We start from the raw sequence: 72089 nt of genomic DNA on the forward strand, positions 1-72089 counted from the left end.
CATGCATGCAAACAAGGTAACATTTATCCGGGATGATATAAAATTAAAATCAGTTCAATTCAGTCAAACATTAAAATACGTACAAAGCATTTCAAAGGTAGCATACAACGCGAATAAAATGTATTCATATAAAATAAGACAAATAAAGGGACCCTCATTAAAAGCCTATTGGGGCTTGACGGATTGATCGTTCCAATAAATGTCAAGTTCTAACATTAATATTTCGGCGGAGAAAGACAAAGTAAGGTAAAACATAGGTGTTGGGATATCAAATCAATCAAATGTATGTTTCAATCCAGTTATCGGTAAAGATTTTCCGATTGTGTTATTCAAAATTCATTAACACTTTTTTAATCCTACCACTGAGAACCCTGCCAGGCATAAGGGAAAAAATAGAATAAATAAAGCAAGAATGCATGTTGTATATTCAAGATTCAAGTAGGCTAAAACGATTTTTAAAAAAATCACTTTGAATATTGTTCATAACATAATCAAATAGAAAACGTCTTTAAGATATTTCATTACTGTTTAGAAGGAAATAAAGCAAGTGCAATTTATTGCTCTTAAGCAATTTGCATATTGCTGGAAACAAAAATCCATTGGATATCATCCAATGGAATTTTCCTTTCGTAAAATATAAAAATCTGTTTGAGAAAAATACCTTAAATAATGTTATAAACATTATTTTTTTCAATATTTCAACCAAGGTAACATCTAACTTGAATCAAAATACTTCTGAAATAAAACAAAGTGCTACACATTGCTCTCAAAGAACGGTTCTTAAACAATGTACTCTTTACTGGAAAGATATTACAGGTCAATTCCTACAATCAAATTCTTCTTTCGTTTAATCAAGAACTCGTTTATTGACCTGGGCGTATATAGAGGCACTTATCTCCGATCGGTGCAATTGATATGTTAACTTAAATGTGGTAATAGTTTTTATCCGATTTGGTAAAGGATTAGGGGACAAAAACCAAGGAGACAAGAGGGTGAAAAAGATTGTTTTAGGCGTTGGTGGTTGTCCCGTGCTGCGATTATACAAGGGCGAAGTGCGGGATATACAACGCTTTTCATCCAATTGTTGGCGGGTATTTATCTTTCCCTTTAAGCCCGGATAATCGAATTAACGTACTTCAGATCGTCTGCCCGGCGCCTGCCAGCGATCAGTCAGGGTAAATTTGGGTTAAAAGAAGTCCTTTTTGTATAAATGCTATCAAAAGATAGCACAATAGCTCTAAAGTAGGACGATTTAAAGTAAAGAGGAACGTTTATCCATGTCTAAAGAAGACATTCGAAACGATGGAATGTATAACATTTTTAGTATTAATATGTAAAAAAGGAGCTTTTCCAAGTTCATGTAGCATTTAAAAGCAACGTTCGAAATGAAGATTCCTCTGTTTTGGGGGGGATATTGGACATACAAGTTTACATAGGCCTAATTTCAATCAATAGATATATATTATATTCTGAAATGTAAATACTTCGTCTCTAAAATATATTTCATTTGCGTTTAATAAGGAATCCCCCATATGCTAGTAATCGTCCCCAAAACATAATAATGACCAGGAGGTATTTTAGTGGTTTTACCGATCATACTTATAGGATATCATTTTTAAGCGCCTTTTACTTTGTGTGCCATGACATTACATTTTTTAACGCAATGTTTAAACGTTTTAATAATATTGTCTGATGTTTTTTTATCTAGCTAATGTGTGTGGAATATACAGGTCTGCAACCCATATTTTCTTACTTCAGCGGGTTCATTTCTTTTGCAATAAAAGCTCGGCTAATGGAATAGAAATACTTCAGAATAAAAGGTCTGCTAGGCGCCTGTTTTAATTGTGTCAACTACTGGCATTGAGATATCTGGTAAAATAATCCACCGTTTTGTAAAAATCAAGAGCGCAACGTGACCTCGATTGGTCAAAAATTACTTACCCAGATATAAAAAGGATGATACAAAAATCTACTTAAGTTTTTGATTTCAGTGGTTAATCATGAGAAACGAAAATAATGCTGAAATTAAAAGACACTACGTCAACTTTACTATTGCCTTCTTTAAATCATTATATGGATTAAGTCATGAAATACAAGGGAGACGAGTGTTCTTCTCATATTTGATTGAACTTTCTTGCCATGATTCAAATCTATAAAAATAATTTGCTCCATTTACATTAAATAGTGGTAAAACAAAATAGGGAAGAGAGAGAATGAGAGAGGGAGAGAGAGAGAAAGGGAAAGAGAGGGACAGAAAAGGGGATGTGATAATGGCGACCCAACTGTAAATTAATTCAGAACACCTTTACAAAATTATTATAACGATTCGAACGATGTTCATCATTTTTAAGTCGATCGGCATAGTCGTCACGAAGTCTCGCCTGTGCCTCAACTAACTTTTTAACCATATAAATATTTCTCAATAGCAGTTTTAATCATGGAACTGTATAAAACTCAGTATTCTTACTATTCGTTTGACCCCTGGCTCGTACTATATATCTTTGTCTTGAAATAGTTCCCTTTGCCTAATATTTGGTTCAGTCGTTAGGGGATTTAACGGGAACTGCACCTTATGAATAAAGGGGAAATCTGTGATTTGATTCGAATGGCTGGCGAATTTAAAGGATTAATCTCGATAATCTGATTTGAACAAAAAGGGATAGAGTTTTGATGGGAGTAGTACGACAGCCCTTTTAAAACAATTTAACCCTTTTCTTGTGTTGACCTGTTTCACTGTACTTTCTGTCTCTGTTACCTCGGTACACCGAAAGTACATGCAAATCACATCCAATAGGCCAACTAGTAATGGTGGTAATGATGATGTTGATGACGATGATGATGATAACAAAAATATTATTATTATAAAAAAACATGTGAAAAACACAATATTAACAATGAGGATGATGATAATATCAACAATGTTTTATACAACATTTACATTAGAAATACTTTAATTGATATTGATAATGATAATTATTATTTGTTCATCAATTTTTTAAAACAATTTCCTTTGAAAATCACATTTACAAGTCGTCAACGCATTAAGTTCGTCAGAGAGTTAAGGATCCACTTGATAAAACATAAATTGCAAAGGTATTGATGTCACCGTACTTAACACATGCTATTGGTTGATGGAATAATAATTATGGCCGTTACTTCTTTGGAATTTATTATAATCCGTGGGAACAATGGAGACACATAATCATATCAAAAACAATCCGTCATTTTGACCGGGGCAGGTGGAGGAAAAAAAAGTACTAAATGAGGCAAACATCCTGACTTACTTAGAATACAGAGAGAAAGAGAGAGAGAAAGAGAGAGAGAGAGAGAGAGAGGGGGGGGGGTGAAAGAATTAGATTATCAGATGCCGAGTTATTGATAATGAAACTTATTGTAAAAAAAAAGTCGTCAAGGAAGAGAAGAAAACAAAAACGATTGGTATAAAGAAAGAGAAACACAAATATGATAGGAAAGATAGAGGACAAAAAGAAAGAGAAACTGAAAACTTGAAACGTACGAGGCAAGAAAATTCCATATGCAGATGGTTTTAAGAATGCTTTAGCTGATATAGTTTCGTTTTTAAATCGTTTCGTAAACGAATTAAGCCATTAATAAAAGATCAAATTCGATATAAGTGGGGTTTTTTTAAACGGTAAAAATATTACTACAATTTACATCTAATAGGGTAATCAAATGCATTTCCTTTTCTTGGATACATGGCTTACGCATATGAAATCATGTTTTAAATTCATTTCATCAAGCCAGTTTATATGTCAAATGCTGAAAGTAAAACAATATTCGATCCCTTTTTCTAACTGAATGTTACGCTTATTCTTTGCAAACTTTGCCATACTACCCATGCAATAAAAGAAATATTTTTGTTCTTATAGATTTGACGCGCATAGGAGATTTTTTTTAAATTTTATCTAAGTTATATTCCTAAAAGTAAATATTAGGTGTGTGTGTGTGTGTGTGTGTGTGTGTGTGCGTGTGTGTGTGTGCGTATGCGTGTGTATTTGTCTGTCTGTTTGTCTCTATGTCTGTATGTGACAGTGTGCGAGTGTGTGCGTGTGCACGCGTGTGTGAGTGCAATGCGCCTCTCTGTTCTCCGCTCTCTCTCTCTCTCTCTCCGCTTCTCTCTCTCTCTCTCTCTTTCTTCTTCTTCCTCTGCTTTCTTCTCACTCTTTATCTTTCTCTCTTTCTTTCGTTATCTCTCTCTTTCTTTCTCTCTCTCTTTCTCCCCTCTCTCTCTCTCTCTCTCCCTCTCTCTCTCTTTCTCTCTCTCTCTCTCTCTCCGTGCTATTATTCTTTTTTTTCTTCTATACACTGAATATCCCCATAAGACTTGGATGATGCCAGGGTATAATATATGCCCTGTCACGTCCCATACGAACCCTCCCTCTCCCAAAGTTGTTGACTCGAGTTGGTGTTTGCCAAAGACTAGCTAGACTAATAACATCGCATTGCAAAGGTAGCCCTTATTGCAACGTTTGTTTTCCCACGCTCACACACGCAGCCAGTCCAAACACAATCCCAAGCAAAGTCAGGAAAAAAACAAGAAAGAAAAAAGATACTCTTGGAGTTTGTCGAAGAGATTATCTTGAACAAGTTTATACTTGACTAATACACATATTTTATCGTGTTTTGTAGAGATAAGGCTTTCAATGGAATATTTTTTTCTTATTTGGTGTCGGCAAGCAGAGTGGGGGGGGGGGGGGGGGGGTTGAAGTTGAGTTGAATGACAGAGGTGTTTTATGTTTTGAAGTAGCAGGTGTTTTGAGAAGAAGAAAAAATAAAGTCAAAGTTTTAAATAACGATACTGACATTTCTATGCAAGCGAAAGGTAATTTGATAGTCGCTTTTTCAAAATCAAAAACTTGTTAATCATAAGCAATCTTATTATTTGCTAGCATAATCGTTATAATGGAGATAGCGGATCACAGAGGAGGAAGAAAATGAATGCAAAGGCTTCATGAGCAATTGATATCTTTACCAAAAAAAGACTAAAAGGCTATTACGGTCGTTCTGAAGATAGAGTATTTCTGTCTCATATACTTTTCAGATGCTACTCGTAATATTCACCTTCTTTTTTTCAAATAAGAATAAAAACAGTTGATCAAATGGAGCAGCATTCAATAAGAAAAGCAAGCAATAGTTCATCAAAAACAATAAGTCTAATTTGGGAATCTCTTAAAATTTTACCCTAGCTAATCTGTATAATTCATTAGTTCATGCCTACTACTTATTTATTATGTATACATGCATATTTTATGATATATCTTTTGATGGTGCAAATAAATGAAAGTTATCTTGCTTGTTTCAACAGCGTTTTACATAGTTTAAGTTGATACGTATGGTTCGTACTAAAATTTGTCGTGTTGTTATGCGTAAGCAAGCCACAACTAAAATGAAACAGCTGGAATAAACACCATTCTGCATTTTATAGGTCAGCTCAAAGAAGAGTAATTTGTCAGTGAAACAAACGCCCAGCACGACGCCATTTTCAGATGAGAAATGGTGGAAAGAAATAGGTCATTGCCTAGCAGGCAACTGAACACACCCCTACGGAGAGACACGCCTTAACCTCTCAGCGCCCCATCAAAGCTTTACAGGGGTGACTTTTTGTCCCCTATACACCTTGCTCGCCGACGCGGACATAAAACCCGTGGATAATCCCTCCTACCGTAAACACACCAGAGAATCAACTTGATGGTTTTGAAAGAGCAAATCGAGTCAAGTTCACAGAGCTGGACATTTTTGCACACCCCATGGGGGCAAGGGGGTACCAACACCATTAGTTCGGGTCAGCAAAGTCTTTCTGTTTGCCATTTCAGGACAAAAACGCGCCTTTTTGTACTCCTTTTGATGCTAAAAACTACACGAGGGGAGGTTGTTAAACGGAACGGTGTTTAAAGTTAGTTCTGAAAAATGACCCTATTGTTTACCTTTGTACCTATTATTGTGGATTTGGTATTTCTTTTTCTCTTTCCTGATAGCCTGTTTCATTTTCGCCCCTTTTGTTTGACCGAATATGATATTTGTTTGGGAGAGTAAAGCAAGTATTGGTATTTGTTATAGACATCAACTTTGCTTTTCCCACGAGCAACGGGAGGGCATGACAAGTGGACTGGTGGGTACCAGGTGTAGAGCTCACCTGAGCATCCATCGGGTGGGTTGGGCTGTTTACAAGGGTGAAGGAATCCAAAAACAAGGAGAGAGTGAGAGAGAGAGAGAGAGAGAGAGAGAGAGGAGAGTCAGGTAGAGAGGGAAAAGGGTAAAAGAAACATCTTGAAAGATGAAGAGAGACGAAAAGAAATCTGATAGAGAGAGAGAAAGAGAAAGAGAGATAGACTAAAAATTAAAGATAGGACTTCAGAGAAAGAGAAATTGCTTTTTTAAAAACGAGAGAAAGATGGAAGATATAGAGATAGGTTATTGCCAATAGGTAATCAAGCATGGGAGAAAGAGAAAAGGAAATAGAAAGAAAAAAAGGAGCCGGGAGGTGTAATATTAAATAGAATGTGTGCCCTTTTAACTCTAATCAGTGGTTAATAGCTGTTTTCTACATGTTCAATTGAATCGATTTGTGAGAGCAAATTAAAAATTTGACCGAGGTATTCCAGATCTCACTCGATTATTTATAGCCCTTTCTTCCAGCCCCCCCCCCCCCCTCCTCGCTCTCTCTCTCTCTCTCTTTTTCTCTGAATCATTCTATTTTAAAGGTAAAGACCAGTATTGGCAACGCCCCAATTTCAAAAAATGAAATGGAAGCTCTCATTACCAATCATGTGAAAGAATATGTTTTGACTAATACATGATGATAAAAAATTTGCCGGGAAACCGCCTACTAATTCATATATTTGGTAAATTTATTTCTCTCATGGTCTGGTGAGAGAGATAGGGTAGTCCCATATACATCTTTCTGTGTATAGTGCTTGTAACTTTACGAAGAATGGGCCAAATTTCTTATCATTTTGATGATTCCAGAACCTTGCAGATGCTAGATGCTAGATGATCAACCTTTTCTGATCGATTCCACAACGTTTCTTTCACAATGCAATCGCATGACCATTACTGGTCTTTACCTTTAAGTCGATTATAGAATCACATAGCACAAAAGATTAACATTAAACTGAGTCTCGTATTTTTAGAGCAAATTAACACCAAGCAGCAGCTCAGATGATTTATTCGAGTCCATAAATATATAGAAGTAGTTCACAAAGTTATATAATATTTTTCTTTATGACATCCAAAATAGTACAGAAAAGCACTTCAAATGCGATAGTATATCATTCTTATCTTAGGAATGCTTTCATAAATATCAGTAATAAAATCTTTTCAAGAGAAACAGCTTTCGCTTTTCCAATAGCCTTATAGAAATAGAAATTCCATATATACAAATCACACGTTAAATAAAATTTTAATAAACTCTATGAGCATTTTTCACTTTTAGACACACTTATCTGTGTTATTTTTCACACAGCAAAGGGAAATAGAAATGCAATGGGAATATTTTGTAGTTTGCCACACAGAAATTATCATAATTATTTCATTGTCACTACCGATGTATACACTCATCATCTATATGAAGTGCAAATATGGAATAAAATAATACATTATACATACATAATTACCTTATTACATACTGTATGCAAAGAGATAATTATTATTATAATTTTTAATTATTTCGAATAGTACCCGCCAATATTATCTGTTAGTCCACTTTACGCCATGTGAGCTCCACACTTTGCATATTTAATTTGAATCTATCAAATGTGTCATCTTATATTACGTTTTATTTCATTCCATTTGAAGCAGAGCTAACTTGCTAAGTAGTACCATATTTTGGTCAAGTAGACATATATATTCACTCTTTATCGAAATTCAAATTTACCTTTATTACAACCGCATGAGTGACTATTTCGTCCCACATTTAAAATATACACCACACAAGCATTTTGTGATAATGGTGAGAATAGATTTTCTTTTTATTTGTTTACCAATGTCATGTATTACCTTAAAAGAGAAATACATATCATCCCAATTCATAGTCTGAATAATCAATAATTGATTTTGAATAAATATATAACTAAAATAAGATAATGAATGGAAGACATGATAATTTTAAAGCTTTGATGTATAAGTATGATCATTCATTTCCCGAAATTTGTAAGTGGAAGACACTATTTATAGCACTAAACAAAACAATACATTTTTCAAAATTTATTTTCCCGATGTTATGCATGACAATAAATTAATTTCATAATATATATATCTTCATCTGCTAAATCTTTTCAAAACGTAATTATTTGGAATAAAAAAAAATGGAAGACTTTAAATACCTGTGAAAGCTTCAAAAATGTAGAATACAATCTTTTCTTTTTGTAAACTGTTACGATTTTTTAATACATGAAATAAAAGCGAGTCAGTGAATAGAAAAAAGACACACAATATCACAGCACACACATTTTGATTTCGTATCACACTGTTTGATCAAAGGTGGTCACTGGTAATTGCTGAATACGTTGTGAATTATTGGCAGCACATTGTTTTAAGCCCATTGAAGATGAACTCTTTTGCTGTTTACCAATTTTGAATCAAATTTTCAAGCCGAATCGTCCACTCGCAGAATTTATAAACCTCTTGAATCTTTTAAACAAGAACCAAAACTGAGAGGAACTGTTCACTTAATCACCTTTTAAAGGCCCACTGCACTACTTGTAGCTACTTGCGCCCTCTATATAACAAACAATGCCTAATCGGTGACCATTGGTCCCCCATGATCCTCCTTTTTCTTATGTTAACTGAGAGCTGAGTTGAGGGGATAACCACCTGTCCAGTGACCTTGCAGGGCGGTCTAATCCCTCCTGTAAACTACGGCAGATAAGCTTTAGGTCTTGTTCATAACGGTAATGAAAGACTTGTAACTGCTCGGAGTAAAATGTGTATTTATCATCTTGTATCTCTCATCATTCCAATTCTCTTCATAATGTTAACTCATTAATGAAATAGTTTTGTCTAGTTGTTGGCATTTCGATAATTCTATATCCTAAATATCAAAGTTCGACAATGATTGATTGCACAATGAGCTTAAGCGTGTCCAATGTTATAACCTTTTTTCTTCTTTTCTAATTACTCATTATCATAACATGGTCGGAGATTACCACGGCCTCCAGACTGGGTCTGAGCCATTAGGTGGGTTTACCAAAAACCTTGGTAGATTCTGGTAGAACTGTTCATTTTGCATCTCGGAGGAGTCTCCCATGGCAACGAAAGCGATCGGATATGGCGCCGCCGCTTGGGGCATAAGGTTGGCGACTCGAGCAGCCGCGGCGGCACTGGGTGGTGCCGGTGCGGGGTAAGATGCGTACATGATCGTACCCGAGGTTGACGGGCCTCCAGTGTCTATTGGCTGGGGAGAGGGCTTTTGCGGAGATTGGAAGTGATGCGCTGGTGATATTGCGACAGAGCCCGAGCTCCCGGCAGACGATAGCGGACTGGAGGCCAGGGTGGCGGTGGGAGGACTCATAACGGGGATCATGGGCGTAGTTAGCTGGTTACCATTAATCATCTGCGACTGGCATGGGACTAGAATTATCTGTCCAGGCGATTGCACCTTGAATGGTATATGTATAGGCACGAGTCGAGTTGTATTTTGTACATTGCTCCCGTTTGAGGTGAACTCCAGCCTGGCTGTGAGACTAGGCAACGCGCCATTCATAGCGTTTGGTACACTCACTGCTGGCACCGATACTGTGGAATGTGGTGAAGATGACGTCACAGCCGCCTCAGGAGTGGCAGCTGGCATTGGATGAACAACGTTCATAGAGCTGACCTCGCTTGAATCGCCGGCATGTGATTGGGTAGAAGTTGGCGTTGGCTTTGCGGATGCGCTCATGCCATTGGTTGCCTCTTCGGGGCGTCGTCGCGGTGGGTGGGGCAAGCGTTCGGAGTACACTTTGTTGCACTGTAGGGAGTTTGCTAAGTGAGACATAAGTCCGGCCTTAGCTTCCCCATTCAGCGAGCCATTATTTGCCGAAAGAAACTGGGTGACGGTTGCCATGCACTCGTTGAACCCCGACCTAAATTGCACTTGAGTGTTTGGGTCTGGTGGGTGATTGCCTAGAAAGACAAAATATGAAGAAGAAGAAAATGTAAATGAAAATAATATTTTTGAATAAGTACGAGATTCAAATTATAATTTTGAGATGAATCTACATCGGGTGACTATTATGTAAATTAACTATTTAAGCTATAGGTTGGCCAATAAAAGTGCAGGCAAACGATTTATATGTTTCGTGTTTTTTTTGAGGGGGGAGGGAGATATTCTTTAATGCAATCCCGGCATTATTTCTAAGAATTATGATATTCATGTTTAATGTATGGTAACGGAAGAAACAATATTTGTCTGGGCAGTATTCTAAAAAACATACTAAAAAAGGAGACAACAAGACGAGAAAAAGGAGGAACATCTTTCCTAATATGATACAAAATGTTTAAATGGACAGGTTGCCCCATTGAATGATTTTGGAAGATAATATTGGCTCGCGAAAGAAATAGCAAGTGGAATTTACATAGAAGAATCCTTACATATCAAGGTTGAATTGATTTAAATATTAACCATTCTTCTTTTAAAAGAGGATTCACACAAATCAATGATAAGGCAATCTCTTCTAATGTAGGGTAGAGCTTCATTATAGGAGATTATTAAGATCAAAGTGTCCCTTTAGAGTGAATAGAATAGACTATGAAAAATGCACAATGATAAATTATGTGTTCCCTTGAGGCCCACGCTTTCGTTTTCTTCCACCTTTTCCATCTATATTCCTCAAAACGATATTGGTGTATGGGTATAGATTTTAAGAATGATAATCAGTATTTAAGAAGTCCCAAACAGTACATAGACGTAATCTATTTGGAAAACGATATAGAAGGTTATTCCCAAAGCTTAGCTAAACCATGTCAAAACAGAGACTTAGCTTTCAATCGCCAATTCCCCTTTTTCAGTCAAGACACTATTAACTTTAGATCATTTTGGGGGTTTCTTCCTATTGATTTCGATTTTTGAGCATTCTACTTCATGTCATGAAAACAAAATGGACGGCTTCGTGTACAGGCGATTTGTAGGGGATTTCCTTGAAAGGATTAAATACACACAGGGATCAGACTAAATATGTGTTACCTATCTTTGATTAAAGGAATGCAACATAAAGATGTCTTTTAGCATGCTTAGGAAAGAAAAATATTAAAGTAAGACGATCCGTTCGAAAGGGGAATTAGAATTTCTTTTCAAATGATATCAAATTTGGATATATCAAAATTCTATTTCAGAATATAATCTATAAAATCTACATTTTTCGGACAAACAGTTTGATTTTGTTCTTTGATGAAAGGTTTCTCGGCCCCACACTGAAAAAAATGGATTTGATCCTGTCAGTTTTACATTGGTTCTTATTTCTTTAAAGTACAATAATATTCTACATCTATTAAAGATAAACTTTAGTACTGGTAATGCAATTGCATTGTGAAAGAAAAGGTGTGGAAAGGATCAGAAACAGTTGATCATGTAGCATGTAAGTATTGGTGTGCACTGCAAGGTTCTGGAGTCATCAAAATCATAATAAATTTGACCGAGTCTTGGTAAAGTAACAAGCACTCACATAGAAAGCTATATATGGGACAACACACATGGTGTCGGGGCTAGTACTACCTTGATTTCCCTGTCTTTCTATGCTCATTACTCAGCCAGTATACATTTTCTTCCAAAATAGTTTGGCACATGTCATTTATTTGTAATCTTGAACATTCAGTGTAAGTTTCGTTTGATTCTGTGAGAATTTTTTTTTTTTTTCTTTACCAGTACTGGAGTTTATCTTTAATTGGGGGTAGCATGGGGTGCTAACAAATTTATGCCTCGGTCACACCAGCAAACTGAGTCCAAACCGACCGATTCTCGGCCTTTAGGGGTAATGTAATATTTCATTCGATCCATAGTCGGTCTTTTTTATTTAATCATTCATTTATTGCAACCATGAGTTGGATTTCATACAGTAAAAAAGGCAGGCATATAAATGGTTCACAATATGTATATATTCTTTGTACAATAAAACTGTATAAATTGACTCTTTAAATACATAGATATGAAAAGAAGGGAAAAAAACACTTAAGAGCAATCGCATTTAAACATAATTATAAGGTACATAGGACTTCACAGGACCAATAATCACATATCAACTGACATCAACGTATTGTTCAACAATTAACATTGAGAAAGATAATGAAAGAAAGAGAGAGAAGGTAAACCCAAATTGAGTGATGGTATAATGCATTATTCCTAAAAAATATATCCAGTCAAATTCAATTGGTATTAAATTTGTTACATTCTAAATTATTTTGAAATTCATATATTAAGCAAATGTGTAATTTAAGTAAAACGTTTACACGGCACTTTAATTCAATATAAAATTGGCAATAATTATTAATAATTAAATTTAATACCCTGTACAAATCTTGAATACAAGTACCTCCAAGTTTGATACTAATAAACCGGTGTCGTATAATAATGAAAAATATGTAAAATAAGATTTGGTTTGGTGTCGGTCTTGTCGGTGTGACTGGGGTAGTAATTCAGGGTACTATGACACTCTACTAATGTTATTTTGTTGACTAAACTTTGTTATAGAGTATTACACTTCAAATTGTGTAAGATTTTTAGCATTGTCAATTAAATGAAGAATTTATTTAATATATTGCTAAAAGTCGTCATATTTCATCTCTGACAATTTGAAGATATCGATTGCAGGTTTTTAAATGTTAATTGTATGGCTAGGGCAAAAAAGAAACTTTTTTAACATTAGGATAAAGACACGAATACGGGGCAGAAGTCTGAAAAACAAATGTGATGAAAAGAATATTTTAAAAGAAATGAAAACGGAGGGACATCGTTCAAATATTATCAAATATAAGCTCCGAAAGTCGTAATATTTTAGATGTCGACCAGCCTTTAAGGACGTGGGAACAGGTCTAGCTCTCATGTACATCGACTATGATGGGAAATACAAACAAAAAGACCCCAATCTGGGTATCATAAAGACTCCATTAGAGTGTTAGATACACAGAGCAAGTAATCAATTAAATTCGTCTCTCACAAATCCCGAAAAGGGGCTAACCCTTGGACTCTACACGCCGGACTAATTAACGGTGAGGTAAATTTGTTCAATAAATCTGTGCCCTCGAATCGTCGAAATCAATTCCAAATCTTTAAAACATGGCTTTTGTTTCCGAATAGGAATGCCGAGTATGTTTTGAATGGGTTATTAATTTCTTATTGCACATTTAGAGCACGTTTGACAAATCATAAAAATGAGATAGACAAGCTTTAAATAGATTCAATGTCTGGATCGAATTATCCCCTCCCCCCTTTTTAGTAAGACAGTTGGTTTATTTGGGGTAATAAAAAGAAAACGGTTTTTAAAAAACTTTACTAGGGGGGGGGGGAGATGAAAAGAGACTCCGTTACATTTTCGTAGCATATGTATTCAGATTTTAAACTTTGTTAGTGATATATATATATATATATATATATAAATAAGTACCATTATCATCAGGGGGTAATATGAATTTAAAAATGAACTAGAAGCAAAAGGGTTAAATAATTCACATACCTTTACACTTTAAAAGCATCTTTACATATTTCTTTTAAAATCAAAGTACTTTTAAAGATGAGCATTAACTAGATTTTAGACTACAATTTTAAGTGATACAACGTGTTGATGAAACAACTCTGGTACATGTGATCTGTATATTCAAGCATATCTAGTTTGACCTACATTTACTGAAACAGCTGCGATTTAAAACATAATCTACATTTTGAGTTCCAACTTTTTCATAATAATGATATTATTTGCTTCACCTTTGGAAGATTGTGACATCTTGTTCTCTTTTTCCCCTTGTTCTTTTTTTTTTAATATATAAATAGATTTTTGCAAAACGGCGACGGCTCTGGATCGCATAATGTTTATCTACTCCAGCCTTATTCTCTATGTCTAACCTTCGATGTCCTTTTGCGATGCAAGGAGATCAATAATGTGACCATGAGCAGGATTAAAAGGGGATTGTTGTTTGCGGCCTCTGTATACAGTATTCAGTTAATCACAGAGTTGGCCAGACGAATCGTGGCGGGACCGTGAAAAATTGACAAATTACGAGTCGCAAAAAAAATAATCAATCCCACCGTCTGACCCAGTAAATCATTTACAATCAAAGGAGTCGCGATATAGTTTTTAGAGGAAATGATGAGTCTTGGCCGCTTTCTGCTTTTTTAACATTATCAGCTCCGATGACGGACATACTCGATCGCAAAGACTTTCGAAAAGTCAACGCAAAGGCAAATGCGATTCCTCATTATATATCCAAAAGACTCCATCTGTGGATTACGAAAAATGTAAATGTTACATTCGCGCATTTCAATAGGTGATAAACAAGGCTTTTGAAATTGCCTCCGGTTGAGTTTTCGAAAGTTTTTTCCGATCGTATGCTTATCTGTTATCATGGTTAAATCGGGAACTAAATTAGGGGAGGGGTGACACATGCATCCCTACGGGACCCTAACTGGACCGTCATCTCGTCTCACGTCATTCAAAGCTACGACAAACAAACTGACCAATGAATACTGTCCCAAGGCTGAACGAATTCTACTATGTCTGATTACAGTAAAATGATGATGATACTCGCTGATCCAGTTACTTTTTAAAAGGGATAATGGATTCGATAAGCAATCCGGACTTATAGCTACTAAATCGGGCTCCGTGTCTAAATGTAGACTGAGCTTATGGAAGTGTTAAAAAAAGTATGTATCAATGTATGTATGACTAAACACAGGCTTCATTTCCATACACATAATACACATAAGACGTTTGAGGAGAGATTAAAAACGAATAAGTAATCATTTTAAAACTATGCCAGTTTTTTCATTCTCTCTATATAAACTTCTTATATTAATTCCTCAAAACCCTCTCTAAAACCGGTGTGAAAATGATAACATGAATATGAATATGAAAATGATTACACCAAAGTCATACGTGAAAATAGTATACCAATACTTTTCCTTTGGATATGTACATAGTTGATAAAATCAAAAGTTTGAATTCCACATTGGTGTATGTACGACCGTCAATAATTTCATAATCACAAACGCCGTTTACCCGCATTAGTAAAATACTGTCACGATTACAAAATGAACAAAGAGGAATAAATTGTAACGCTGTTTTTCTCGAAAATGTATTACAAAAGTGTACAAAAGTTTCACATCAGTTTTGAAACGTATGAGGGATGAGGAACGCGAGACAACTATCACGGATTTGCAAACTCTACAAATGTTATCTCGAAATAAATGTATCTGTAGCAGCAAGATGAGTTTATGAAAGTTGCGCAAAAGTTCAGATCAAAAGACTTTCTGGAAAAAATTTGGAACCCTCATTTTTTTACACAACAATTGGGGTGAATGAAACACTACCAGTTGCAAAATTCGAATTTGAAAAGAAAATGACTGTAAATATATGCTAATAATGAATATTTTGCCACCATAAGATTCCTTCAGCGCCCAACAATAGGCACAAACTTTGATTAAACAGGAATTCTTTCTAAAACTTGGATTTTAATCGAGTGGTGCATGACAACACTTGGGCCTACTTCTTTCCTTTTGATTGTCATGCTACTGGCAAATTATTTTTGTATAGGACATGCTTTCCTTCAAGTGCCCGTTTTATGTGATATGAAACACCGGATTGTCAACTGTTTCGTTTTATTATTTTGAAAAGACACTTGTGTTGGTATGGACCTTGTATACAGGAGCTTGTTTTGACGGAATTGTGACATTAATTTTGCGGTCTGAAGGTAAATGTTTGTCCGTCAATTCTCGCAAGGAATTTAGGGAATGTCTTTCGAATTTACCTTAGGTGTGATGCTATTAGGCACTTTAACACAAATTCAAGAACATTGGCACTGTTTTATTTGCCAGCATCGTGACTTTTGACAACCCAACCTAATGGAATTAAAGCTCGATTAAACCCCCATTGTATTTGTCGTTCGTTTCTGTTTGCTAAGTCATCACGTCTAAATCACGCTAATATACAATAACAATTTTTCCCCATTTGGCGCAAAACATCGAATTATTTCAGAAACAAAAATATGGAAAAATAATGTGAGTTATGTGGGCGTTTTATTTTTCCTCAATGAATGTTGATTTGTTAAAGGATAATATTGTATCGCCCACATTCGTCAGACAGACATACAATAACAAAACATATTAAAAGGACGATGACTTTTTAAAGTAAATGTTATTGAGTAAGAGTGTCTCCCTCATTTTCTCCAAAAACAGGTCAAAAGACTTTGTGATTTGTGTTATCTTTTCGATTCTTTGATTAAAAATCAGCAAAACTGTCATTTGGTTATACATTCTAAAGAATCGTTATAATTAAAATGACTGGGAAATACCCAGATATGATTTCAGAGGCCATAAAATCAATTTTTAAAAAGTGAATAATTTTTCATTTAAATTCTCTTTTTTTAATGTTCATCATGTTTGTTGCATGTAGTTTTTATGTCAGCTCTGTCTGATTGTCTTAAGAACATAAATGTCATGGATTTGTAAATATTTTGCATATGATTATTTTGTTAAATTTTATGTATGTGTTTCAACATTTGTACTTACGCAGAGTCTTAATAGCATATATTACTCCGAGACTAGAACTTGCCTCGTTTAGTAAAGTAATAAGATCTTTAATACTCTTTACCTCAAATGACTTCAAAACTGAATTTTTGGTTTTCTTCTTCAAGGATACCTTTATTATGAGGAACAAATGGGAGACAAATACAGAAAGGGGGCGTGAGAATAAAGCAAATAGGCAGAAGCAAGCAAAATACCTGACACCATAATTTTGTCATGAAAGAATCTCTAGTACTGGTATCAGACGTGACTTCAACGTGAAGCCGAGGATTATTGCAAGAGATGTCTAGATCTCAAATTGTCTCGAAAATTCCTTCTCACCTCGGATTCCATGTTGTCGAAGTTGCTTGACCAGTTTGACGGTTTGTTCCAAAATGTCGGCTTTCTCTCGCTTGTTTTGTCTTGTGCTGTTATTCTATTATAAGAAAGAGTTGAGAAAAAAAGACAAGACGTTATTCAGATGAACAAAAATGCAATAAAGAATTACTGCCTTTTAGGATATGCTATGAAGTTGTTTTTCATGTACCACAATTTTTTTTAATTTGACACCAACATATTCGTGATAGATTTTGAGATATTGAAACCAAAATTCTGATTTAAAATTCCTCCAAAACCTATTTTTCCTGTTCCTTTTGATGCTGCAGGCTTGGAAATTTTATTTCTGGGATGAATTTACCACAAAATACCTTAGACCAAATTTTATTACAAAAAAATCACACATCTAAGTTGAGTCCCCTCGTTATTTTTTTACAACATTATTCGCACTGTGTTTTATATGCATTTTACATGAGATACTATCAGTGATGTAATTTACTTCTAATAAATTCTGAGAACATTGCAATTTCCCCCGAAAATGAGACTACGTGATTTGACTTGGATTGCTCGCATAATCAGATTCGGGCGCTTGTTGAATCTTTCAGCTCAACGGCCTTGTCGATATTTGAATGATATTTGATTGACAAGATTGAGACGAGTGCACTTTTCAAAACATGTAAACTTGACATTTTCTCACCAGTTAATAAAAAAGTGGCTGATATACTTCCTCCTATATTGTTTCCTTGATATCCAATGGAGGATAAAATTGAAATTAAAATTGACTTGGCAAAACCACGAACAACTGCGAGGTCCCCGGGTTTTAAGTGTTCGGAGCTACACTTGCTATGGTCAAATCTAAATCAAACTGACTTATTTTAAACACAGGTGTTAAAAGGTCAGATTTTCTTTCCATCTTTTCTAAAGAATTGTTAAAAGATCTGTGAGAAAAGAAAAACTTGAGGGCAGGAACAAATATGCCATTGTCCTGTAAATCTTTGTTGTGATCAAGTGAGATGTTCAGAAATAACGCTGGATTTCTTCGTGTTATTATTTTGAATTCTAGCTAAATATTTTGTTTTGACAGGGTTAAATCAACAGGTGTCTGAACTATTTCTTTATAGTAAAAATCCTGAGAGATCTAAATTTATATGTATTTTTAAAAAGCAGGTTAGGGTCAGTTTCGTTTTTATAGATCAAGGTCGCAAAGAGAAAATCAATTATTAAGAAACCCTCAAAAACTTACCAAATATTGAAGAAAAAACAAACAAATCAGATTATTGCGATACATAAATCCAATACTTCAATATTACAAAACATTTCGAAAGGCAAAGTGCTTGTATATAGCAAGAAGTAAGTATTGTGGTATTGTATTCTTGTATTATTCCTGAGGAAATGAAGCAAATTAAGTTACTCTAAAAAACAGTCAATATCGAATTGCAATATCTCTATTTGATTGCCTTTGTGGCTCAAAGCATATTAGCATATTAGGATTGGAATCTAAGACAAAATTGTTTAATAACATCAAGTCAATTTTATTAATGTTATTGATCTCTGTAAATACACATTTCCACCATTTAAATTATATTAATACTTCAGTTCGAGAAAAAAAAAGGTGTGTAGTATACAACAACATAAACCATATTTTTGAACCATTTATATTGAGGTTTGTGGGGGTGTTTTTTGTTCATTATTTTTAAAAACGCATTTAATTTTAACAATAATAACTTGTTATCAATTTTCCTTCTTCTTCTTTTCGACGTATTGTTAATTAATTTCTTATGCTTCAAATCAAATTTTGTACTCGCCTATCAAAATTAAATTGTTTCTGTTGTGTTAGGTAAGTTTGGAATTCATATTGTCATATTTGTCTCCTAAAATGATAATAAAAAAGGGTACTATAAATAGTGTTTTGATGATCCTGATTAGGGCTGGAAAGATATTATTCGGTCATTAATTGACACGCATTTGGTTTTGGGGGAACAAAAGAAAATACCGGAGCTGTTGTACGGGTCATTTATCATTGACATGCCCATTCAAGAAATTAAACCAATTTTTTTTTTATTTATCAATTATTTCCGATTTTGCTCGTTAAAACTAATATTCTCACGGAAGTAGAAATTATAAAAATCAAGGTGACGGGATCCATTGGTATAATATTTCCAACAAATATTAAAAAGAACAAAGAACAGTGAATATTGTTTATCATATTACATTACACGAGATATGAAATATGAAAATTCGCCGTACATATGGGGGTTTTCTCGATATATCATCATTTAAAAATGTTTACTTAATTTTTGTAATATAGGCTATATATTTAAAAATGTCCACACCCAAAATGCATAAAATTGAGTTCACAAGGTATCATGTAGATACGCAGCTTATGTTATCGCATTGGACAGAGTAAATATCGTTTATCGCCTATCAAAATGATTACATTTTGGTTGATAAATCCAAACTGGCCACTTATAATAATAGTTACTGCTCTCTACAGCATCGATCTATCAACCGTCAGTGCATGATCACAAGTTGAAATGTAGAGATGTGGGTGGTGCAGTCGTGGGTGAGAGAGAGAGAGTGTGTGTGTGTGTGTGTGTGTGTGAGGATGATTGTCACTCGCCTTCGTTGTATATGCAAAGAGATATGCAGGTACTTTTGTTCTCCTTTCATCTCAGTGGCTACTTTAAATTAAAGATTGTCTCATTTATCAATTTTTTAATGACATCTTATCAGTCTTTATCCTCAAATCATCCCCAAACACAATTTTCCCATGACTTTTTGCGGCGCTCTAAGGACTCTTTGTTTTATTTGGTTTGTTATTAACGAGTAAAACAACCCACACACAATGCTATCTGATGTTTGTAATCAAACCCGACATGGTCAGGAGTCAGTGGGACCAACATGATTGTCCCTGACCAAACAAAATCTCATCTCCTCAAAGTCGCCAATACTGATATGAAGATTTCGCTGGCGTCAGTGTCTCCCATTTTCAGTCTAGTTTTAATTCTGATAACATTTTACTTGTTATTATTTGCACTGGCCATTAATCGTTGCAGCGATAATCATAGCCTTTGGAGAACCTTTGTAATTTCATGGAATTATACAAATCGTAGATCACAAGAGCTGTGGGTTAAACGGATACATTGGAAAAATGAATTTTTTCACCATTCTGTATTTGTAATACACAAATAAGCGGGAATTAAGTTCAGTCTAGAGTCAATTATCATGACGATGTAAATAGCGAATTCATTATTCCTCTCATTTTAACGAAAAAAATGGCAGTAGATTTGATTGAAACTCGTCTCAAACACCTCCTTAGTAAAACGATTCAAATAAAAAGGAAATGTTAAAATAAAAACAAGAAAGCCTCATCAAATTTTGTGAATTTAAAGTGAATTTAAAGAAAATATTCGTGAAGCATCCATCCCCCAGAAACAGTGACCCTTAAAATGATTTCAATTGTAATAATGTATTAGCTTACTACAAACTGTGGTTTTAGATATATTAGAGGTGGTCCTATACACACTATGAACACCACGGACAATGAAAGCGGACAAAATATACAGTTCCTCAGGTAGACAAAGGAACATCCCTTCACTGCAATTATGTACAATTGTGTAGAACAGGTGAATATGCATGTGACACCTGTTCTACACATGTTTACATAATAGCAGTGAAGGGATGTTCCTTTGTCTACCTGAGGTAATGTATATTTTGTCCGCTTTCATTGTCGTCATGTTCATAGTGACATGACATAACAGGATAACATGCTTGAGATCATTTCTAGGTGTACTGATAATCAAATGAAAAACAGGCCCTTCACATTCGTCTCGATATTCTGGGTATGAGCGCCAAAATCATCACTTGGGTCATCTGGCGGTGTTCTTTTCTCGAGTGTTTTGTTTGCGGGGCACTTATAAGTATGCACTTAAAAGCTACCGAGTCTATTCCTTACACCACAGACAATAGAAGTAATGAGATGTATTGGTAGCCCCTTCGAAGAAATTGACCAGATGATGCTCGTAAAACGAAATGGAATGCCAATATGAACAATATACTACAAATTGAATGAAATTTAGTGCCTTGTGGAACTGGGAAATATCGAGATTAACAAAAAGACATGTTAAAACTGTGTACGGATTAAATCGATATTGTAGGGTATGTGGCTTTAAAAAGCTCTAAAATGAATCATAACTAATTCATCACTTTTTGGGATATTATGACATATAATGTCCGCTCCTTATAAAACAAAAACAAATCATTAGATAAGTCCTATACCGCCAGCATAACAGGTAAATAAACACTTTAACTTAATCTAAGAAACCCATAGCATTTTATTTTCCCCTCTTTTTTTTGGTTGGGGGGGGGGGGGGGAAACTTTAACAAATCTAAGATAAGATACAAATAAAACATTTATGTATGAATAATGAGATAAACATTTTATAGAGGGGGTACGACGTAAGGAATATAATAATGGCCTTAATACTGGAGATCCATTGATGAGAAAAATTTGCCTTTCAGGACAAGAGGAAAAAAGTCGTACACCCCTTTAATATTTGAGGCCCTCGATCTCGGCTCTATTCTGGCCCTCCTCACCGTCTTTTCAATAATGGCGCCATTTTGAAAGTTGGAGGACACGTGGCTATTAAAGGTATGCTCTGATTTTCAGGGGGTTTGTTCGTTGTTCAAAAAAGAAAGTTGGATGTGTCAGAGAGTTTCGTTAAAAAAAAAGAGAAAGTGAAATGTGAGAGGTTGAATATTTTCTTAGGTATTGATTAATACTAATAAGAATGCCTTCTTTCTACTTTCTTTATGCCTCCGTCCAATCTTAAGTCATGATGGTTCCATCCTCTACCCTTTTCTCCCTTTTTAATTGGACGATAAGTGTAAGGAAACAATTATCCAATGAATACAACAAGGAAACGACTGACTTGGTGACATTGTCTTGGTATTTCTAAAGGGAAATAGAATTGTTGTTGAGACCATGAATTTGCCTGCTTTATTTTGTATAGTTTTCAGTATCCTCTGCTGTACAGATACTGTATATACTATTGACGGATAAAGACTTTTGGAGCCGCTGGCAAAATGTTTATGAAATATTTAGCCTAAATTGTACAATAATTAAAGTAATAATTTATCTTTTCCTTCAACATAGAGTCTTAGAAATCCTACTTTAGCCCCTCGTTTTTTTTGCTTCCCTTCACAATCATCAAAACACTTTAATTGCTATGGTTTATTTCCGTTTATTAGTTAACCACATGCCATAGGTAGCAAATCAATTCTATATATTTTAGCATTATCAAAATGAGCGGTACATTTCACGTATAATTATACATCATTTCATTTATAATGTTATGTAAACTTCCTTCATTTTATAACCATTTTTCAAATATAAAGCCTTTGTGAACACCACTTCAAAATAAATCACCACCACCATTACTATCGGACCCTTACGTAGGCCCTTAACTTCAAGCCGGGTTGGCCATGCATGAAATGGCCCTTAAAGGTTTTTTTTAGACAGGGTGGCGTCCACTATCTCATTCTTACGTCAGAGACCCCTTCATTCCATCTCAAAGGGTCGTTAAATGGTGCTTCGACCCCCAGCTAGAAAGAAAAAAACATAATTGTTTGGCGACCGTCTTTTCAGCTGACTGAAGGGCTCCATTTAGCAAATCTCCTCAATCGGAAAGTCTTGTTCTCCTGCCCTTTTTCACCCCCTTTCTTTAACTTTTACCCCTTAAATCTGGCCAATTTAGAAGCGAAAAGCGAGAGGGTAAACAATGCTAGACCAGTGGTATAACAAACACTTGAAATACTCGAAATACCATGAGAAAAAGACACATTTACGGTGCTGGATTTTCAATCTGAATTCTGAGTTTAATTTGACGATTATAACACCAACCCCCCCCCCCCCCTAACAAAAATAAAGAACGTGCATGAGGAATATTTGTGTATATTAAAAAAAGGACCAAATAAAGAGTTCGTGGTGCCTTTCCCAACCACCCCATTACTACCACGTCTTTACAATTGCCAGGTTGCCTTCCAGATTTATCTTTCCTTATTTAAAAGAATATTTTTGATATGTCTAATATAAACTGCCCTCTGTTGGACATGTTGGATAGGATCGTGAAATCACGTCGAAGTCAGTTTGCAAAACTATGCATTTGATTGATCAGTATAACTAATCGAATTTATACTGAATTACTCAATTTCATCCCCCATTGCAAGCTACCCAGTCAAAAAGGCCCTTAATAAACTCCCATTCACGAACGTCATTCAAATGTCATTCGATATAACTCGCCTGCCAAACCAGGGCAATTATGATCCCCATTATAGTTAATCTATTGGTTATTTTGGAAGCAAGGAATCTTCGAACCCTCTTGAATTTTCTCCAACAATTTAACATTCTAGTTGATTTGAAGCTCCTGGTATATGAATGGAACGAGGATTTATTGAGAAGTGCTATTTTTCAACCAATTTGGTGCATATTGAACGCATACCAAGGGAAATTCAAATTAAGGAGAAAGTTGATCCCTAAATTGAAGGAATTGCGCCTAATTATATGCAATTTCATGATCGCTGCATAGTAACTATCCGATTATTGGAAATAATTTGTGCAATTACCTATGAAAACCATAATAATTTAAATGAGCCCATTACCATCATCATGCTGAATTGAGTCACTCATGGAGATGCTTTTAACTCGGTCTTTGGTCCATAAATCCTGAAAATGTATTGTTTTCTCGCCACAACATGAAGTGGTTGAAAATCTTTGTTATAAAATGGATATCATCCCACTTTCTTTAGATGAATAAAATCGATACAAAGACCCGATCTTTTCTCAATCTTGAGGTCTGCTGAATTGTGTAAATTCCAAGATTGGTTGGTAATTCTTGAGATAGAGGAAATCATTATCAAATTAACTTTATAGCTTTCATTTTAGCATATAGAACTTTGTCAGTTAATGTATTTAAGAACCTCGTGAAGATAATGAATGGTTTGACCCCCCCCCCCCCCCTACGCATCCATTTCTTACTGCTGGTAATCGTAAACACTCATCAATGTATTTCGATAATCTTTCTTTAGAAAATACCCATCATATAGAATTATCACAAATACATCACATTCTTTATTTGACATCCAAAATATGTGTATTGGGTAATCTGCAATGCAGGGTATTGTATACACGTAGTCTTTACTTTAAAGTAATAGATATGTTCATAAACCATAAACTGACGTTCTATCTATTCGAGTTAACATTCATACAATGATTAATAATAAGTCAATGATATTGATAATTATGATCAGGTCTATGGTTCGAATAGCATAGCTACAGACGACTCTTCAGAACTCTTAACAGAACGGCCGCGGTATGCATAACAATTAAGAGGATTAATATACCCTGTAAATACCATATCGATAAGGCGTAAAATAGTATTTTTCATACATTTCAATCTTGGTAAGATTTTTGCAAAAAAAATGGGGAAAAAAGCAAGAAGTCTTATTTTTTTCTTACCTCTGGGTTAAGGGCGTCCAGTATAGTCTGTAATTCTGTCAAACAATCATTGATCCTCGCCCTCCTCCTCTTCTCCATCAGAGGTTTGGAAGACTAGACAATAAAAGAAAAGAAAATAGAAGAATATACTCAAAAATACACAAAATATACTCTTCTTAATTTGCAATATTGCAATGCAATTTTAATTTTTTTACAGTGTGTGTGTGTGTGTATGATTTTATATCGATTACAGTGAAAATGCTATAATTACAGATGGAGTGAAGAAAAATATTTTCCACTTTTAGGCCACGATTAGATCCCTTATGACAAAAAAAATAATTTTCATTTTTATACACACCTGGGCCATGACTGATCAATTTCAGAGGAAAAATAAGCTTTCAAGAATCAACTGATTTATGTCATTTGTAGCACGGAAAGATATACATATCTCATATACGCAGGCTCCATCTCTCCCTCTCTCTCTCTCTCTCTCTCTATCAATCTCACACACACACAAACACACGCACACTTTTAAAACGTAAAGAATAGCTTTAATAGCCACAAGCGGACGCCATACTATTCTGAAATGACCTTCCCCGACTTCATTACTGACAGCCTATTTGTTCTTATAATTGCACAGATTTTCGTATTATACTGCCTATTGGGAAACAATCCTTATGTAATCCCATGTTTGTTTACCCCCATCCCCTTCTTCTATACATCCACACCCCCAAAACGCATCAAGCTAGACGGCTTTACTGAAATCCTGAGGAGGTGTTATAGTCCCCCTCGCCAAACCGACCCCAAATAGAATCCCGACCCATTAAGTTTCAAGGGGTGCGAAGTTGTCCCCCTTCTTACCCTTGGTGTTCATTCTTTCATGCAATATTCCAAACAATACAGTCGGTTCCTTATAGGGCTACAATTGTGCCCCCATAGGGTCCAGTCTGGTGGTAGCATTGAGAGAGGGGTGCTGTAGTGTGCCCTTTTGTCTTCCTATCTATTCTCTTTTGGGCTTCTTCTTCGATCGGTACAGTTTATAGTATAATACCCCGCTTCCCCCTCCCCAAGCCCTTATACCAGTCTCATGCCTTACGGAGTTATCCTAAAGTAATTCTTCTGTTACCAATTATTCAAAAGACTGTTGATTGAAAGACACTTTAGTGATAAATAAGGCAGAATAGACTCTTTTAATTGCACGTCTTTATCAACCTAAAGCTGGTTCACTATGTTATCCTCATATAATTACAAACATTGTTTTTTTTTATTTCAAAAAGATTTTCTTTATTAGGGACCACCAAACACAAAAAGGAGAATGGTAAATAATTTTAATTATACATTTCAATTTTCATAACATTACTTTTAAAATTGCCAATTTTTACACAGTTGCCTATTCTCGAATCAATTCAATTCAATTCAAAAGACTTTATTTCCGTTAAAAAACATACAAATATATACATGTGATGAAGTACAGACAGTTTAAAATATACAAATCATGAGCATTATGTTAAATTAATTTAAACAAACTGTGAAAATGAGTAGAAGGAAAAGGGAGCACCTGTAGGAAGCTTATGTTAGCTTGTTGATTCAGGCGTCAAAATGAATAAAATAATTACTCAGATATAATAACATAATGAGTAATGCGCATGTATTTGTTCTAAAGAACTTCTTGTATTAAAAAAAAATGATATTCAAGAAATTAAAGTCTCTCGTAATTATAAAATAGATTAAGAAAAGAATGGATTAGAGAATAGTCTGTCTGATGTAATCATTTAATATAAATTATCCTGTATCTTCTTCACTATCAAATGTTAAAGTTTAACTTGGGACGTTAACAAAACTCATGTCCAAACCTTACATGCTTGCCTTGTATTTTGCAACATTACCGGTCCAACAACAGTTACAGCTGATTCAATCACAGTCCTTAATTTCAAAAGATAATTATTATCAGGCCACTGGAAACAACATTCATTATTTTTTAGTTTGTGCTCTATATTTTTGTTATCACCATTTAAGCCACAAATGTCAATACAAAGACAGCTGAAGATCATATCAGAGAGATATTATTCCAAAGATTTGAAAAGACATGTCCTAACAAGTTTAGACAAGCATTACGTGGTGATCAGAACGCGGAAACACATCGACAGAACAATTCGTATTGTTATAATGTTCTGTCGCAATCTCGAAGCATACAATTGGTGCATTCTCTATATGTCAAACATTGAATCCTGTTGTTAGTGATGGCATAATAAACTTGATGAGTCAGATAGGGAAATCACTACGAATGAATTTAGAAAAGGGTAATTTTGGGTGACTTCAAAAAGGCGCCATTTCTAATGTCAAGGGCATATCAAGTTTTAAAATAAAGTATTATGGCGAACATAAGGCTTGGGACCGCAGATGTATAAGTAAAACATGTTGCCGTATATATAATTATGTCTGTTTATGAAAAAACAATTGACAGTGTCAGAATTTTCCTTAAAAAGGAATTCCAGATCGGTGTACTATAGGGCATCATGCTAACACGTAGTTATGAATGTGGGTCTTGAACATGGTAAAAAGAATATTGGCTATCAAGTTGGCCTATATATATAAACAAGAACCTGCAAGCCTACAAATTGTAGTAAAATTAAAGCTTTATCCTTACTCATCATTTTCTTAATCAACAGCAAGTTAAAAACACAGATTTTTCTTTTAATTTCCTGAGTCTCCTCCCTCTTTCCTTTCTTTACTTCTCTTTTGTTTCTTAAGATAGAGTTTGAGATACAATCTCTTAAACCTCCTATGTAATAACATTCAGAGTAATATTGAAAACCCTGTCTCCTTCTAACACACTAATGACTCTATTGAATTGTGTTGGAACTCTGGAATTTCTCATATAAATCGAAAGGTCAGTTATATCCGGGTATAAATTTACGAAACACGAATAGAAAGAATAAATATTGAGACGATCATACCCGATTTTGATTCTAAACGGGAGGGAATGGTTGAAGTGCTTATATATAATACGATGACGTAAATAGAATAGATTTCCGTCAAAAAAAGAAAAAAACTTAATAAATAGCAAGACCTAATAGTTGATCATAAAATGATCAGTTTCCAATGAAAGAAAAACTAAAAAAAGATATATTCAAGATGTATATTTACGACTATGTCAAATTTTGTAGGCCAAGAAATAAAAATCCGGATCATAAATGTCAAAAAATGTTATTCCACAATGTCGGGAGTGAAAAGGTGATGCCAAGGAAAAAACTTTAGATTTTATATCATGAATACTATTACTTGACATAACTATAAAGCACATGTGGAAAAGGTCAAGAAAACATCCATCCTTCATTTGGTGTACGAGACGAAAGAAAATATATAAAAATTTGTCTGAATTGAAGGAATATATTTTTAACAGAGAAATGAGAGGAAAGCTAGACAGGGATAAGAGGACATCTTTATCATAAAAATTATTTTAATAGGAAGTACAAGATTTTTGATACTATCGAATTATCTTTTACAAAAATTGAATGAATGCCATCAATAAGACTTACTTACTTTACACTTTCATTACAAAAGTGACCGACTTCTTTTTAGTGAATATAGTCTGTTGATATATGACTAAAAGGGATTGAGATGTGATAATAGAACAGATATTCATCATCAACATTGTAAAGTCGAACATAAACTTATGAAATGTGAATGTAATATTACAGAGAGATTATGCATTGGGGGATTATCCTTCATATAGATAATGGTATTCAAGTTTTTTAAATTCTTTAAGACCGACAAATACGGGTTTCATACGATAATTCGTATATTAATAATCCTATAGGGAACAGAAGGCTATACAGAATGAAAACGAATTCTTCAGTCATATTTCCGTCTTGTGCTTTTTTGTTACAGTTTCCTGATGTTAAGTCTAGATAAAGGAAAAGGCTTGGTAATTAACAATGAGAAATCAAGGAAGAGATAGGTGAAAGTGCGGTATTAGAAATAGAGAAAGAGGGAGGGAGGGAGGAGTGAGACAGAGAGAGTGGAAAACGGGGGGGAGGGGGTATAATACGTGTAACATTTAAGAGGAAAATATCAAAATAAATAACATATACTCAGGAATCATGTCCCCCAGTTAATTAAAATAAATATCAATATCTGCAACGGTAATGAAACAAAAATGGATTATTTCACATAAATCAAAATACCTATTATAATTCCTCAAAATATAAACGTGTGTATACAAACACGGTGTGCATTTAAGAGAAAATTTGGGGAATGGGTGTAAAATATAATCCAGAATGTTATATATAAACTAGAGAAACGTTTTCTTTTTTTTTAAGAAAAAGATTTGTTCAAAGATGAAGAAAGATTTAGATAGAAAGAGAAGGTGAAAATGAATTGAGAGAGAGAGAGAGAAAAAAAAAAGTGGGTGGGTGGGTGAGAGAGAGAGAGTGTGTGTATTTTATGCAGTGAGTTTTTTTTAGATATACAATCTTATTTAAGTGTAGAGGAAGGAAAATAGATTTTCAATAACGTGAATACGGGTGTGACTTGCCCGGGTGAATTGATATACATTTAGATCGAAAGAGAAGGGAAAGGAATTAGAGAGAGAGAGAGAGAGAGAGAGGGAGAGAGAAAGTGGTGGGTGGGTGAGAGAGAGAGTGTGTGTGTGTTTTATACAGTGAGTTTTTAAAATATACAATCTTATTTAAGTGTAGAGGGAGGAAAATAGATTATAAATAACGTGAATACAGGTGTGAATTGCCCGGGTGAGTCGAGATAAGTCTTGATAGAAAGAGAGACAAAATGGATTTAGAGAGAGAGAGAGAGAGAAAGTGGGTGGGTGAGAGAGAGAGAGGGAGAGAGATGATACCTTACCTTTCGTCCTTCATGGCTTCTACTCGGTTTCTCTGACGACGACATCTCATCAGTAGAAGGTGTCATTACCAGTGGTGTGGGCGACTTATCTCGGGACGACCCGCGGCGCGCGCCTAAAAACCGATTAAATCTCACTCGAAGCAGACGACCAATCTTGACGATCCAGGCAGCCCCCGTTTCCAGCTAATTTTCCACCACTAACTTTCGAATCCTCTTGCAAAATTGTAAAATTATACAATTGTCGTTCTCTTTTCTTGTCATAGAACTTCGAAAAGTGTTTTCCAAACGAAAAACGACTGTATGGCTTTGTTCGAAAACTATTAGCTAAAGCTGGTCGAATTTGTTTGTAAAAGTAGATCAATCTTCTCGTTCTTTTCGATCGCTACCGATATTCATCCGATATTCCAAAAAGTGTGTTGCCTAGCAAATGACAACGCTTTTCTCTTTTTCTTATTTTATTGGAGGTTGAAGAGTGAATTATCCCAAAAGTTGTGTTTCTCTTCGAAAAAGATCAAGACTTCTCGGCGACCGCCAAACACATTGTTGTTCACGCGAATTCACAAAAGTATTGTTGATGCCGTAAATATTTTTCTCGCTTCCGAGCGATGGTATATGATAAATTAATTGTCAAGCTTTTCCGACGTTTTACAAAGCACTCAAAATAAAATAAAATGACAGACGAGGTATTGTTCTTTTATTCTTTTACTCTGATGTATTATTCTTTAGAAGCGATGAAGAGGCCATCAGGAGAAGCCCAGAAAGATTCACCTTGCCCCAAAAATCGTCAACATCACGAGACTCAAAAGAAAAGACCACATTCGTCCATTGTGAGCGTGATGCTTTGAGATAAATAATAACATCAAAAGATCGAGGTAAAAACGAAAGGCCCCGACTCGCTTCTTCTTTCAAAAGTTAATACTTTAACCTCGTCGAGTTTTATAGTCTTAGCGCGATGCGCTGAGGTATTTGGAACAATAAGTGTGAGAAGAGCGAGTGAGCTTCGTTCCCACGGTTGTCTCACATGAATTCCGTTGCATAGAACTCCACTGTAAGCGTGTCCCTCTCTCCCTCTCTCTCTAGAGTTCTGTTGTTGAGGAGGGTGAGGCAAACAATAGGACAGCGGACAGGTAAGCTCTGTATTGATCCTTTCAGGTGCACCCCGACATACCCACACGTCATACGGGTTCCTCAAACAATGCGAGCACCTCTCGCAACCAGCGCGCACACCCCAATAAAGGTGCGGAGCGGGACCGAGCACGTACCCCTGGTAAGCTTCCGTGCCAAAACCTTCTCAATCCGCGCCAGCCGAGGTACAGGTAAACGAGGACTGGCGCGAGGCCCACGCGTCGAACCCACGACCTCAGTTGTCGAGAGTTTCCTCAAAATAACTAGCCCAAATCACTCATTTTCGTTCGTCGAATGTTTTTTTAAACTTCAAAACTAAGAATGCACATTATTGAACAGGGGCACACTATTCACATTTCCTTAGATAGGAACTAAAGCCGTAGGTCGATCCGGTTGTACTTCAATGAGAGATACTGTCTAGTTTACACTTGCTTAAAAACAGTATTTCTAACCTGAACAATAAATCAACAAATCAATAGCTATTGAATAAGTTAAAAAAAATTATTTGTGGAAACTATCTTTTCCTAAACTTCAAGCTTGGGCCTCTAGTTGGAGTTGCAAATCAGCATATATCTTTCCTCACTATAACATACCGATAAGCTCTTGAATTAAACATATCTGAATTATGGTATTCGTCAGATGGGGAAAATGCTAATCTTATTTTGGTATATCGTTCAATATTCAGCAATTTTTTTAATTTGGCTTACCTTTCAAAGCGAAACAAAAGTAGTGCTATCAAAATTAAATGAAGCTTTTATTGTTTCATTGTTGTATTCATTGACAAAGAAAATTAATGATTAAGCAATACTTGCACGTACTTTGATGAAATGTTAAACACTGATATACAAGAAAAATAAATGTAAAGATAAAACAATCAAACAAAACTTGGGTATCAAAACAAACAGCTTATCGTGTCCATGATAGCGCATATTGTATTCGGTTTGAAATGAGATATGTGATTTGTATACTTATTGAAATGACGTCAACCAACAAATAATTGCAAGCCAATACATATTCCGTTGTTTGATAATGCTTTATGGATATGAAGAAAGTTTATCGAAGAGATTAATTTGTCGTAGCTTTGTTTGCATTTCTATTGTGACGGCTACATTTTGATACAACAAACATATGGAAAAAAACACTATCAATCGATTAAAATGCATAATATGATCAAGTTAAACTGGTTTTCCTCTTGATAATCAGTTAATTAATAGTTTATTCTAGAAAGAAATCGATTCTAACATTCTCTGAAGGAGAACAAAATAGTCTACACCGCTCCTCCGTCCCTGTTATGCTCTTACGAACAATGTTGAATATAACTTAACGCTTAGTGTAACTTAAAATGGCGCCTAACAGCAAAAAATGGCGCCTCGCTGACCGTGGCGCTTTTCCTCCAAATGGGTGTGGTCGCCTATCGTATGAAGTCTGCTATACACACTGTGCATCGGAATTGATGTAATCTATGCAAAACAATAAACTATTTTATAGATATAAGTCCATTTATTAACATTTTTTTCATTCTCCAACGTGTTCATTGCCGTCTTAAAATCCACGTGGTGAGCTAAGAAACTACATGTTGCCGTCCTCAGAATGAGACCGCATGTTTAAAGAGACAAAGAACATAGACAGAACATGTCTGGATACGGACTTATGGACCTGATACAACTCCTTGTAATCTGATACCTCATTTATTTATCTTCACATTATGCCTTTGAGCAAATACCGCTAAGAAAAGAAAAGACATTAACTGCAAGACCGTTGTCTTGCAATTGATTAATTTTCAGCGAAAGATCGATGGAGTATAATAGCGTATGTCAATCGCATGGTCAAAAGGGCGCTGTACCAGATAACCTCACCGTATTATGTAATGCATTCTCATGTCATGGGCTGTCGGGCAGGTCATAGCGGCCATCAGAAATTTAATCAAACGAACAATGAATCGTCAATCACTATTTTCCCATCAGGTAGAATGTTTATTATTATATGTATCTATATATCAACGTTTCTTCTTCCCGGCTCGGATGTTGATTCCAAAATTTGTCCACACATCTTTGTTTTCTGCCAACCTAGTACACTCTTAATGCTACTCCATCTCTTAATGTTCCACTCCCAGTTACTTAGTAGTTCTTATTTCCCCTCTTAGTCTGGTACTTTCTACTTTTCTTTCTAATAAATATTTCAAAATGTTAAATATATATATCATCAATATATGAATGTTCTATTAAATACGTTTAGGGGCTAACACGCATCTATCCAAATTTGCAGTGTTTGGGACTTTGATTGAAAATGGGTTAAATATTTCTTTAATAAGGGCTAAATTTGAATGTTACTTCCGCATTTTCCCGCATTTATGTAGGAGTGCCTTCAAAAATTAAATGAATACAAAAGAGGTGAAATTTCTTTTACCACTCATAGTAATAATCAAACTGTTATATATTTACTTTAACAGATTTTTAAGCAGTTTTAGATTCATGAACAAAATATCAACCACTTCCAAATTCATGGGCTTTGATAGTCTCACTTGTTTTCATCATTACTGCACATGAGGAGGCTTCGGAGAAATACCGGTAACAGCTTTCGTTAAATTAGTCCCGATAGGTGATACAACATACACTCTGTAATCTTTTAAATATGCCTTCATAAGTCAGTTTATGTGCAACTTACCATAAAACATGGTATTTTGATCCCCGATTTCATATCTTTACACTCATCATGTATACCAAAGGTAAAATTTCCACTTAAACTCTGCACGTCACCCGCACGCACACTGCAAATGTAATGGAGCCACGTGATTGGTCAATAAAGTTTTCACGCCATTGCAATACGATTCCTGTCTCACGTTTGGCGCACGAAAACTTTACATCCACATCGCATGATCACGCGCACGTCTAACTTTTGCACGTTTTAGTCTGCTATGTTCAGACCTGTTATTTCGTTTATATGAAGGTAAATTACTTTTATCGAAAGTGCATCTAATTTTTGACTGTAAGAAAGGATATGTCGTATATTGTCGTCTGTTTAATGATCATATGGAATTGTTTAACAGGCAATGTTTACACCTAGGTATCATATTTTAGCCCGAGTTGTTGAAAAGTTGTAAAAAGGTTCATTATTTAAGCCTGCAGTTGCACGCCAAAATAATGTTTGAGTGGGTAGTGTGCAGGTGTGTACATTGTTTGAGATATTTGTCTCAAATAAAGGTGTCAATCCGCTCAATACAAAAGACGAAGGACGAAATCATGTTTACTCCTCTCGTTATGTCTCCTCTCCATGTTCGCTTACTCACTCTCTCTCTCTCTCTCTCTCTCTCTCTATCTATCTATCTATATTTCGATATATCACTTCGCTTCTCCCTCATGTTTTCCATCATCTCCATCCTCTCCATTTGGATATTATTCTCCCTCCCTCCTCTCCTCTCGATCTCTTATCCCATTTTAATCTCAATATCATTACCTTCTCCTCGTCTCTCCCTATCTATTTCTTTCACCTATGTCCTTCTGTTTATTTTAGGCCTCCCCCCCCCCACTCTGTCACTCCCCTCTCTGTGTCTGTCAGTCTCTCTCTCTCTCTCTCTCTGTGACTCCACTGTCTCCCCCCCCCCCTCTCTCTCTCTAATTGTACCTCCTAACTCACCTCTCTTTCTTTATCTGATCTCTATCCCTCTTTTTCATCAGTTCCTCTTTCTCTCTCTCTATCCACAATGATGTATCTTTCCCCCCCCCCTTTCTCTCCCCTCTCTATCTCTCTCTCTCTCTCTCTCCCCCTTCCCCCCCCCCCCCCCCCCCCCCTCTCTCTCTCTCCCTCTCTCTCATTTCCCCCTGGTTTTGATGGACAGATAACTGCTGAACTGCGATCGATTAATTTACTTTTATTTGTTATCGACTGTCCTACTTCTGCATCACACCAAACACTCAAGATGTGATGAGCTGATGCAACAAACGCAGTACAGAGAGGCGTAAAAGATAAATGTGAAAGTTTGATAGAGTGACATGGTCCATGAAGTGCTGCTGAATAGGAGAAACGAAAGATGAAATAAGAGAAAAGTCGGAGCAAAAGTTTGAGAACTTAGCTACCCTGGTATATCTCCATAAAAGTAATCACACACTTCGAAGCAGATTTTTCTACCGAAACGGAAAAAACGGAAATTAGTTAAGGCCATAGGGATTAATATTTTAATTTTGGCGAAAAATTGCTGCGTAAACAAAGATATATAGTTATTTGATGTACGTTATTACCAAAGAAAATATAGGAGAATGCCTGCTAGTCATTATTACACTTTTTTGTTGCTTAACACAAAACTTTAGATTTAAAAGAGCAGCAACTGATATAGCTAGACCCGGGGAAGAAGAAGACTTAGAGATGCTGAATCACTATTTATCTTTTCGTCTAATGAATATGTTTTCGAATGTCAGTGATGTAAATTTATTGTTAAAAAATGGTATCATTATCAATGCTATTGACGGCCGAAAAGGGGTTTCGTAATGTTGATAAAGAACACGAACAAAAAAAAACATAGTGACCTTTTGACCGATGACGTCAGAAATCAATCAAACTTGTTCGAAGAAAGGTGCACCACAATGACTCATACGAGACTGATGACGAAAACCACAAGTGACCTAGAAGTCATTGGACGTCAAACAAATGAAAGAAAATTAATGGCCGTGTCAAACTTTGCCTGGATAAAACAATAATGGTATTCCAAAAGTATAAACCAAACAAAAGAATAATAATCAAATGAATAATAGTAAAGATCTGCAAAAGTCAAAATGTCATTTTTCAAGTAAAGATTCAGATTATTTAATCATTATAACTAAGGAATTCAAATAAGGAATATGAGACACACCTCATAAATCTGATGATGAAAACCACAACCGCAACAATGGACCTAGACGTCAAATAGATGTGAGAAAATTAATGACAGTGACAAATTAACGTCCATAAATCAACAGTGATGAGATTTTCAAAACTGACAGTTTTTTTTTTTCTTTCATAGATTTCTGAATCATTGTGATAGAGAATTCTTGAGAAATAAGGAGCATAGGTTCATATATTGATTATCGATCATAGGTTTTAAAAAAATGTAATGTTTAACACAAAAATCTCTCGCACAAGTCTAAATCAAATTATAGTTTTACAATTTTTGAAGACGGTAGAACAGTTTGTAATGATTTTCGCTCCAAAAGTACAATGGAACACGCCAGCGACGTAAACCTCTTCGTTAAGATACTTAAGGTTAAGATATTTAAGGTTAAGATACTTTTTGTACTTTTAAGCTAAGCAATGCTGATTATCATTAGCGACACGATTGTGCCATGAGGAAAGAAATGGAATTGTGGTAGACTAACTCGGAAAAACAGTTAATCAGGCATATCAAATCCATATTAGGATCTTCACGGTTAATTCTCAAAAGGTTTCTCGATTCGAGTTGACGGGTATTTAAAACATGACTGCGTCGCTCTTGATAAAATAATGGGTGCAGAAATTATCACCGCAGAAGTGGAAAAAAACAGAAATGGAAATCAGAATGGTGTCCATGAATGTTTCGCCACATAAAGACTTTCTACGAATATGAGCGTTCTTGGTCGAAACCACACATTTATAATACGTCACAATAACCTACGGTGACCTCTTGACGATTCAGTCTGTTCCAATACTCATTGAGGTCTGTAGAGTACATGGTTAAACTACGTAAGTTTAATCTCATCCCCCGACAGTCATAATCAGTTACTATCCGATCCACAAGTGGGGTGTGGTGCAAATACAGTCATTACATATGACAGGACAACTCATGTTTCATAACTGTTTATCACAATCGGTATCTTTATCTCTCGTCTTCTGTCTGCCTCTCTCTCCCTCTCTCTCTCTCTCTCTCTCTCTCTCTTTGCCTCTCTCTCTCTCTCTCTCCACATCTATGTTAACCTGTCTCCCTGTCATGTGTAATATTCATACAGATGGGTGTCTGTTTCTGTGTCTATATCCCTCTATTTTCCATGTACATTTAATTGTAGTTCTATTAGAAAATATTGTATATTACATTCCTTAGAAGATATGAACTTTAATTTGCGCGGAGACCAACCAACACATGTTTTGACTGCATTTAATGTGATATAATGATATATTTACTCGGGTTCTAGCTAACCTCGGTTAGCATGTTGCCATTTGATAATAGCTCCAATTACCCAATATATGTATGTATATTGTATTGACAATGAATGAATGTGCATATTAGTGATTTAGTAATAAATTCAAACTCAAATTCTCCCTCTCTCTATATATTATATCTCTCTCTCTCTCTCTCTTTCAAACACACACACACACACACACACACACACACACGCTCAAACATAACTTACTTTATAAATATTTCCATATCACTACAGTTTCTGAGCTTACCAAAAATTCATGTTCACCTTGAACTCGAGACTCCTCTGTTCATTTTTTTTTCATGTTACATTTGAAGAGTCAACAAGTGAATGTTTAAGCGCTAGAGTAAGCGCCCTAATGTAAGCAACGTATTCGCTAAGGTATGTCGACATGATTGCACATTTTGTGAGAGAGAAAAGAGTGAAGAAAAATAAGTTATGATTGATTTGAGGTGTTCTGGTCGGCTTGAGGGACTAATCGCCTCAAATTCTTACTTAATCTATCGTGGGAACAACAAACATAATTGTGAAAATATGCCGACTCTGTGTATGATACCGAAAAGGAAACTAAAGAAAAGCTTTCATAAAAAATTGCTGCCTTAAGTTTGCTCAAAATATTTTTGTATGCGTACTTCGACCCTTTCTGATGATGAGGATAATAACAAAATGACAAAAGAAATTGAGTGACGTTTTAAAAGTTTACAGCTACTGTCTTTCATTTCAAAGTTTCGTACAGCGTATTTGAAATTATCTTTATCATAATATTTCCCTAACTATTTCGGATATTTTCACATTTCTTCTAAATAACATGATGTGATATAAATTACAATTATTATCACAATAAGTTGATGTGTGTATCTTAGTCAGGCATTAACAAGCTTGGAATAGTTTCAAGAAAAGAAAGAATGAAGTAGAAAAAAAGTTGAGAAAACAAAGGCCAAATGATTCATTTCTCCAAAAAATGAAATTCATATTTTTCAATCAATCCCAGCAAGCTCAGTGTCTTTGTTCTTTGTTCTATTCTTTTTTTCCTTCTCGTTTTCCTTTTTTCTTTTTCAATTCTTAGCTCCTCTAGGGGACGTTCAAAACGAGGCTATAACAAAAGAAATTAAGAATTCCTCTTTTTATCGCAGAAAACTACAAAAACTTTGTGAATAACTTTTTCAAATTTATCAAAATTAATTTTATTCTTAAATAAATTTTATTTCCTAACATACCAGGACAAACATTGTTATTAAAATTTAGCATACCCCGATGCTAGATGCAAAATCTTCAAGATTTCTGTATTGGGTTAAACCTTACCGCTCTAAATGACTGTTTAATTCTATCAATGAAAACTCAATGAAGTTTGTATTTAGATAAATATAGCTTTCTTTTCCTTTTTCTGTTTTTTTAAAGATAGCTACAAACACTAAATGAGAGCCATAGGTCAACTGGTTCATTTTTGTCACAGTAAGTTTAAGGAAACTATGTGTACTTAAAATATGAAACTGTGTAATAGGGTCACCCCGTTTTAATGAACATGTTTTAAAAGACTTAGTCGTACCGGGTCAAAGCCATAGACGGGAATAAACATAAATGTTTGATGAATTATTATTATTATTATTATTATTAATTTGGCGTTACCTGAGCCTGGAAGGCGAACAGAATCCCTGTAACCCTCTGGTCTCTCCTCCCGGTATAACTGATTGGGGTGATTTAACAAATATGATTCAATTTTGGAGTAAAATGCTTTTTTGCTATGATGGTCATTTTTCGAACCAGCAAGTTTTTTAAATGCAAATGTTTAAAATGGCCGAGGTTTCACCGTCTAGCTTTCCCATGTCTCTCTGGGATTCGGCGAAGGTGAAAAACGGAAACTGTCCATGGACATTTCTGAAGTCTAGTTCTAGCCCAAATCTATATCGCCATTCAATGTTGTCCGACCATCAATCACGATATTTTGTTGCCCAATTATCACAAATTTCTGACATTTTGAAGGATTACTTACCCGGCGGCCGTAGTGGTATTGTAAAATTCATCTATCAGTCTATTCAGCTATGAGAACGGCGCCGAGGAAAAGGAGATGAGGGGCAGAGGTGCGGATCAGGTGGGAGGGTAGGGGAGAGGAGGGAAGTCAGTGACGGATTTAAGGGGGTGCAAGAGGCTCGTGCTCCCTTTCAAAAACCAGTATCACATCCCTTCATTACAAAAAACGTGTCCCTTTATTCTAGTCTATGTCTCCATTTCAACATCTTTGACCCAAAAAACACCTGAGAAGATGATAACAGCTTTTTAAACTTTTTTTTTTTGGGGGGGGGGTGGTGTCGAGGGAGTGGTTCTTGTCAATGGAAAGTCATATAGCGCCTTGAAATATGTTAGCCGTTTTTTATTTAGCTTGTCAGAGATTTTCGGCGTTGTGACCCCCCCCCCCCCCCTCCCTCAATTTAACAAAATGATCCTCGATCCGCCCCTCAGAGAAGTGGTGCGATTGGTTGCTAGAGTCGTCTCTTTAGTCGAGAAACGCCATTAATACAATCGCATGAGAAAAAGAATTGTAAAAACAAAAAAAAATGGATGGGTGCAAATAAGGAATAGACAGTCCGCATGTGCCTTATGTAAAGCAATTTGTGATCTGATTTAGTTTGTAATAATTATTCAGTAGCAAATTTGTCATAACACTGATCTCATTCATGTAAACAGATAGTTTACTAGGTTTATACCTAGTCGACATTTACCTCTCAATTCCTTATCATTTATGACAATATTTATAATGACAGTCCATTAAAGTAACAGGGAAATAATGGCCGAAAATGATAAAGATTGTTTTCTGTACACTTTATTTATACTTGATGGTCCGTATGATATTAGAAGAAAGAGAAACAAATATTGCTTATGAATGTATAATTATTAATCCTCGTTCAGGGTATATCGGGCAAAGTCAGAAGGGCTTTAGAAAAATTCAAAAACATTTCGTATGATCGAGCAAGAAGGGCGTTAACTCTTGGCATTTGCCACATTGAAGTTTAATGGCTTTTTGGCAGAGAGGCAGTACTCAAAGGGTAAACGTTGATGTAGCATGGAGCTAAACGTAGAATGACAGTCGACATGCAACCGGTTGATAGGAGATACGGAGAAAGAGAATATTTATACATGTATGTGCACACACACACAAACATATATATATATATATATATATATATATATATATATAAGCAAGTTTAGTGAAACTGCAATTTCTGACAGTGCTCAACTGTAGGAGCAAATGTAGATATAGGAGTTGGAAGGTTACACTTTATTGGTACGAGTTATACAGACTGTTTCGCCAGAAGGCTCATCAGTAACTAAATACATAATACAATCATGGCGAAGTTAAAAACACTCATGTGCAGTCAGGCAAGAATACAAAAGAGACACAAATAATACCCAAGTAAGGGCGAACGCAATAATACAATAGTGGAATTAAGGGGTTTAAGGGTAAGGGGAAAGGTCATGGTGGTACAGGGGGGGGGGGGGGGGAGGGGTTTAACCATATTCAGAGAGTAGAAACTTTCTCTTATGTTTACATGTGGAAATGAGTTCAGTTCTAGAGTTAAGGATGGTGGATTTCTCAGCAGTGATGATGTGGTACTTTTCCCATAGGCAGAGATTGCAGCGATTTGTTCTGGGTGAGTATGGTTGGGCGTGCCGGATGATTCTCCATGATATTGTGTAGGGTGTCCCGTCGTCTTTCAGCATCCAGGTGTGTTTACTTAGCTCGGTCTGGTATCTCTTTTCTTGGTGGGTGAAGCTTGCTTTATGAGTTGCATATCTGGCTTTGAAGGATGTGGATGTGAGTCCAATGTAGAGTTTCTCATCGTTGGGGGTCACAACCTTGGCTTCATAGACGATATTTTTGGTTGTGCATTTTCCTGGGAGGGGGCAGTCGTCTTTCTTTCTGCAGTTGCAGGTTTCTGGGTCTCGGTTGGGGTTGTGGTTGATGATTCTATTGTTGTGGGCCTTGGTTATGGTTGCTATGTTATCCATGCAGCTGTAGCTGATCTTCAGTGTGTTCCTATTGCAGATTTTGTGTAGTTGGTGTTCCTTTGGGAAGTGCTGGTCTACGAGAGCGAGGAACCTTCTGCCAATATTCGTCTTCGCGTGCTTGCTATATGGGGGGTTGAACCAGGTTATGTTGCGTTTTCGTTTGTGGTGCTCTTTGTTGTTGATGTCACTGGTCTTGGGTGTGTAGGTTAAGTTGGTGTTGTGGCCGGCATCACGGAGTGCTTTTTCATACTCCGGTTTCGCCTCGTTGAATACCTCTGCGCTGCTGGAGATCGTGGATAGGCGGGTTTGTATGGAGTGCGGAATCTTCTTGGTGACGGTTGGCGGGTGGTTGGATTCTACATGGACGTACAGCTGGGTATTGCCAGGCTTCGAAAATGGTTTGTGTTCTTTGCTATTGAGATCGAACGTGACATCTAGGAAGTCTACGACGGTAGAGTTAGCACTGGCTGTCACCTGGAGGCCTATCTTTCTGAATTTCTCACATAGCTTCTTTTTTATGGTCTCTGCTGCTCTTGCTGGCTTGTGGACGATCGCTAGACCATCATCCCTGTAGAGCCCAATGTTTTCCTTGGGCACTATACTTTTGATCTCATCCAAGATGAACGAGCCTACGAGCTCGCATGTTTCTGCACCATCGTATGATCCCATTGTGACATCGAAAAGATCATCAGCTGTTGCCTTTTGCCAGGACATGTTACCATGGAAGAGGAGGGTGTTCTTGGCTTGGAAGATGATTTCTGCTTCGGATGTGGTTATGGTGGTGAACCTCTTGGCGAAATGGATGGCTTTTTGCAGGAGTTGTCGGTCGATGGAGGGGTAGAAGTTCACAATGTCGAAAGAGATGAACGTGGAGTTGGGTCTGGTTTCAATACCCTTGAACCAATCTATAACTGCGGTGGAATTTTTCCATTGGTTGACATTCGTAGCTGCTATCACCTCGGTGTTGATTCTTTCTAGAATTTTCTTGGAGATGATGCCGATTTCACTTTTACTTGGATTGATGAGTCTACATGTCGGGTGGCTTCGGAAGTTTTGCTTGTGATCTTTTAACGTTACATATGCGGGCTTAGAAGCTAGTACTTGCATCCTATCTGAGAGATCAAGGTTGTCGGCGATCTTTCTTGCTTCTATGTTGGTGGTGTTTTCTGATCGCTGATCTGATCTCTTGTATGCAGCTGTGACGCTGTCTTTCATCAGCTTTTCATACTGCTGCGGGGTGACATTGTAGTAGTTACTCGTCTTGTCAGCTGGTACAAGGATGTTCTTTTCGTTTCGGATTCTGTTCACATCTTTCTTGAGTTCGTTCTGGAGGGGGGAGCTCACTCTGCGGAATTTAACCTCTTCAATCAGCCTCAACAAGTCGCCTTCAAAGTCTTTCAGCTGTGGAATGAAGGGTGGGGATCTGGAGCTTTTGAATCCATATGTTTCTTTGTGGTCATGCTTTGACTCTGGATTCAAGAAGAAGAACGCTCTCCAACGAAGTCTTTTCGTGAAGGTTTCGACTTTCTCTATCAGTCTCTTAATGTACTCGCTGTTAGACGGCACTGGTATATTCTTCATGCTGTATTTGAAGCTAAACTTATCCATTCTCTCATGTATATATATATATAGTTATAGAATATATAGAGAGAGGGGAGAGAGAGAGAGGGAGAGGGGGAGTGAGAGAGAGAGAGAGAGGGGGGTGGGGCGAGAGAGAGAGAGAAAGGTAGATAATTGAGAGATGGAGAGAGAGAGAGAGAGAGAGGGGGGTATTGAGAGAGAGGGGTGGGGGCGAGAGAGAGAAAGATAACTAAAATGAGAGATGGAGAGAGAGAGAGAGAGAGAGAGAGAAAGAGAGAGAAGGGGAGAGAGCGACAAGAGACAGAAAGAGACAAAATAGAGAGAGAGAGAGAAAGAAAGAGAGAGAAAAAATACACTCGTTGAACATTATGTTAATAGAAAGGTAGACAGCTAGGTAGTGAGGAGAGGGTTAACATTGGCGATACGTGGAGCTATGTACAGTCAGTCAGTGGCAGTCGACATGCATGCTACCGACTGCTTCTCAATTATGAACATGATCGTAAAGAAGCAATGTCAACATCATAAATCACTTTGATGTCACTATTACTTTTCTTCTTTCACGAGGAGAGGGGCATCTAAATACCCGTGAAATCGTGGTAAACGATTCGGCTTTGAACTTACAATGAAATCAACGATCGACCCGCGGGCTTGTAATGGGCGCGCGGAAAATAGCGCGGGGAAAAAGGATCGTGCACAGTGCAAAGATGAACTAACTATAAAACTCGACTCTGGTCCTGGTGATACTTGCTATTATCAAACTTTGATCTTTTCATCCCCTGTTTCAGAGGAGATTCTGGAAATGAATTAAGGAATTTGATTTCTTAATGCCAATTCTTTTTGCAACACTAGATAACCAATTCGGATATAGACATGTATTTTGCTATTGGATTATGCCAATCTGTTACCGTTTGTTGACTTTATATTGGAAGTTCAATTGACCTTAACACTATTTTCCTTCCTCTTAATATTTATTTCAAAATATATATTCAAATAGAGATCTACCTTAGTTTAAATTACAAGGATATACAGAGTAAATGTAAGTATGCATTAAAAGCATACAGAGAAATTATTATTTTTTAAAAATATAAAAAACCTGATTTAGTTGAATAAAAAGAGAGGGGAGAAGAAGTAAGCTCCCGTGAAACTAGAAGCTAGTTGCGTTGGGTTATAATAAATAAAGAAATAGTTTTATAACTCCAGATGTTGCCTACCATCATGCCTATAATCACGAAAATATGTATTTGTTATCAATATTCTAATTTGTTTTCATCTCTTTGTATATATTTATGTCTTTCATTTTCCCTCTTTGTATATATTTATGTCTTTCATTTTCCCTCTTTTTAAAAATTAATTTCTCCATATCTTTCTTCTCTTCTATGTAGCCTTTCTATTTTATTTTCCTTCCTATCGCCTGTCGTAGTCGAGTGGTTTAAGCACTTGACTTGAAATGCAAGCTAGGTCGTGGGTTCAATCCCCGACACGACACTAATGTCCCTTAGTCTACATTTGCCACTTAAAACCCAAGAGAGAAATGGGGACCCGGTAGGATGAAAAAAGCCTTTATGTTAGTAATTGCCTATGCCCTCACGATGACCGTATGGTAGAAATACTCCCCACTGGGTGGAGATGGTGCACATTGCGTATGAATGAATCCGATGATCGGGTAATGATATATGTAAAGCGCTTAGAGACGGTATTCTTTATTAAGAGCTATATAAATCCAGATTATTATTATTATCTATTTTGTTCATCTCTCTCCTCCCCTCTCCCTTCTCCCCTCTGCTCTCTCTCTCTCTCTCTCTCTCTATCTCTCTCTCTCTCTCTCTCTCTCTCTCTTTCACTATTTGATTACATCTCTGTCTTTACATCTCACTGTCTGTCACACTCATGTTTTGTTTGTTTTGTCTTTCGCTAAAAATGTGGTTATGCTGAAACATTTTCTTGACACATACAGTCATGCCCCTGTGTCTCATACAGGGATCACTGAGTTGGTAAATTTTCAAGGCTAGTAATAATATTCACATTTTTATAGCGCTTAATACTAACGTTTCGAAACGCTTTACACTGTAATTGAACTAATCCCGGTCATTGGATTCACTTGCTTATACGCACATGACAGTGCACACGCTTCACTCCCTGGGGAATATTCAGACCCGGTGCCATTTGCAAGCGCACACATTATCGTTCGCATCCTACCAAGTACCCATTAAACACCTGGGAGGAGAGAAGCAAATGTAGATTAATGTCTTGCCAAAGGATAAAAGTACCGCGGTCAGACTCGAACCGCGAACCATGTCATCCACAGTCCGATGACGCATCCACCAGACCACGACACCTCTAAAGACAAAACTACACGAAGAACATCTTCAACTATCGATCTACAAACCATGAGTCATATGATTGGTGTCCGTCTGGTCTCATTAAACACAAACAATCTTTGAACCCTATTTTCTTTTAGAGTGATATCTGAAAATGACCTCTTCTGTTTTTATTTCATGGAGTCTATAGATCTGATAGAACAATAAATAATTTTTAAATGGTCCAAAACAGGCTTTAACATAATTTAGTATGATTTATTCAATGCCAGTTAATAATAATCCCACTTTCATCCTATGTTTTGGTAATCATTTCAGAGATTTATTAGTAATATGTTGTGATTTGTTCGTCAGGATATTTATAAAAACCTCTATAGAAATGTAAAATTAAACCAAATCAAATGTTTTTTCATCATCAAATTTAGTTAAAAACCATTTGGAAAGTCGCATACCACTTGAGTTGATAAAAAGCAAGATACTTTGTTTTCACTTCTGAGAGTAAAAACGGGAAAAAAGTTACACCTGTCCATCATATATATGGAAAGCAGAATTTGTTTCCCTACATTATCAATACACAAATGTTTTAACATTGATGTTCAAGTTCCATTCAAAACATTAAGAGAATAGCTATAAGAAAATGAAATATCGGATCGAATGTATTGATTTGCGCTGTCGGCAACATGCCAACTTTGATAAACTTTATTTCATTTTACCAATATACAGATACAAATTAAATCCACATGCATATCAACCTCAGTATAGATACAGCAAAGATACACCTTAGTAATTCGAAATCCCTATTAAGGGGTACGTAATGCCCCCCCCCCCCTTAAAAGCGATCCCTAACAGATACATACAGATTCATATCAACCGCAGTATAGTACAGCAAAGTTACACCTTAATAACTCCAAATCCCTAATGAGGGGTCCATAATGCCCCCTCCCCTTTAAAAGTGGTACCTAACAGATATATAAAGATTCATATCAACCTCGGTATAGTTACAGCAATGCTACACCTTAATATTTCCAAATCCCTAATAAGGGGTACATAATGCCCCGTAGCAGATAAACAGATTTATATTAACTGGTTACAGCACAGCTATACCTTAATAATCCCAAAACTCTTTCGAGGGGTACGTAATTCCGCTTCCCTTTAATAGCAGTTCCTAAGCCGAGGCACAACGTCAGACCTCTGTTCTATAATTACCTCTCCTATTTTATATTAACCTCGCAATGAGATGCTAACAAAAATACTTCGTAACTATTTTCGAAAATGAAAGAGTTTGCTTTGCATTTTATTTTCAGCCTTATCAGACGGTCGGAGCGTGGGAAAGGTAAACACGTGAACTAATCGAGGTTTGTGTGGCTGGTCTGGGAGAGGTGCACTATGTACCGGAATGCCTAAACTCCCCTGTCTTCTCGTGCCCCTCTGACTAAAGTGGCGCCTGCGTCCCCGATCTGCCGTGGTTTAGAGGTCAGCGCCAAGCCAATCGCGTGCCCGGCCGGCCGATGGCGCCGGCGAATGCCACCGGGGCGCCAGATTGCGAACATCAAATCAAAGAGGGACATATTTCATTTTGTTTCCTTTACAAGTGCACAGTGGTTAATATAGTCTGTTCAGGACCTTTAAATATTCTCAGTAAGTTTCCCAAACCTTCATTATTTTGTTAAATGGTCTCTATTAACGTTTCCCCCTAAAATTGGTGAATCTTTCAGTACGACCGTTCTAGGCTCCATTCATACAGTCTTTAGACAATGTAAATTATTATACTTTGAAAGTACATATTGCATATAATTTGTTTTTAAAGGGACTTTCCAAATTCAGAATTTCTTAGATTACCCATTCAATACATGTAAGGACAGCCCCTCTCTATCTCTCCCTCTTTCTCTCTTAAAATTTGACCCCCTTTATCCTACATGCAGGCCATTTTCGGATACATCTGCCTACTCCTTCATTATTTAAAAAAATAGATCGACGCCCCTGGTCGTAAGTGCCCTAAATTGTAAGGTTTAATCTGTACAAAACTCAATCCTGACATGCAAACACAGACCCGAAGGCCAAGTCGTAAAATAGAAGAGATCCAGCAAACAGATAGACAAAAGAATCGGTCCTTAAGTGGAATGTCCTTCACGAATGTTTTACCATAAACATCATGTGAATAACTATTTGATCCTTTGAGTTCCAAAAGTGACACCCTTACGTAATCCGAGAGAGGGAAAATGTAGCGAGGTTTATAGAGGTGTTGTGGTCGAGTGGATACGTCGCCGGACTGTCGATCACAAGGTCCGCGGTTCGAGTCCCGCCGCTGCACTAATGTCCTTTGGCAAGACATTAATCTACATTTGCCACACTCCACCCAGGTGAAGTAAATGGGTACCTGGTAGGAATTTATTCCTTGAAATGCAGCGCGCGTAACAGCTGCACTGCTAAAGCCAGGGTAATTATGCTGCATTATTGTAGAGCGCTTAGAGACTTCTGACAAAGTAAGTGTTAGGCGCTATATAAGCACTGTAATTATTATTATTTAAAGCCCCACTGCCATACTTGTAGCTACTTGCTCCCTCTATATAGAAAACAATGCCTAATCGGTGACCATCGGTCCCTCGTGATCCTCTTTTTCTTATGTTAATTGAGAGCTGAGTTGATGAGTTAGCCACCTGTCAGTGACCACCCTGTGTGGTATAATCCCTCCTAGCCAAACTAGTACAGACGGCCTTTAAAGGCGCTTTAAACTTTATTGAATGGTGAATGTTGCAAAGAAGAACATTCCATCTCACATCAATAGTACAAGTAAACTTTAATTTCGTGCTTCTGTTTGGGGAACCTTTCTTTTCCTTTCACACAATAAAACTTATTTCAGACTCATTCACAATCTGGCAACTTTATCTCCGATACTCATTTTATTTGAAATTAGAGCATTTTGAACTGTAAGTCTCATACTTAAGAAGTTTCAAACGTATTTTCCGCAATCGAACAGTATACTGTTTTTGAATAAAATGTGAATGTCAGTGAAAATGCATTTTGAAAACAGAGTTATTATCAGTGTCCGTATGTTGTGTGTGACTTGTTTGTTACTGACTTTTGACTTTTTCGGGGTAGCATATATTACTTTTCTAGTTATCGTCATAGCTAACATAAACTGATGGTCCCATCAAAGAGTAGACTCACACCTCTAATATCAGAGTTTCGACATTCGGTACAACGAGCATGATTGCCGAACGCCAAAGGTATTCGCTACCTGGCAAACATGAAAAACATCAAGGGTATGTGAATTAAGACATTCTTAATATTCTTCTCTGTTTATTCAGAGAGGTATGCCCATAAACATATCAATTCTGAACCACGAAAATCTCTTCCCCATATTTTAAAAAGACCTGCTACATGAGAAGCACCAGAACTATATATGAGCCGATTTTTTTTTTTGACATGTGAATTAAAAGAAGAAGATAATCGTCAAACTTTGATTGATTGATGTCTCTAAAGAACCCCCCATATCCTTCTCCTCCACTCTCTAATAAGACAGATTCAGGCAAACAGTCCTGGACGGAAGTCGGATCTAAGTCAATACTTGATGCCATGATGGACCTGCTGGCATACAAAGAGTTAAAACGGTTTGTTGTCCCTACCTGTCTGTGTCGATGTCAGTTTTATGAAAGATGAGATTTCTATATTTGCATTTCAAATGTCAATCTGTGTGACAATAAATGAGCCCGATAAGGCCTCAACCCGAGACCGTGTTCATATTCCAGGGTTGATCGAGAGGCAAGTTTATTGGTGTATGAATCGATGTACAAATGTGGCAAGCTGACTGGGTAAAAGGGAATATTGGGCTTTGGTATTATGAGCTAATACATTCTTATAGAACCAAATTAAACTCAATGATCAAGATTACATGGCTTTAAGTTTGGATTATATGTTGAGCTCAATTTTACAACAACAACAACAAATTATTTGTTGATATTCAACGTTTCGCCCACAAACGAGTACTCTTCTTCTCTTCCCCTACTAGCACTAGTAACTCCTTGATCTCATAAGACAGAGCGCGTCGGGTTGTTACTAACACAGACGGCTTCCCATAGTTAAATGAATGCTTACAAATCTAAATTATTGTGATATTATTCATATATGAATACATGTATTGATGTTTATTTAGAGGGACGTACATACCGACTTAACATTCATTGTACGAGTCATGAATACAACCTCTGACGTCACGAGCCCATGGTTACGGGGCGGGGCCTAGTACATAGGTTAATGTTAGTGTATACGCTATGCAGTCACACCTAAGACAGAATAACAACAAACCGATGAAAAAGTTGCATTACCGCCAAAATATCAGTCGGGCTTAAACTCTGCCAAATCTGATTTCTTGATACAATCCTTGAAAATGTTGTGGGAGGACTATAGAGTCACTCGACCCCCGACCCCCCCCCCCCCCCCCACTCAGTGTTATTTGGGGTACGCGTATGCTTGTTCCCTCCTTTTGAAAGCACCCCCTATCTCAGGACTGTAAACATTTCTGAACCCTCCTTTCGCGGCCTTTTCCTACCTCGGAGACCCCCTAAATCCGGAACACTGCTCCATGTACTCCATTATAATCTATGTTTTATAACCCCCTTTTTAAATTTCTTAGTAGTCCAAAAAGAGAGAGAGAGAGAGAGAGAGAGAGAGAAAGCAGCCCCTTTTTCTAATTTCTTAGGAGTCCAAAGAGAGAGAGAGAGAGAGAGAAAGAAAGCACCCCCTTTTAATATTTATAACTCCCTTTTTAAATTTCTCAGGAATCCAAAGAGAGAGAGAGAGAGAAAGAAAAACACCCCCTTTTTAAAGAAATCTCCGGGTGAAAAGTCAAAAACAGCCCCTTTACTTTTTAAAACAATTCTCGGGCAGGACTTTGTCGCGCGAAAAGTACCCCTTTACCAGAGTTTTGGGAACACGAATGCGGTCCCTCCGACCCCGGACGGGTGGGGAGGGGGGGTCAACATTATGCAAGTCTAGGGTTAGGGTAAGGGTGGTTATTTGTTTATTTTATTTCAAATATTAGGTTCAGGGTTAGATGCAAGGTTTTGAAGGAAGGGGGACGGGGCCGGGGGACCCTTTACCGGAGAATTTGGGAAAACGAATGCGGTTCCTCCAACCTCGGGGGGGGGGCATTCGACATTATGCAAGTGTAGGGTTAGGGTAAGGGTAGTAATTTGTTTAATTTATTTCAAAGGTTAGGTTTAGGGTTAGAGGAGAGGTTTGTTTGAGTCTTGGGTCAAGGGTTAATAATTCGATTAGTGCAACTCATACAACCAAGCATGGATATCACAACCGGTCGTAGATGTCGGGAACATTTTGTCGATGGTGTAGCTGAGTGAAAATCGTGTCATGAAAGTTTCAGGTATACAACTGAATTATTCATACCACTTGTGTATTTGATTTTGTCTGTGTGCTTTTTAATTTACCTGTCTTATCATATTATTATGAACGTTATCAATGCTAGTTAAGTATCTTAAGGTCAAAGTGAGGCAGTGTTTGGGGCAGGGTCTGACTACGTTCTAGAAAGTTACCATGGCTCAGTGGGTTTGGTTAAATTTATCTTCCTAGTAAGATCGATGCGCCCCCCCCCCCCATTGTGTCATTACCCCTCAATGGCTGGGCCCACGCGACGCCAGTGAGTGTGGGGGGGGGGGGGTAAGACGTATTGAAAATGTATGTGATAATATTATTTTTAAGAGAAAGCAAGAAACTCATGTTTGAAGCTCCTTTTCGTGAAAATAAATGGAAGTATTCGGTCTTTGTACATTTTAGTATGCTGTCAAATTGATAGTACGCGGATAGACAGTGAAAGATGAGCTGATGAATGGAGAAATAGTAAATGGCATGTGCACTATTTTCTCACCTCATTTCGCATGCATGGCGTTAAATACTGTATTATGATCGTCTTTGTTATTTGAGAAAATTATCTTTTCCTAATGGTTGCTAGCAAACAACTAGCTCTGCCTAAATTTAAAAACAAGCTTTGAGCTTCAGACAAATAAGTCAACCAATCTGTGAAATCTTTCACTTCCAAATGTCTTTGTTTATCTAAAGACATTTGCAATTGTGCATGCGCGGCAACAAGATATAAAAAAGGAAAAGGGTTAGGATTTACCTCCGACAAAGAAAAGAAATATGTATTTTTTTCGAGGGCCTCTATGGAGGGCCACTGAGCGGATCGTCAAAACATGCTTTCATCTCTGCCGCGTGTCAATATACTCCTACTCAAAATTTAAACAATTAGCATTATTCCAACATTTAAAAACAGTTTTAACCGGCAAACATGGAAGCTCTCTTATTTTTCTAATGTCTGGATTTTAGACTTGTTTGCGCTAGCTCCTCAGTTTCAACAACACACCGAATATACAGGTATCAATCACACGTACGTAGCAGACCATATTCAAACCATGACACCGTCGACTTCTCAATTTTGTTTTATTTTTTTTCTAATTTTAAAGGTAATTCTGAACAGAAATTGTTTTCAAGGGCCATCGAAAATGTCACAAGTATATTCTCTCATTTTACAGGTAACCTGAATTCTGCTATAAATTTTAAAATAAAGTTCTCACACATTTAGGAACATAATACACTCTGATTCTTGAAGCTTCTATAACATGGTTGTCGAATTCGAAGTATACGAGTAAAGTTAATGGCCAATATTATTATAATCATTTAAAAAAACCTGATGTACACAGAATCTGTAAATCTCATCCAAATTAAAACGTACAGTCAAATTCTATTAAGTTTATATATAGTTATCATCCTTAAGTGTGACAGGAACCATATTAGATAACAAAATAAAGTGCACTGTTTTGTGGAAGTTCGAAATAAAAAATAACTGGCAAACGAATTCGAAGGAAACTAGAAACGTTGATTGCTGGTTTTGTAATCATTAAATTTAATGATAAACTAGTTTTATCATTGTTATCAGACAATTACGCTCAGTACGGTCTGTCTGTCTGGGAAGAATTCATGAATAACAAAAAAATTATGATAATGAAACAAAACACCCCGGAACTGAAATTAGTGGAGCATCCAAATCGAAATGCAAACACTACTGGTCCCTTTTGTTTTTAGTCCGATTTGTATGACCTTTATGAAATCATAATTTCCTGATCCGTGTTTGTTTACCAACGAACTCGAAGCCAGGTGGTTCTCACCGTGAAACAAAAGCGGCTGAATGATGTGCCACTTGACTGATTTGACAAAAAACATCCCATCGACAAGTAGGTTTACCCTCTACTTCCGACAAACTCCAAACGTTCTGAAGACGTTCGCAAAACGTCATGATGACGTTCAACATTAAAACAGCTTTAAAGGTGGTTCTCATCGTGAAACAAAAATGCAACTGGACTGATTTGACCAACAAAAAAAGCCTATCAACCATCTCACAAGGTTTACCCTCAACATCCAGCAAATGAAAAACGTTCTTAGGACGTTCACGAAACGGTATGAGGACGTTCGAACGTTTGCAGAACGTTTAGGTTTTAAGAACGTTCTATGATCCCTGTGTAAAGTCTTTCACGTTCCTAGTCTGGTCCTCCCAACAGAATAAACAAAGTTCTCAAGACGTTCGCAAAACGTCAAGAAGGCGTTAAAACGTCCATAGAATGTTTATGTACGTCCAAAGAACATAATGTATTATGACCAAATCAAAATGATACAACAGCTTTCGTGAAACGAATATACCATTTGGACTCCTTTTAACAAACTTCGTGTCGGAATGAAATTCGAAATGTAATAGCCATCAAAAATGTATTCCTATAACGAAAATTATGAACACCAAAGTTTGTATGGATCTATAGGGTATTTTGTCCTCTTACTGACCTAAGCATTCAGTTAGAAAGATAATGATTATTTAGAAACTATTTTGTCGATTACAATGAATCTATTGTACCCTAAAGTCCTCTTCAAACATGTAGGCAAAATGGGATCTATCTGGTTGTTGTTGTTTGTTCCAATTTTAACCCAATTTTAAAATTTTCGGTCATTTTAATTTTCTCTTTTCTCGTTTTTCTACGCTCTGATTCGAAAAAAAATACATCAGTGGTCAGAGAACTATTTGAATTAAGCCCAAACAAATCTAATATCGTCATGGTTCAAATGTCTCCTCGGACAAAGTAAATATTCAACAAATATGAAAAATGGCTCAATTAAGATAAATATCCGTTATACCATTGTTGTTAGTGATATAGTGGTGTCGAAATGTTTTGCAGGCATCTCTGAGTTGATTCTATACTACCAATTGTTATCTATCTAAACCCCTAAAAATCTGAACGACTTATCAAAGTTAGTTTTGAGATATGAAAATGTATGTAGACTGGAAAGTTATTCATGAAACCGCGATCTTAATGCTGCAAAAGCATAAATATGGAAACAAATATGAAATATATAATTTATAATAATTCAATGATATTTTGAGGGCTATTTACAGGATAACATACTACTTGATCCCTCCGAAAGCCATGAGAGAAATGTTTGAAATATATTTTGTATTACATTAAATTGTTTACATTAAAAAAAGTTACCCCTTTGCCTAAAAACATCTTGCAGATGTAAAGGAATGCAAAACCAGAACGAGCACACGCAAACAATTTATTGCATAACCCTGTACTTTTTTTCAATTCTTTTTAAAGATAGGCCTAATCTTAAAATGGCTTTAAAAAATAATAATTTGCAGGAAAGATGAATATCTTACCCTGATGCATTGTGAATGTCTTCCCATCTGTTTACACAGTTTGTAGGTCTTATCAATTTTAAAGAGTATTCTGAAAAGCAGAACAACCTTCTAGCATACTTATACCGATTATTAACAGAGATAGCGCGACCATGACAAATTCCTTCACTCTTTCTTTCAAAACGGAAAGACCGTGAGGAAAAGACGTTAAAAATGCGGATTGTTTGTGGCAACAAATACATCAAATTGGCGACTTCGAATTCGCGTGTCTCTTTCATTGTGTGGCTTTCAAAAGCAATCTACCGTTTCCCACGCTCTGGCGTGCGGCTTTCGAAAGCGCTGCCGACCCGACGCAGGCCCGAGACAGAGATGACACCGACCCGAACAAAAGCCCCTGTTCCCTCGATGGCTTGAAAGAATGCCAGCTATGCAAAGCTGACAAAAGTCACTTCAAATTTTTGTCAATAGATCTAGGCAATAGAGCGCAAAATTACGCTAATACTGCACTCTTTTTCCCCTTTTCTTTTTGACTGTTTGCCCTGTATTTTGAAAAGCTTTTTAGGTTAAATTCGTAAACAAGTTTCCTTGCCCTTTGCACTGTGAATATTTGTCTCCTTTTATTCAATGCCCCATTAACCGCAGTTTGATAATCATTTAGTCTCTAATCAATTCTAGTGGAAATGTTATTGATTTGTTAAAAAATAAAATTTGGCACAGCTAGAGCCGGCGCAAAACAAATAAACAAATTATTACTGATATGGATCTAATCTCTATCTAATCATTTTAATATATCAAACTCTGCTAATAGAATGGAACGGATTACTTACAGTGAAATAATAGATTTTATCTGTTAAACACGTGAATTTAACTAATTTCAAAATAGTGGATGAGCTCTTTTGAAAATCATAATTAGAATGCATTGAAATCTATTGCATTTGTAAAGAAAATCCACTTAAAATCCATGGAATTGCATAGACAGATAGGAAGATAGACAAGACAGAAAGATAGACATACAGATAGATGGATAGATAGATAGATAGATAGATAGATAGATAGATGGACAGATATATAGATATGTAGATGACACAAGCTTCAATCCCAATACGCCTACAATGAATTACCCTAAGACGCTCAAATCATTCAAGGAATAAATTCCTACCAGGTAAACACTCAATATACACCTGGATAGGGAGTCCATAATGCAGTGACATTAATGTCGCGGTGGGACTCGAACCACGAACCATATGAACCCGGCCCCCCCCCCCCCCCCCCCCCCCCCCACTCAGGTTTCGAAATGACCGCATGCGTGTTGCCAAAATGTCCGGTAAAGGGGTACTTTTCGTGCGACAAAGTCCGGCCCGAGAATTGTAAAAAAAGGGGTGTTTTTTACTTTTCACCCGGACATTTCTTTAAAAAGTGGGTTTTTTTTTCTTTTTTTCTCTCATCTCTTTGGACTCCTGAGAAATTATTCCGAATTTAGGGGGGTACATTGAGCATTTTTCCTGATTTAGGGGGGTCTCCAAGGCAGGAAAAGCCCGCGAAAAGCCCGCGAAAGGGGGGTTCGGAAATGTTGGCAGTCCTCAGATAGGGGGTGCTTTCAAAAAGAGGGAACGAGCATATGCGTACCCTAAATAACACTGAGTGGGGGGGGGGGGGGGCGGGCATATGAACCACAGACCAATGATGTATACAGAAGACCACGCCACCTCTTTCAATTAAAAGACTATGTTTTTAATAGCAACTTAGAGTAGCGTGCTTAAACATGGATGAAAATGGCTTGCACTCATCGGAGTAATAGGCAGTAATCAAATAATGGAAAAGTCGAACTCAGATAACAAAATGAGAACTGAAGGAAACAAACGTCTAAACATTTGAAAAATCATGACATCTTAATATTGGCTGTGCAGAAAACTTGACAATAGAAATGTTAAAGTCACCTTGTTTCCATGATCAATCTTACGATAGTGATTAATGTTTAGAACCCCATGAACTGTTGTCTTATTCACCCTCTGCTGCAAATATCTTGTCAACTATACATGAAAACCTGGGCCCCGTCTTATAAAGAGTTGATATTAATTGCAACTTTTTTTAGATTGATATCAATCGCAACTGTGTACATAAGAGATAGGAGCTAGACTCCAAAAGTGGGATTGATTTGGACCAATCGCAACTCTATATGAGACGGTGCTTTTAAGTATACCAAATATATAACCCAGAATGATGACGATAGAAAAATGTCTGATATGGAAATACACTTTTTTAAAGACCAGTTTGCAGTTAACAAATGGGTCACTATCTTCCTTTTCTTTATCGTTCTCTCACTATCTCACTTCCCCTTCTCATTTTCTATTGCACCCTCTTTCTCTTTCCCTCTTTTTCTTTCCCTCCCTCTCCGCATGCCTTTTTTTTCTCTCTCTCTCTCTCTCTCCCTCTCTCTCTATCTCTCTCTCATACACACTATAACACACACACACACATACACACACTCTCTCTCTCTCTCTCTCTCTCTCTCTCTCTCTCCCTCTCTCATTCTATCTGTCCTCTGTCTGTCTCTTCCTCTCCGTTTTTCCTCCTTCTCTCTCTCTCTCTCTCTCTCTCTCTTCCTCCCTCTCTCTCGTGACCCACAGTATCCAACTACCGGATAAAATTATGAAGGGCATCTATTATATTAATATTTTATTAATCTTGTGGCATTCCTTGTCTATATCTAAAAGATTTTCAATCTGATAGCTAAGAATTTCAACACCCGTCGCAGGCGAAAAAACAACAACAGCCAGCCAAAACATTTCTGCGTGTATTATATTATTGGAATGCACGAACGTGAAGATTATGAAAAGAATATTAAGAACCGTTTCTAATCGAGTTAATCAGGAGCTCACTTCACGGCCAATTTACCCACTGATAGGACGGTGATGAATGGTTTATGTTTTGTGAACCACTGATAATAACTATTGTTGCTAAATGTGCTTGTTTGCCAACCAACTCCGTCAAAACACACGCAATGGAATTTTAAAAAAAAAATTGTGAACGACATATGAACTTGAAGATGCATTTACTAACCCTCCGAAACGATTAGCAGAGGAAATTGATTTAAAATTGGTCTTTAAAAAACGAAATTGAAAATGGAATAGATTATTTTCTTAAATACTCGCTCTGATGACAGGAAGTCCAGACAACTTAAAGAGAGGGTTGAGTTCTGGGAAGAGGTGAAATATAATTTGTGAGCGTCAATATTGTTATTCTGTAAGTGTGGAAGAACATCAGGAAAAAATGTTCCTTGAAAAGCATGGCTCTTAAAATGCCTTAATATTCTAAATATGGCATGTAACAGCATAACAATCGGGACAGATTTTTATGCAACATGTTCGTGTAGTCCCATTTACATATTTCTGTGTACAGTGATTGTAACTTTACCAAGACTTGGCCAAGTTTCTTATCATTTTGATGATTCCAGAGCCTTGCAGTACACACCAATACTTATATGCTAGCTGATCAACCTTTTCTGATCGATTCCACATCGTCTCTTTCACAATGCAGTCGCATGCCCAGCAAGACTCAACTTTATCTTTAATGACCTTTTGCCTTTGTTCGGAAAAAGTACATATCAATAAGAATATGAGCTTGGTGACTTTACGAAAAGGAAAGTGCGTCATTTGAAAATACAATTGAATTGTGAGAAAGTTGTGGACATAAAGGAAATCATTAAGGAGATTTAGTTAAAGGTAAAGACCAGTATTGGAAAAGCCCCAATTTCAAAAATGAAATGGAAGCTCTCATTACCAATCATGTGAAAGAATATGTTTTGACTAATACATGATGATAACAAATTTGCCGGAAAACCCCTACTAATTCATATATTTGGTAAATTTGTTTCTCTCATGGTCTGTGAGAGATATAGGGTAGTCCCACATACATCTTTCTGTGTATAGTGCTTGTAACTTTACGAAGAATGGGCCAAATTTCTTATCATTTTGATGATTCTAGAACCTTGCAGATGCTAGATGCTAGATGATCAACCTTTTCTGATCGATTCCACAACGTTTCTTTCACAATGCAATCGCATAACCATAACTGGTCTTTACCTTTAATTGTATGTCACAGGATTGCAACCAACTGTTGAGATGGGACTGGTAAAAGAGAGAGTCAAGCACTTGTCATGCTGAAAAAAGAAAATGAAAAAACAATCAACTATGTATACTACTTGTTGATACAATCATGTATAAATAAACAAATCTGGAGATGTATAGTGACAATGGAATCAAGTTTGATATGCCCCACACGAACTGAAAAGTGTATAGAGCTTACATGAATACACGTCGTCGTCATTTCAATCGTCGAAGTTGCTCTGTCGAAAGGCATAGTTTTTCAAAGGGAAGAATCCAACCTTTGAAACAAATTGCCTTGAGGAAAAATAGGAAATATCGACGAAAAAACAGGTTGTAGAAATCAAGAACGAAACTGGGTGATCAAAGAAAGAATAAGAATGTAATTCATTTTGAAGGACTCAATCACTGATTATGGGAACCTCGAAGTGGCGAATCGGGAAAAATTACTGTGATTTAGTGGCGGACAATTATTGCCACACTTTTCATAACTTTTCGCTTTTCAACTACTGTGCAGGAGTTTGCTTTTAGGAACAATTGCAACATGCCTTTATACTATATACCCAAGGGAACGGCGCCTGGTATAAAACTAAAGGTGTTTGCTATTTTATTTTACAGCAAATTATGAAAGTTTTCCCTAATTACGTACCGGTCTAATGGTCGATTCTCCATTTGTTTTAAATATCCATTTATTGATCCAAACTGTTTTGTATCCATAACTGTTCTAATACTTCGTCAGCCTTTCGTCAGCCTATCGTCACCCTGTTTCTCCGATTCTTGTGGTTTCACCCTATTCAACTTGTTGGAAATGTAGCATTCATTTCTCTACCGATGTGGGTTCTCGATGTCACCCCGTCATGGGCGCAGCTCTACAGAGGAGTGTGGGGTGACACCCCAATCATGTCTTTGTCCGCATATTTTGTAATTCTTTACAGTAGGCTGTCGGCAACTTTTAAAATCTGAAAAAACTGTCTTCCTTTTTTTCTTTTTCATATGCTTGGAGTATAATTTTTAAAGCTCCCCTTCAAAGCTGTCTATCGACGCCCCTCCTTGCAAACCGCACAGTCACGACATTATCAACGATAGAAATCAAGGTGTAATTGTTATTCATTTTTCCTTTCGAAATCATTCAAACCATTGAACAACTAGTTACGATGGTGTAATTGTTTCGTGATCTGGTGATATAGGGGTGCGATACGAGACACTTAGCCCCTTCTCGGGGCTTCTCGAACTCGATCTCTTTTTTGGTGTTGACTATCAATGTTTTGTATGTAGCCACCGCTACCTATAGCAAATGTAATAACATTTTGACCCCCCCCCCCCCCCCCTCCTCCTCCCCCTGTTTTCCCCCCATTGTTAAGATGCTTTGAGAATTTATCAACAAAAGTCTCTGATTTTGATCAACTTTGCCGAAAAAGGATGTATATAACGCCACCCCACACGACGCGGCCCTGGTCATATCTCATCACACCTCTTTAGAAAATTATTTGAATGTGTTAATAAATAGATTAGATACGTAAATAAATGTAGACAAATCTTTGATAGAAGAAGCACAAAAGGAATTGATGGAGTAATCAGATTTTGTTTGAAGTATTAATGTAGATGCGTTTTTTTTTTTGCTTCAGGCCAAGCCATATAAAGAACTCATATTTACAGATCGCGGTTATCATCTGAAGCTGAAGTCATACAATAATTGATCATTCTTGTTCTTAAAGATCAAGTTGAGTTCAGGGGGGTGTTTCACAAAGATCCTAAGTTAAGCTTATCTCTAAGTTGGACTTAACAATTATGGAAAGCCGTTAGCATCTATGAAAATGTTTTGTTAAAGTTATATTAGAAGGCATAACATATCGATTCAAATCATTCATATTTTCTATTATCAAGGAGATTTCATGTTCTTGGTGTGGAATTTATAAAAAGTCTAAAATTCTTGGATTTTCGCTTTTTAACATATTTTATTGTAAGGCTACAAATGGCTCTGCATAATGTTTAAGTCCAAGTTGGACTTATTTCTAAGTTGAACTTAGAGTTAAGTGTGACTTAGGATCTTTGTGAAACACACCCTGGTCAAGCAATTGCATTGTGAAAGGACATTTTTGAAAATGGCTGAGAAAGTTTGATTAGTTAGTACATAATAATTTGTGTATGCTGTGAGGTTTTGGAATCATCAAAATGACGAAATATTGACTCAATCTGTCAAACTTGCTCAAAAGTCATAAGCAGTTCACATGGAAATGTCCATATGGGACTACATACCTATCTGGCATGAAAATTTGGTCCAAACGGTTTTACCTACTCCACGTCATATTTTGAATATGAGGGTATTTGAAGAGCACTTCTTTTATGTGACATTTCTTCTTTTTTGATTTTCTTCCACACTAAAATAAAAACAATGCGAAAGCTCACAAATTATTTGTCTACTTCGCCTGAACTCAATAATAATAAGAATACATTCAGCTTTTATATAGCGCTTAATACATATCGGACACCTCTAAGCGCTTTACAGATATATCATTACCCAGTCAATGGATTCAGTGCTTGCTCGCAAACACTGTGCGCACAATCTCCACTCCCTGGGGAGCATTTCAGCTAGGCGTGACTTGACGTACCGGGTACCCATTTTAACACCTGGGTGGAGAGTAGCAAGTGTCGGTTAATATCTTGCCAAAGGATATTAGTGCCGTGTCGGGATTCGAACCCTCGACCTTTGCATCTCCAGTCAAGCGCCTTAAACCACTCGACCACGACACTCCCTTTAAGTTCTTAGAATTTAAACATAAGCATGTGATTGCTTGGTGAGTAACACAAGTATAAAGAGGTTTTCAAGTAGATATACATCATATACGTCGACCCTTTTTTTAGATCCTCCAAAGATGAAAGACTCTTTGGCACTTGTTGCGTCGAGACAAGCAGATAATATTTCATAAATGTATCGGTAAAGTAACAAAGATTTCAATCTGTTTACTTTAGGCCCATTGAAAAAATTCGACTTTAATTTGACTTTAATAGCTCAATGTTACCGCCTTCTGTAACGCCAGCAGACGCCACACAATTTATGCTTATTTTGGAGGAGGGTGGTGAAAAAAGAAAAGAAAAAAGGGCGCGCACGTCCAAACAACGGTGTGGTTATACATCCACAATTATAATTCTCTCGATTTTCATCTAACAATGTCGGCCCCTTATAAAGCAAGTCCTTCTCAAGGTTATCTAGATAGCTATCGCAATGAAAGTCATTGTTCGGGGCATTTATGTAATTGATGAAAGGGCGAATGAAACACTGTGGTTGCATTGTGATTTTTGTTTGTATACCCGTGCGCGATACGGTCTAAGCTTAAAGCAATAACTGTTAAAAAGTTATTATAAATGATCCGTTTTTAAACGTAGCCCTGGGCTCCGCTTATGGAAAATAGAGGCTGCCGCCCCTAACCCCATCGTACAAATTAGTCATGCATAATACTGTAGCTTTTATGGCATTCTTTCTCGAATTTCCCCCTTCAGGTACATATATAAATATATATGTGGCTCGGTCCCGATCGAAATCTCTCTTTTTATTTCTTCCATTTTTCTCGATGAATAATTGGGATTTAATTGCAACTGTTTATCTGTCTGTTGCGGTTTGGTTTGCCGCCGATGTTATAGATGTGATTTTTCTTGTCGTTTCGTGTGTGGGATCCATTGCTAGTGTAGTATCGTAGATTTCAAGTGAAATAAGAAAAAAGATTATTTTTTTTAATCGCAATAAGGGACTACATGGATTATGTTTTGATAGCGGCAAACCTTTGAAAATAGGGGTTATGTCAAGATTGCGTGTAGAAATCACCATTTTGTGTCTTATTTCAAACCACTTCGACACCATTCCTGGATTTGTAAAAGGTATACTGTATATGGAGTTAAGTGGATTATATTTATTCTTTATTTTCTAGACTTCGTTCTTACTGTCATTCTGTATTTTCTCTTTTTGCGTGTTTCTCTAAGCGAACGCTGTAACTTTTTCAGTTTGGCACCAATTATTCACAACTACGATCTAGATGTGAGATTCTTAGTAGGTCCATGGTGAGATGAAAGAGATATTCTAAAGCGATAAAGAGAGGTAGACAACGAGGGTGCAGGGGTGAGGAGAGAAAAAATGATATAATATACATAAGGGGAAGAGGATCGAGAGAGAGAAAAGAGGGAAAAGATGAGAAGGGAATAGAGAGACTTTGAGCGAGAGAAAGACATACAGAGAGAGAGGTATGGGAGCTGAGAGAGGGGAGGGGTGGGGAGAGGAGAGGGGGAAAGGGATATATAAATATATATAGAGAGAGAGAGAGAGAGAGGGTGGAGAGAGAGAGTGATAGAAAGAGAGAGTGAGAGAAAGAGAAGTGGAGGGGGTAGAAGAGAGAAAGAGATAGATGAAATAGTTTAGGTTTACCATAAAAAAATCAGGGTTTCATGAAATGTTTGAATCGATCTTTATCCATTGAGAAATGACTTTAGATCACCCGAAAAAGAACAGCGTGTATGGTTCGGTATCAAAAGTTCCCTTATACATTCAAATAGTGAGAAGCGTCGATTACCTATGCATTCCATCAAATATCATTGACAATTAATGATCTTGCCTGTTTAAAGGTCAAATGCAACAAGCAATGATACTGTATATGCTCACAATGGTGTTTGACTTAAGAACAAAACGGGGCTTTTCGACGGGAAAAAACAATATATGTAGGAAATTAAAGGGCATGGCATATAGGTCAAATTCATAGTTTCAATAGACAACATACTTCTGTGCTTGCTTTAACACGAATGACTCTTTTCTTGGATAAGGTACCAAACCTGAACAAAGCACTTTGTGCACCTCTTCTTTTAATTATTAAAATGCATACTAAAATTATTATTTTCAGCTGGGAGCCAGATGGGCGTTAACCAAAATACTCCCTGATAGAGTTAACACCTAGTTTCTGGCTTTGAACATACGGTTTGTAAGAGCTTGGAGTTGGGCTGTGCTTGGAAATGACATTACCATGGTTACTGTGGTGTATTGGCACATTACGACTAGTTTCTTCCAATGAAATACCCCCTCCGGCTCCTTCGCAAATGTTGTCTACAAAATAGTCAATTTCCATTACATTTTATCTAACGTTAACCTCACACAATTTCCAAGAGCATTTATAGTGTATTCATCGAAATGATGAAAATCATCCCCGGATTGGTGGCGAAATAAATGTATGGGCCTATATAGGGGCGGCCTGTCCTACTGTCGTCCCACTGTAAAATGTAATGATATTTCTGGACCTTCAACGGGGGCGCAAACTGGCTACACAATATACTGGATACGCCTCCGAATTATCATTATTTTGGCGACTTTAGATTTCATCGTTACCCTCCAACACCGCACCCCTTAAAACCTACGAATTGATATCGAATTGTTTCTTAACAATAGATCAAAATGACCGGTCATTTATCACCCCACAGATAATAGTCATTAATCTGGTATCAAGAAAAGGTAATTGATATTATGACGCAGTAAACATGGTAAAACCGACCTCTGATAACATACAGAGGTCGGAATTTATCGCAAAACTGGCTTTTAAATAGCCCCTGATCCACCTCCGAATGACGACATCTCTATAAATATTAATCGAAATCTCCGCTTGTCTCTTTATGGCAATACATTGCTACATCTTATAAACTTCGTTTGCAAAGTTTTTATTCTATTTCTGCAAAAGGTAAATATGTTTTGCAATCTAGAAGAGGGCTGGCTTTGTTTAGCGTATCGTGTTATTATTTTCTAGTCTCAGTTTATACAAATTATGTAATAATTTGTTTGTAATAAAATTGTTTGTTGTCATCGTTATTTTCCGTTTCATCGTCGTCACGTATTATGAACCGAAGAATCCGTACAGGAATATAATTATATGACGTTTCATAATAACGCCGACGATTCAATTTGATTCACTGTTATTTATTAGTTTTTATCCATGAAGCATACATTGAAATTGGGGGGGGGGGGGTTACGCTAGTGCTACAAAATAAATACAGAAGATGGGGAATGTGATGATACATTATAATGTCAGCAAGTACAAAACAGGGGTAAAATACGAAAACAAACACATAAATTGTATATAAAGATAATACAATATAACAAATATAAAACACGAAAACAAACACAGGAATTGTATATAAAAAATAATACAATATAACGAATATAAAACAGGGAAAAATAAATACAATATGAGGCACACGAGAGATAATGTCTTTGTCAAATTTTTCGATGTTGCTTGAGCTTATATAAATAACCCCCAATAGATAAACGTCGGAAGTCTATAAACGAGTATGAATATAATATGCTTTTTAGCTCCTTTTCCTCTCAGAATGCCATTGATTTATCTCTCATGTTTGATAAATAAACTTTTCTTTGAAAAATAAGGCAAAACAAATACACTATATTTCTATGGATATTAAAGTGACACGAATCTTGCAGAGATATTATTTTGGCGTGTAGTTTGTTGAAAACGAGCCTAAATCTTCACCAAAACCCGCACTGAAGTAATTGCTTGTTTTTGTTTTACAGCTCGAATAGATAGAGGATTACGGGAGCCGTTTGCTAAGCGATAAATCAGTAGTCCCTCATTATCACTGTTATCTGTTAACAAGACTTTTAACCAGATTTCAAACAATGACGAAAGCAAGATCTATGACCTCGGATAAACACCATAAAAAATAGTTAAAGAGAACCTGAGCAATTGTCGGGTCATCCTAATTTTGTTTGATGTAAAACAATTTTTTTTTTTAAAGCATTTTTCCGAATGGCTTGGGACTTTATTTCCAACCCCCCCCCCCCCTCACGTTCATTTCATATTGCAATAATCATTAATTCTTATCCAATTCAACCCCACAACCACAGGATAAAAATAAAGCTAATAAACATGATTATTTTTTTTATTTTTTTGTTGTTTTGTTTTGTAATCTTAGTTATTGACCCCTTTTATACTTTCTACGTTTATACTTTGAAAAAAACAATAGTCGATTTTACAGGAGAAAATAACTTGTTTATATATTGTTTTATCACTTTTATTTCATAGGGGAGGACGACATTTCGTGAAATGACGATGCCAAGCAGAAATATCAGCAAACGTCAGTGCAGGACATAGCTGTTCCTCAGAAGACTGTACCGCAATGATACATACATGACAAAGAGGTGTAGTCTTAAAGATGAAGTCGAATTCTGGTCTTTCAAGAAGACTGAGAGAGAAATTCTGCATGACGCAAGTTAAATAGCTTTATTATGAACTGCACACAGAATTTGGTATATCGGACTACACACACGTGTGACATGACTGCTTGTCCAGCCATTCACCTATATCTCATCATAATGTGAATATGATGATATTTGAAAAGCAATGACTTTCAAGGGATATTTCAATCATAACTTTCTTCCAAACTGACGAAAAAAGAATGATAAAGCTCACGAATTATTTTACACCTTTTCAAGAACTTAACCCTCTCTTTAAAGCACGATGGTTCGGGACTAATCCAACGAACATTGTTCTTGTCTACTAAGAAGATTTTGGCGCTAAAGCGATTGGTAATCTGTTTAGTCACAAATTACCAATGAAGGGCCGCAATCAAGATCTTTTCTTGTTGCCGCATTGTGGTGTAATATGTCTGATGTTTGCCGACGGGCTACCGTATTTGGATGTATTTTAAGAAGAAAGAAATTGCGAAGAGCAGAAGAACAAAGCGTTGTCGTGGCAACAACAAAGCATCGCAACATACTTCCCGAAATTATTACCTCAGGAAACAAAAGTGACTCGAATCTGCGATGTTCTGCAATGTTCTCTGGCAATATATCTATTCTCTGCTAGTTTGCGTTTGACGTCCCAGACCATAGCAACATAATACTTTCGGACATTGTTACGTCATAAAACAAAAGTGATCTAAGTCTGCAATGGTTTGATGTCTCTATTCTCTGCTACAGTTTCACGTCCTAACAGTAGTCAGACAATTTTGACCATGGATCAAAATATTCACGTGATCGAAGGTTTGGGTTCATGCACGTTATAAATTCCTAAATCATTATTAGGCCTACTGTATATGAAATATACGTCAAAAACGTCATAATGACTCTCATACGTAAGGAAATCTCATTTGCTTAATTCTTATCTTTTTATCGTATAGGGGTTGATTGCAATGGCTATAAATGGCAGTTGGAATGGTATACTCGATGCGCATAAACATGAAAAACATTAGAAGGAGACGGATGGAGGGTGAAGGAAGGGAGGGAAGAGATAACGAGAAAGAGAAGAAATTCAATTCAATTCAATTCAATCAATGTTACATTGTGCAGAAAGAATGGATTGACAAGTATTCTTCCAAATTTTCGCGCTTTAATAGACTTTTTTCCCCTTTATAATCACATAAATTAATTTAAGTCCAAAGGTGTTAACGGATAAAGATTTTTCTTTCAATTCAAGTAAGCGATCTCATTTATACTTCTGGGATACCTTCCTAAACCAAAATGCTCCTTTGAGTTTATGAACAATTTAGGCTTATACTACGAAGGTCTTTAGGATATATCATTCACAAATCCTTTAAATGTTTTCGTCAAAACATGACATGGCCCCTTGTTGCAAAAGAAACTCGTTGATGATAAAACTTGGAAACCCGGGTTTTGCCGCTTTAGGAACCTTTGTTTTTTGTCTTGTCGTGTAATCTTCTTATGAGAATAAATTTAAACAGTATCAAATGAAATGCGTAAATCGTTTCTACTTCATATTATGTTGAAGACATAAAGAGAGGTAAAAAAAAGTGTACAGAGAAGCAGGCATTCACAACTTAAGTCTTTCATCATCTTTGTATCGAAATCTATACCCGCCCCCTCTCCCCCGTGGAGATCGCATCCGATGCCTACGCTTCTAACTTCATTGTTAACGAATTATCCATCTTTACTCATTCAATACCTCTTTTATTTTGCCACCAAAAATCCGCTTTACTCCAAATTTATCGATCAATTCAAAGACAATATTGAGCCAACCTGATCCAAAAAGCGGATTTTAGATTCGATTCAGGAAGGAATTGAAAGATAAATACTAGTTGATTAGGGGACTTCGTTTTTGGAAAGAAACGTTTAAAATTGGGGCTTTAGGAAGATTTGCGCTTTTGTTGACTGGACAAGAGGCAGGAAATAGAAGCGTGAAAAAAGTGTGGACCTTCTTTTTTTAGTCTTGATGAATCCATGGTTGAATCCACCTGTTTTGGTTTGTATGTAGCGGAATTTCGATCCGAATTGAGGACTCGACAGAAGTGGAAGATCGCAATTGTAAATTGTCTTCAATATCTTTGACATGCCGCATGCTGGTAGAAAGAAAGAACGCTCTTTTTGTACGATGCGAAATTGGAAGAGATGGGTCTGCGAAGGTTATTGATGAAGAGAAATTTAGAAACAAAGAAAAGTACCTGATATAATATTATTTTGCCCTATTATTCTAGCAGTTGTACTGTTATAAGTTCGAACTTATACATATTAACTGAAACGAATTTATTAAGTGACATTATATCTTAGATTACAAAAAAAATGCATTTACTTACAGATACAAAAGTATAAAAATATGATGACGGTTAATCGCCATATCAAAGCCAAGGTCGATGCTCAACGCTATTCAATAGCTTAAAAGCTACTAACTTATAAACAATTCTGGATTTTACTATTTTAGATTGTTCTACATATAGAAGAGAATTAAAAACCAGTTCTGTGTCCATAAAAGGTAACATATTCAAAACGGATATGTACGATTCTGGTGAGGTGCAGACTGAAGGAAAAAAAGACTTCTTTTCTTTAAAATACTTAAATTATATTTTAGACAGCTAAGAAGCGGCGGTTTGGCGGGAATTTTAACCTCCATTCTCGACGCTATGACATAAATCATTCCTGCTGCTTTTCGAGGACTTTTTTTCTTCGAAAAGGAGATCTGCCAAGAATCACCATTATCGGCAGCCAATGGCTTAATTCAGGGAGAAGAAAACTTACAAGGACTTGGTAACACTGTTCCGATGAGAGAAAATGGTGCTAAGGTAGTGGCTTCAATGCTAGATGTACAATATTAAAGATAATCTGAAAGTTTGAGTGAAAACATACCATTATTAATGATAAAATTTGGGGGAAATTGATCTGATCGATTCCTTAATTCTCCTAACTATGTCATTACAATTTGATTACATTTTAGTTGAATGAAAATCGTCATTAAGCAATAAATTGGCTCTATCAACCATTCCAGACATTAAGTGTTGAAAGATGTTTTAAAGTTTGTCTTGTGTCTTATTTTCATGGGAAATTGGTTGGGAGAATTTACTGTTATAGGGTGTGCACAGTGACGCCTTCAAAGAAAACCATTAATACATTTGTGGGTTGAGAATTTGTTCAGGCTTTTTGCCTTTTAGAGGGTTAGTACAGTAAAAGGAATATAAAAAGTAACATTTCATACACAAATGACGCAGTCTTTTCATCAAATTTCAACAATGTTACCGAGTCACTTTAAGCGTGGGCTTTAATCCACAGTGCTCTTGAAAAAACCCACACCTTCCCGCGTAAAAATAGACGAAGAAGAAGAAAAGAAAGAAAGAGACGCTTGGAGATAGATTGATATAAAGCCACTTCATTGAGCGTTTGCTCAAGCCGAAAGTCAATCCATCCAGGAATTGAACTTAGATTAAAGCAGACTTGTAAAGATGTAATCCTTTAATCTAGAAGAAAAATCAATTCAGGCGACGTCTCTTGATCAAGAACGTATTGACTTTTATTTCTTTAATGTAACCGCCTTAATTAAAGCCACTTCTCCTTTCTTGTATAGTAACAAGGGGCGGTTGATAGAAGCAACATTTGAATTCTTTTTTAGGCGCGACGTGGGGCCTTTTTAAAGTCGATTTAGAAACTTGTAACAGTATAAAAAGCAATCAGAAATGTTTGAAGATCGCCGAAAATGTAAGCAGGGGGTATGGAGAGTTGGTTAAACGTCTTAAAGATGTAAATCCTCATTATCAGGTTCATTTAAAGAAACATATAGTCAGCGTTGCTCGCTCTCCGTGCATGCGCCAGCAAAAGTGAGCATTTGCTATAACGCACGGTGTTCAATAATGTTTCACATTCGTGGTCTATTTCTGTTCCTACAAAATACACAGTCAGCAATAGGAAAAAACTTTACACGTTTATGTCTCAATTATATATATAATAAATAGCACGACCAGGGCCCCATTTTATAAAGATTTGCGATTGATCAGAATCAATCGCGTGTCCTCTATCATTCTGTCGCAAGATTGCAGTCCCATATTATATTTATCTATTGCGACATAGTTGCGATTAATATAAATCGAGAAAAAAAATATATTATTCGCAACTTTTTATAGGACAGGGCCCAGTACTCCACATTATCTGTAAGCTGCTTCTTCATATTTTTGTCATACTTTTACTCATCTGTTTTTAGACTCGAATACTGGTCATGATACAATTACATTGTGAAAGAACCTGTCTGAATCAGCGGGAAATCCTGATTATGTATAGCATAGAAATTGATGTGTACCGTTACAACACGACTAAAGAACAAGACTAGGCGTAAATAGTCAAATTTGACTGAATGCCATAAATACAACCAACAACAACAACAACAACCGTGACGTTGTACAACTATCAAAGGAAAATGAAATTGACCCTTGCTGAAACAGAAATGGGTACAACCTATAAAATTTCCAGCTATATCTCGTCATGTACCCAAATACCAGGGCATTTTAAAGCGTATCTGCCATAATTTACAGGAGGGATTAGACCGCCCTGCAAGGTCACTGGACAGGTGGATATCTCATCAACTCAGCTCTCAGTTAACATAAGAAAAAGAGGATCATGGGGGACCAATGGTCACCGATTATGCATTGTTTGTTATATAGAGGGCGCAAGTAGCTACAAGTAGTGCAGTGGGCCTTTAAGAGAAAACTTTACCCTTAGGCCCCTCCATATTTCACTTTGGTGCATTCCAACAACTTGATATGAGGGTACAAACTTTGTCTCTGTTAATATAATCCACGTTTATGTGTACCATTTACTTGTGAAATCATTGCAAAATATTTAAATAAGTGAAAATATGAAAGTGAAACTGAAACTATTATTTCCTCCCAAACTGACATCTAAATCATGAGAAAGCTTAAGTTTTATGTGTCATCTTTACCGGAACCCCACCTCCTTTTCAAAGGTGGTTCAGTAAAATATTTCATGGCCCCAAAACTTCGTCTAGCTGCCGTCTAACCTCCCAACGTCTGGTGATATTTCCTTGGTATCGATTTGTCTTGGTCCCATGGGGACTCATCTTCTCTACTTAGGACCATTTTTGGTTCACAAAAGGGTCCAAGAGAGCCCACAATGGGAGGAGTGCATTAAAGAAGAAGTCGATCGGCGTTAATGGGACATTCTCACTGCTCTGTATGTGTGGCTTGGTGGTGCGTCCGTACTGATAGGGCCGCGTGGGCGATCACAGCTAGCTGTCTATTCGTGCAATGCCGTGTCGCCGTGCCACCAAAACGATGATGTACAAAATAATTGAGTTTTTGTCGTGACGAGAAGTTCGTTTATGAAAAAAATCAAGCGAAATTAACAAAAATATGTAAGAAAGAAACATGTATTTGAGGGTAAATCAATCATAAGATAGCTGAACAATTGCCAAACACAGTTGACAAACTTTTAATATACATTCACAATAATAATAATAATAATAATAATAATAATCGGCTCTTGTAGGGCGCATATCACACAATATAACGTCTCTATGCGCTTCCAAAGGGCAACGGAAATTATACCCTAGCTTTGGCATTTTCTCCTTTTTTTTTCTTCTTTTTTTTATTTATAATTTTAAACTAGCTTTTAAAGCAAGTCACTTTAACATTATACCCGTAAGGGTTGTCTCATTGATAATTTAAAACTAGGGCCTACTATAGGCCTAATTCTGATAACCGTCAACTACTATTTGGTAGCGATTCTTGCTGTTTGTCATATATCCTTTTTTTTCTTTCCCACAATGTACTTTACTGACTAAGTTATATTTAAAAGTATACATGATTGGCATAAAAAGGAAAAATTAAACTTGGGTAATACTAAGTTATCTAAGAGGAAGGAGGGCGATTGGACATTATTATTAGTAAGTCCACGTAACATTGTGGCAATTTCATTCCAAACTTGGGTAATAGTCCATTGCGATTATCTTCCACTATAATTGAGCAACGTTCATCAAAGTTTGGCATTGCACCAGAGTCGGTCGGACTCATTATTGCAATCATGCTGGTTAATTTTTTTTACTGTACATTCAACAATTTTACTTTTCATGGCGCACACTTTATTACAACGGCAATGCCTATCATAAGAATTATCCCTGAAATGCAGTTTGATACACAATCCAAACACCTTTCCGAAGAATATTCCTGAAAGTTCTTTTGATCACGACAACTAAAGATGCATACAGTGTGGATAGTCACAGGGAGGAGCAGTCGTCATCGATCTGTTTTGATCGCACAATAGACTATTCAAAAAGGCGTTTCGATCTGTTTTACCCCCTCGTCATGCACACCCCACACGTAAGACGCGAGACGTTACAAAGGAAACGACTTACTCCTATTGTGTTCAAGCACAATTAGCTTTTATCAAACTCAGGAATAACGCGAGACACGCAGCTGATGTATGGCAAGCCTATATAGATTAGTTATTGATCAGTAGCTTATCTGCGTGTGTATGATTTAAAACTTTAATTTTCCTTATCCCTTTTCCAGTATTGTGTTCAAGCACAATTGACTATTATCAAACTCTGGAATATCGCGAGACACACAGCTGATGTATGGCAAGCCTATAGATTAGTTATTGATCACTAGATTATCTGCGTGTGTATGATTCAAAAGTTTCATTTTCTCTCTTGTACGCATTATTTTACTTGCGCATCCATTTGTAACAACCATGTGTGATATTTTTGGCTTAGAAATGTTTGAGTATCCTATGCAGTGTTAATAATATATGTGGTTGAGATTAGTGGTAAGTTTCTTTCTTTCTTTTTACTTAAACACTTTCAGACGTTCTCACGATATTTTAATCGATATGAAAAATCGATATCGAAAAATTTAATCGATCGCATTTTGGCGGGACACAGATCAGCTGAAATCAATAGTAAGTAGGATAAGATTGAAAGATAAATCCCAATTTAAAAGGTAGTGTGGGCCACCAATGATGATGGTGTGTTCATCACCAGTATCATGATTATGGCACTCTTTCTCCATCTCTCTCTCCTGTTCCCTTCCCGCGTTTATTCTCTTTATGTTACCCCTCTCTCTCTCTCTCTCTCTCTCTCTATCCCCACCCCCTCTTTTTCCATATCACTTGTCTTTATCCCACTCTCCCTCTTTAGAATGGAACAAAAAGAATACATAACAATACTTTCACTCCCTTCGTATTTCTCTCTCTCTCTCTCTCTCTCTCTCTCTATCTTTCTAACTTTCTTCTTCTTCTTTTTAATCTCTATTTTATTACATTTCCTTCGCTCTCTCTCTCTCTCTCTCTCTCTCCATCTATCTCTTTCTCTCTCTCTCTAACTTTCGCTACATCTCTCTATCCCTCTATCTATCTTGTAGAGGAGGCCAGAAGGAGGAGGCATGAGATGATGGGGAGAAAGTGAAACGCAGAATTATACGAGAACAATATTTTAGCGTGAATGGGGTTAAAAAAC

General features: G+C 36.6%; 1 protein-coding gene across 2 annotated transcripts; it reads right to left on the bottom strand.

Annotated features, from left to right (window-relative positions):
• Window positions 1-9124: 9124 nt before the first annotated feature.
• On the bottom strand, window positions 9125-30960 carry LOC581970 (transcription factor HES-1). 2 transcript variants are annotated; one of them, XM_781947.5, is made up of 4 exons: window positions 29397-30960; window positions 24558-24650; window positions 17048-17141; window positions 9125-10122 (listed from the first exon to the last, which is right to left on the bottom strand). In XM_781947.5, the coding sequence occupies exons 1-4, from the start codon at window positions 29460-29462 to the stop codon at window positions 9161-9163; spliced, it is 1215 nt and encodes a 404-aa protein (XP_787040.2). In that variant the 5' UTR covers window positions 29463-30960; the 3' UTR covers window positions 9125-9160. The 2 variants fall into 2 exon arrangements, with proteins under 2 accessions (XP_787040.2, XP_030842666.1); XM_030986806.1 differs by lacking the exon at window positions 29397-30960 and adding an exon at window positions 24895-25035.
• Window positions 30961-72089: the final 41129 nt, after the last annotated feature.

This window comes from Strongylocentrotus purpuratus, unplaced genomic scaffold, assembly GCF_000002235.5.
Source record: "Strongylocentrotus purpuratus isolate Spur 01 unplaced genomic scaffold, Spur_5.0 spur5_scaffold_16, whole genome shotgun sequence".
In the NCBI taxonomy this organism is placed as follows: domain Eukaryota; kingdom Metazoa; phylum Echinodermata; class Echinoidea; order Camarodonta; family Strongylocentrotidae; genus Strongylocentrotus; species Strongylocentrotus purpuratus.

Excerpts from the sequence above, each read along its gene's own strand:
- LOC581970 (XM_781947.5), bottom strand. The coding sequence starts at position 29,462 with ATGACACCTTCTACTGATGAGATGTCGTCGTCAGAGAAACCGAGTAGA. Across the intron at positions 24,651-29,396 it reads GAAGCCATGAAGGACGAAAG|TCTTCCAAACCTCTGATGGA; the intron begins GTAAGGTATCAT and ends TTTATTGTCTAG. Across the intron at positions 10,123-17,047 it reads TCGACAACATGGAATCCGAG|GCAATCACCCACCAGACCCA; the intron begins GTGAGAAGGAAT and ends TTGTCTTTCTAG.